General features: G+C 36.9%; 3 protein-coding genes, 2 long non-coding RNA genes and 1 pseudogene across 6 annotated transcripts; 5 read left to right on the forward strand and 1 right to left on the reverse strand.

Moving 5' to 3' along the window:
- Positions 1–4,260: 4,260 nt before the first annotated feature.
- Positions 4,261–6,343, reverse strand: LOC115988950. 2 transcript variants are annotated; one of them, XR_004091719.1, is made up of 4 exons: positions 6,310–6,343; positions 4,630–4,695; positions 4,404–4,511; positions 4,261–4,303 (listed from the first exon to the last, which is right to left on the reverse strand). It is a non-coding gene; the product is annotated as an uncharacterized LOC115988950 (long non-coding RNA). The 2 variants fall into 2 exon arrangements; XR_004091718.1 differs by having other exon boundaries at positions 4,276–4,511.
- Positions 6,344–9,076: 2,733 nt separating this feature from the next.
- Positions 9,077–16,224, forward strand: LOC115991154 (annotated as a pseudogene).
- Positions 16,225–23,592: 7,368 nt separating this feature from the next.
- LOC115993079 lies at positions 23,593–26,010 on the forward strand. The gene is made up of 2 exons (XR_004092770.1): positions 23,593–23,758; positions 25,636–26,010. It is a non-coding gene; the product is annotated as an uncharacterized LOC115993079 (long non-coding RNA).
- A 4,209-nt stretch (positions 26,011–30,219) lies between these two features.
- On the forward strand, positions 30,220–35,646 carry LOC115988601 (cysteine-rich receptor-like protein kinase 10). The gene is made up of 7 exons (XM_031112164.1): positions 30,220–31,201; positions 31,454–31,588; positions 32,017–32,138; positions 33,791–34,001; positions 34,275–34,512; positions 34,866–35,019; positions 35,151–35,646. The coding sequence occupies exons 1-7, from the start codon at positions 30,382–30,384 to the stop codon at positions 35,400–35,402; spliced, it is 1,932 nt and encodes a 643-aa protein (XP_030968024.1). The 5' UTR covers positions 30,220–30,381; the 3' UTR covers positions 35,403–35,646.
- A 16,333-nt stretch (positions 35,647–51,979) lies between these two features.
- Positions 51,980–55,519, forward strand: LOC115988600 (cysteine-rich receptor-like protein kinase 10). The gene is made up of 7 exons (XM_031112163.1): positions 51,980–52,819; positions 53,012–53,149; positions 53,253–53,353; positions 53,541–53,751; positions 54,121–54,358; positions 54,575–54,725; positions 54,840–55,519. The coding sequence occupies exons 1-7, from the start codon at positions 51,997–51,999 to the stop codon at positions 55,170–55,172; spliced, it is 1,995 nt and encodes a 664-aa protein (XP_030968023.1). The 5' UTR covers positions 51,980–51,996; the 3' UTR covers positions 55,173–55,519.
- Positions 55,520–62,926: 7,407 nt separating this feature from the next.
- On the forward strand, positions 62,927–66,498 carry LOC115992818 (cysteine-rich receptor-like protein kinase 10). The gene is made up of 7 exons (XM_031117060.1): positions 62,927–63,724; positions 64,212–64,346; positions 64,463–64,560; positions 64,731–64,941; positions 65,213–65,450; positions 65,646–65,796; positions 65,942–66,498. Exons 1-7 carry the CDS (start codon positions 62,932–62,934, stop codon positions 66,266–66,268), a joined length of 1,953 nt encoding a protein of 650 aa, XP_030972920.1. The 5' UTR covers positions 62,927–62,931; the 3' UTR covers positions 66,269–66,498.
- The last annotated feature ends 5,591 nt before the right edge of the window (positions 66,499–72,089 follow it).

The following is a 72,089-nucleotide window of genomic DNA, read 5'->3' on the forward strand; positions in this document are numbered from 1 at the left end:
CGATACGGTCTACGGCCTCTTCATCTGCCGTGGCGACATGTCCGTCGATGTCTGTCAAGATTGCGTTGCCAGTGCAACAAAAGACATAGTAATACGCTGCCCAGTGCAGAAAGATGTGGTGGTTTAGTACGAAGAGTGCATGGTACGCTACTCATACTACTATATCTTTTCTAGCATGGCTACTAACCCAAGCGGTTTCCTACGGAGCCCATTGAATATGTCGGAGCCAGACCGGTTCAACCAGCTAGTGCGAGCAACAATGAACGACTTGGCAAGCCAGCTTTCAAACGTTAGGGCTAGAGCCAAGAAGTTTGGGACAAAAGAAACGGCTTTCACAGCGTTACAAACGTTGTACACCCTTGCCCAATGCACGCTGGATATTACCGGTGCCGATTGCAATAGGTGTCTTGAAATAGCTATAAATACTTTGCCGAGTTGTTGTGGTGGAAAGCAAATGGGCTCAATTATGTTTCTTAGCTGTATTGTTAAGTATGCGGTGTCCCTGTTTCACCAGAAAACAGATACGTTGGCTCCCACGCCCCCTCAAGAACAAGTTCTAGGATCAACAATATTGTTAATGTATAGCATAGACTAGATTAGCCCATTAGGCTTAGCCTAGTATACTATACTTGTAGTTTACTCATATTACTTGTACTGCACACATACCTAGTTTATATAAGGCTTTCTATTGTACATTATTATGGACACACAAAATACAAACTATTCAGTCTTTCTCTCTCTCACTTTATATTGTTAACATGGTATTAGATTCATTGCTCCAACCTAGTGGTATTTTCCGGCGTTCTTCCGTTGCCCTCGCCTTCACCAGTAGCCACCGTCAAAAGCAAGTCACCGTCGTCACACCCAACCACTACCTCTCGAATCTAGTCTATTCATCAATCAAATCGTCAAACCATAATTACGTTGTGATAGATCAGACTTCTCCAATCAAAACCCAGCTAGAAATAGTCCCAAAAAAGCTCCCACACACCGCCCCAAGTTTCTGTCTGTCGTAACACGTGCCCACGCGCCACAACGCACTCTCATGCGCCCCCACACACCCACACGCCGTTCATTGCCGTGTCACCACATCAGCCCTAGTGATGTTAGCACACGTCATCCTTGTGACGTCAACCCTAGTGACATTAGCATCTGTTGACTTTGATCGCCGCCATTGACTGAGGTTAAACTTTTTCGAAGGGGCCTATCTTGCTAATTTTTTCGTGTAGATTCCGATTTTGGGCTTCGTTTCTTTATTTAAGGTCTCTAAATCCCACTTTTCAGTCACTTTCTTCATTATAGCTCAACAAAACGAACAAGATATCAATCGTCCTATCACCATTATGTTGGATGGTCCTACTAGCTATTATGCATGGTCTCAGAATATGACTGTCTTTCTCAAGGGTCGTAAATTGTGGAGATATGTGACTTGTTCAACTCCTAAGCCAGTACCAAACCCTAAGTCCAAAGCCACAGCTGCTGAAGATGCCTATAAGACTGCTATTACAACAGATGATTATGAAGAACGCCTAAAGGAATGGGACATTATTTAGAGTAAGATCTTGTCTTGGTTTATCAATACCTCTATTCCCTCCATTCATAATCTTCTTCCTCATCTTGAGACTGTTAAGGCTGCTTGGAAATTTCTGGCTGATCACTATAATTGTACTAATGATTCAAGCCTAGAGTTCCACATTGAATCAAAATTTTATCAAATGGCCAAGAGACAGGTCAGTCTATTTTTTATTTTTATTATCAGACTTCTACTGTGGGAACAACTCTTTGGTGTAGATCCTCCATTAGTGCGTTCTAAGGACATTGAGCTCTTTGTCAAATATCAAGATCACTGTAAATTTATGCATTTCATGATAGGTTTACATGAAAATTTTGAGCCTACTAGGGCTTCTTAGGATAGTTGATCTCCTACTCTTTCTCTTGATGTTGCAGTCAAGGAGCTCATTTATGATCATGTCATCATCTGATCATATATTGGCTACACCATCTCCATAGCCTCCCATTGCTGCATTCATTGCTCCTCCACGAATAAACTTTGGGCGTCCTGCCACTCAGTCTTCCAAAGGTACTCGTTGTGAGTTTTGCCATGCCAAAGGCCATGACATCTCAATTTGTCACAAACTGCAGAAATTTATGCAAAAGCAGAATAAAACTTCTCTTTCTCGGGCAACTGTTGTAGGTTCTTCAGATTCATCTGTTCCTACAGGTTCATCTTTGTCTTCCTCACTTACTACGGCTGATATTGAGGCAGTAGTTCAACAAGTTTTATCCGGCACTTCCACTGCCCTTTCTGTCACCTCAGGTAAACAACCACTACAAAAAAACTGGTCTAAAGCTGCGTTTTTAAGACCCCAAAAACGCGGCTATAGGCTTTTAGCCGCGTTTCCTATGGCCGCGTTTATAAACGCAGCCTAAAGTCCGCAGCTCAAAGCCTATAGCCGCGTTTTTTGAAACTGCGACTAAAACTAGACCTATAGCCGCGTTTTCGAACTGCGGCTATAGGATTCGGCCTATAGCTGCGTTTTTGGAAACGCAGCAGTAGACCCCAACCTATAGCCACATTTATTAGAAACGCGGCTCCAGGACAGCTTTGAGCTGCGATTATCAACGCGGCTAAGGCTTCGAAAACGCAGCTATAGGTTGTTTGAAGTAGATGAATAAGAGTCTATAGCTGCGTTTTAAGAAACGCGGCTATAGACCCAATTTGAGCTGCATTTTGAACGTGGCTATAGATATTTTTCCAACGACGTTGAACAACCTATAGCCGCGTGTTAGAATTATCACTCATATCATATAAGCAATAAATTGCTTCAAACTTAGACTACATTACCGGTATCTGTCCCCCCACTCATTCCTTGTTCACGAAATGTAACAACATGCCACTAATAGAATAATCACAGCACAAGAAACAATACAATTGGCTTGGTTCATAACGGACAAGATAAAAACAGAAAACTAACCTTCATCAGCAAAATTGGAGTCAAAGACAATATTTGTAAGATGCTGCTTCAGGAAAACCTACACAATGAAAATGATAAAAATAAGATGATGGAAATTTATGCAGATAGGGCGTTAGCTTATAAAATCATAAATGAAAAGACTATCTACAAAAGGTAGAATAAAAGATTTCAAAAAAGCAAAAATTTTAATATCGAACATTAACTAAATAATATTTAAATATAAAATGACTCAAACTGTATTGCGCCAACCTTGATAGGACCCAATATATTTAGAGATCTACACCAAGGATCTTTGTATTCGGTTTCACATACATGATGAAGAGTGTCGGATTAATTTACATATGGAACTTTGTATTCAATGACATCTCAATGTCATGAATCTACAAATATAAACAATTAATTATATATGCAATGGAATTTTCCTTTTTCACATTTTATCATACCCTTGACAAAATTCATGAGGAACTAATTAATTAAGAGATCCCCTAAGTTGACACAGTGTGTAAACCCAAAGTTATTCTTAAACTATCACATCTTATTGGACTTTTGAGGTGGCTAGTTTAAATGAATAAGAGGATCTTATTCCACAAAGTTTAATTTTCAACAAAAAAGGTACGTAATTCAAAGTTTCAAACCCCCATACTTAACAAAAAGAGAAAGCAATAATGAAATAAAAAGTCATTGTTACGTACCTTTTTTCATAATTAATCAAATACAACGTATCCTAGCTAATTATCTCATTTTGGGAGAATAATCTCAATTTATTTGTTTAGAGTAAGCCGTATAAAATTAAAATAAATAAATAAAATTAGCATTTTTCCATTCTTATCATCTTTCAAAAAAATTACGTCTCTAAGCAATGGGGGAAAATGAAAAGAGATTGTTCAGTGCTGTATACAGAACTGACAATCAAACAATTTATTTCATCAACCACTAATCTGGTAAAACAGTAAAGAATATAAATAATTAGATAATCAAAATAAACAACCTTCTTTAAAAGGGAAAAGAATATTAAGAATATGTTAACAACAAATAAACTGACTAGCAGGGTGATCAATATTCTGGATCAAAACAAATTCTAAGCCTCTTCCCCGAGAACAACATGCATTGTGCTAATATATATATGACGAGGGACTAGATCAACTATCTCAATGGACAGCAACAATTCAGTTCTAAATTGAGGAAAAAGAGAATAACAAAAAGAAAGAAGGAAAATGGCAAATCATAGAGAAAGAATGCATTTCTCACCGTAAGAGTTGCCTCCAGTGCTCCATCAGCAATTGAAAAACTCACATACTTTAGTCAATTTTCTTTCATAAATTTAGGACCTAGCCGTGCAGAAGGATAGGGCCAAAACTGAAAATGTTACAAAAATAAAAAATAAACTGAACTTTTTCATAAAATAATAAAATAAAACACAGATCATACGAAGGTGAATCCAGTAGCGACTTGCAGAGGATTTTCAGCAGTCCATTGAGGCATTTGTGCTAGCTCTTTTAGAGAATTTATGTTCTCAAAAATCCCATATTTGGGAATCTGAAAAGACAAAGGATCTACCAAGATTGTTATGATCGGTGATATACCAAGATTATTAACAGTAAAATTTATGAGATAAGCAGTAAGTTTCAGTTGGCCATCTACAAGAACAACTTACCGCCAATGATAGATGGCAGTTCCCATACTTAAGACCATCATGAACAATAATAAGATCTTCATTGCCCTGACAGCAGGAACAAAAATGATGAACTTTTAATGATAATGCACTTCCTCATACCAATTCTTGATAAGAACACATGGATTTTTATTTTATTTTAAATAAGTAATAAAATTTCATTTAAAAAAAAAGGGAGCAAGATAAAGCACTATTCTAGTACACAGGGTCTACACAAGAAACAAGGAAATTTTGCTAGTTAAATTTCATAATGAGTCCATGATCTGCCGCTAATTGCAACTCTTCCCTTTGATAAAAGTGTCATTCCCTTTACTAAAATTCACATTTATGAGTATGGCAGAGCATCTACCAGCCAATTACAGGATGCCATTGCATTTATATGTCTGTAACCCCCAATATGGAGGGTCTTGGAAGCACTCTGCCTATTTTCCAAGGTGTAAACTACGTGCACAAGTTTCTATTGAGGTAATGACAAAGGGAAGAATGCTTCACATAATTAGAGTGTTCATTGGATGCATGTGTGTGTGTTTAAGAGATTGAATTCTTCCCTGAAACAAATCTTACAATTTTGCTTTGGGTTCTAACCCATGCTTGAGTATCTAAACCCTTTTTTAATGAATGAATTTTTTTTTTTTTTTTCAAGGAAATACATCAGATCAGTACAAAGACACTATAGAATCACAGCTGGAATAGCCAGCAACACAGAAAAAACACAGAAACACATAGCAAAGAACAAAAGTAAGTGACAAAGCTTGCTTGAGTATCTAACCTTATGGGCAATTTGAATTATTCCAGTTAGTAACATTGAGTAATCCTTTCTCTCCTCACTCACAAAAATCCAAAACACGAAAGACTACAATTCTGAGACACAAATAGAACTCAAGTCAAAGAAGACCCCCCCCCCCCCCCCACATTGCCACATTCTTCAAAACCCACCACAAAATCACAATCCCAAACTCACCAAAGCCCCCCAATTGGGTCTCTATGAACCCAAACAATGGCTTCAAATACGAAATCTGAGAACACCCATTTCCAAGCACCAAAAATCAATCAACCCACCCACACAATCATACCCAAAGACCCACAATAAATCCCATATCTGACACAATCAAAGATCTACTAGAAATGAAAAAAAAAAAAAAAAAAAAAAACAAAAAAAACAAAAAAAACAAAAAAAAACACAACACACGATGCGAAGAAGGTCTTGGACTCAAAGCAAAGCATAAGGGTATGATATAATTTTACAAAACTAGTTAGGTGAAGTAGGGGAAAATGATAAAGTGACAGCCCAGCAGAATTGAAATTTAGGACCAAAAAAAAAAAAAAAAAAAAAAACAAACAGATTACAGATATCAAACGAAAGCGAAACGAAGTTGCAGAATAATGATATTTTGTTGCTCCATCCAACAAATCCACCAACAACCCAATACCCGAGACTTTTCAAAATGATTCTTAGCTCACCTCACACCCGACTATTTGGTCTATAACCGCCGTGGCATCTTCAACTACCCAAACTGCCAAATCCTTCATGACCAACAAGAACAAAGTCCCAACCCCACCTACGGGCTCCAAACCCATTAATCTAAAAGAGAAAACACACCCAAACAAAACCCTAAATCGTATTTAACAGGAAAACTTATAAAACAAAATTAGAAAACTTACTGGTAATAGCAGCTATGGGCGGAAAGCTTCTCGGCAGCGGTGGTGGTGTCGATCAGAGACGGCGGTGGTGTCGATCAGAGACGGCAGTGGCGCCATGGTGTTGAGACTGATAAAGAGTGAGGGTTTGTTTGAGAGTGAGAGTGAGAGTGAGAGGCTAGGGTTTGTTTCCTGGTGATTAGGGATTTTTCCTTCAGTATATATACCAAGGCCTGAAGCTGCGTTTTTAGTTATAAACGCAGCTCCAGGTGCTTCTATGGCCGTGTTTGGAAACGCGGCTTTAAGAAGGCCTGAAGCTGCGTTTCTACTTATAATTCCAAATGCGGCTTTAGGACAAGGCCTAAAGCTGTGTTTTTACTCACAAACACAGCTCCAGATACCCCTACATATTTTTTATAAAAAAAAATCTCGTAAATGGGTCTATAGCCGCGTTTTAAAAACGCGGCTATAGCCCTTCTCACATAAACGCAGCTGGAACATTGTGAAACGCAGCTCCAGATCAGTTCTGAAGCGGCGTTTATTAAACATGGCTCTAAGCTGGTCTATAGCCGCGTTTTTATAAACGCGGCTATAGAAAACGCAGCTTAAAACCGCGTTTTTTGTAGTGAACCTTGGTTTTTTGATACTGCATGTTGTAACCATATGACTTTTGATGAATCCCAATTTTCTGATAAGGCACCCTTAGAACATCCAGTCACCATTTACACTGCTGATGGAACTCCTATGCCTGTTAGTCATAAAGCAACAATCTCTTCACCTTGTTTATCTCTTAGTGACACTTTTCATATCCCAAAGTTATCCCTCAATTTACTTTCTGTTGGTCAACTTTGTGAATTAGGCATAGATCTTCTATTTACTAATCATGGTGTGGATGTGCAGAATCCCCGGACGGGTCAAGTGCTTGGGACAGGACGTAAGGTTGGTCGTATGTTTAAGGTTCATGACTTAAAGATTCCTTCATAAGTTGTTTCTGCAGCTGCTACCACTGCCACCCCTCACCTGATCTATGGCATGCTTGTCTTGGTCATCCATCTTTATCTCATCTTCAGTTGTTAGCTTCTCAAGATCATTCAGGTTCAGTTTAGTTTCAAAAATTTAATTGTACTTCCTGTCATTTTGACAAACAAACAAAAGTGCCCTTTAATAATAGTGACTCCTTTTCTTCTACACCTGTTCCCACTGAGGGTGGATCTAGATATTTTGTCATATTTGTGGATAATTTTTCTTGGTATACTTGGATTTATCTGCTTCAGCATAGGTTTGAACTTGTGTCAACTTACCAAACATTTCATAAAATGATTGAAACATAATTCAATCGCACCGTCAAAGTCTTTCGATCAGATAATGCTGAAGAATATAATCATAAATCTTTCTTATCCTTTTTAGACAGTCATGGTACCCTTCCTCAGCGGTTTTGTCCTTACACCTCTTAACAAAATAGTTGTGCAAAACGAAAACATCGTCACATTCTTGATGTTGTCCACACCCTTCTCATTTCTACCTCTCTTCCTGAGCGCTTTTAGGGTGAGGCTGCACTCATTACTGTGTACACTATTAATCGTATTCCTTCACCAACTACACACAACAAATCTCCATTCGAGCTTCTTTATGGTCAAACCCCTAATACTCCTCTCTTCGGGTTTTTGGTTGTGCTTGCTTTGTCTCTCTTCCTCTTCATGAACGAACAAAGCTCCAGCCTCATGCTTGTCTCTGTTGTTTCCTTGGTTATGGTGTATCTCAAAAGGGGTTTCATTGTAATGATCCCATTTCTCATTGCCTTTGTGTCTCCCATCATGTTGAGTTTTGGGAACATCGTTCTTTCACGAGTCTTCAATAGTTTCCTGCATCTTGTTCCTCAGAGTCTCCCATTTTTACTTGTCTTTTCCTCCCTTTTTATCCTAAACTTATGGAGGATTCTTTAACATCAGCTGCCTCTCTAGACGACTCATCTCCGGTTCTGTCCCCAGCATGTGACCCGCCTGTCTTGGATCCTGTGGCACCAGCTTCTCATGAGTCTCCTGCTAGTCCTAAACTTTGTCACTCCACTCAGGTATGCATTCCTTCCCTTTATCTCACTGATTATCATTGCTCTTTTGCTCTTGCCACCCTCTATGAACCTCACACCTATCGTGAGGCCCATACTGATCCTCTTTGGCAGCAAGCTATGAACGAAGAACTAGATGCCCTTCATAAGAATCATACTTGGGATATGGTTGATTTGCCTCCTAGTTAGTCTGTACTAGGTTGTAGGTGGGTTTACTAGATCAAGACCAAGGCTGATGGATCTATTGAATGGTACAAGGCTCGCCTAGTTGCCAAAGGCTTGACTCAGGAGTATGGCATTGACTATGAGGAAACATTTGCTCCTATTGCTCACCTTACATTTGTTAGATGTCTCATTGTTGTGGCTGTTGTTCGCCGTTGGCCTCTTTATCAAATGGATGTGAAGAATGCTTTCCTCAATGGAGATCTCCAAGAAGAAGTGTACATGTAGCCACCCCTTGGCTATCCACACTCAGGGAATCAAGTTTTTCACCTTCGCCATGCTCTTTATGGCCTCAAGCAGGCTCCTCGAGCTTGGTTTGAAAAGTTTAGCTCAGTTATTGCTCAGCAGGGTTTCACTTTGAGTCCTCATGACACTGCTCTCTTTGTCCGAAGATCCTTTGTTGATATCATTCTTATTCTTCTTTATGTTGATGATATGATTATTACTGGAAATGATTCTGCAGGTATACGCTCTCTTCAGCACTTCCTTAGTTAACATTTTGAGATGAAAGATCTCGGTACTCTCAGCTATTTTCTTGGACTTGAGGTTACCTCATCCTCTGATGGCTACTACCTTTCCCAAGCTAAATATGCTTCTAATCTTCTCTCCAAAGCCAGTATCACCGACAACATGACTATTTCCACTCCCTTGGAGTACAATACAAAGCTCACACCCTTGGATGGTGAACCTATATTCGATGCTACTCGCTATCATCAGTTGGTTGGTAGTTTGATCTATCTCACTGTTACTCATCTGGATATTTCACATGCCGTGGGTATGGTCAGTAAGTTCAGGGATGCCCCCCGTTTTGTCCACTATGCTGTCGTTCTTCGGATTCTTCGATATGTCAAGGGCACACTTTATCATGGACTCCACTACTCCTCTCGGTCTTCTCTCGAGCTTTATGCTTATTTAGATGCAGACTGGGCAGGTGATCCGACTGATCGATACTCTATCACAGGTTTCTGTTTTCTGTTGGGTACTTCTTTTGTCTCATGGCCTAGCAAGAAGCAGGATGTGGTTTCCCGTTCTAGTACTGAGGTTGAGTATCGTACCCTTGCCGACACCACCTGCGAGCTTGTCTGGCTTCGTTGGCTCTTGGCTGACATGGATGCTCCACAGCCCACTGCCACTCCTCTTTATTGTAACAATCGTAGTGCTGTCTATATTGCTCATAATAATGTCTTCCATGAATGCACCAAGCACATTGAGATCGACTGCCACATCACTTGCCAGCATTTCAAGAAAGGCAATCTCAAGTTGTTCTCGATCTCCTCTACTGATCAGCCTACTGATATCTTCATCAAGACTCACTTGCCTGGTTGTCTTCAAGATCTTATATCCAAACTCCAGTTGGCTTCCTCCTTACCACCTCGAGTTTGAGGGGGGATGTTAGTGTATAACATAGACTAAATTAGCCCATTGGACTTAGCCCAGTATACTGTACTTATAGTTTACTCATATTACTTGTACTACACACATACCTAGCTTATATAAGGCTCTCTATTGTACATTATTATGGACACACAATATACAGACTATTCAGTCTTTCTCTCTCTCACTTTATATTGTTAACAAATATCACCTAAAGGTTATTTTATTTATTTATTTGATTGTAATTTCTTTTAAATTTGGGTTGAGCTCCTTCTAAAAAATAGCTAAAAATCACGACTTTTTAAATAGTGGTCAATACCGTTTTGTACCTACTGGAACAGCCAATATGCATGAATAAGAGGAGGAAGGAGACGAAAGATTAAAAAAAAAATTTAAAATGAATGCAAATCCTCTGTATCATAATTTATAGAGTTAATTGTGGAAAACAGCTTCTTGAAAAATAGAAGAAGAGATCGTAGGTGTGTGCTCTTAGCTCAACTAGTAAAGTCTCTGATGGTTGTATAAGAGATCGGGGGTTCAATTCCTGCCTACATAAAATGCTGATTGGTGTCTTGGTCTAATAATAAAGAGCTATCATAAGGAGCGGATGCTATAGGTTAAAACTCTCTCTCTCTCAAAAAAAAAAAAAAAAAAAAAAAAAAAAAAAAAAAAAAAAAAAAAAAAAAAAAAAACACTTACAACTTGCAAGTTGTCCCTTACAACTTTCAATTTTTTCATAGATAAGATCGGCCTACTTTTAATTTTTATTGGACACATATCTTGAGTATAAATTTAATAAATATATATACACGCTTTTAAGTCAATGAAATATATATATATATATTGAAATGGTACACTAGTATTGATTGATATTTCAATATATTGTTCTCTTGAACAAATCTTAACAATCTCAAGTACAAAATTGACTCCCTTGCTTCTTAGTTAAAAAATCACATTTTTAATTACTTTTTAGGGTGTGGGTAAAAGTGTGTAAAACAAATTGTGTAATAGCTCTTCCCTCCCCCCCCCCCCCTCTCCTTCCTATTATATTTATTTGAGTGATGGTAAAGATATTAAAAATTTTACTACATAAATTTTATAAGCTAACTTATGACCAATCACCAAAATATAATTCAAACATTCATGTATTATATTGTTTAAGCGACACTAGATTGATTAAAAAAAAAAGAGACATTAGATTCTTATATAATAAAATATATATATATATATATATAAAAAGAATTGATACCAATAAAATTCTATATTATTTGTAAGTTTTTGGTAATAAAATTTATGGTTACTTTAACAATTTTCAATTGATTTTGGCTGATGGAATTTTTTTTTTTTCATTTAAAAAAAAAAAAAATTATGGAAGACAATGGCTAGCTTTATTTATGAAATCCCTCTTTGTACAATGGGGGAGAAGAAATGAGGCTCACCCTTTTAATCATTAGTTCCTCCTCTCATTCTCCTTTGCAAAACCAACCAAATCTTGAGTAGCTCTATTACAGTTCTTTTTTTTCTTTTTCTTTTTTTGAGAATGCTCTATTACAGTTCTTGGAAGCAAAAACAAACCCCTTTTTTTTAATAAACAAACTTAAAATGTCTAATTGGCTGACAAAAACTCCTCTAATATCACTCCTATCCCGGTGACACACATGTTTCCTTTCAAGGAATTAAGGAGTGCAAAGCTAGGTTTGAGCATTCTAGAACAGCAGAGGAGAAGCCTGCATTTAGAGTTATTTAAATTTCAAGTATTTCACGCTTGACATTCATTTCTTCTATTCAACAAGATATATGGTACTACATGATTTAAATTTTAAAGAGTCATATGGGATGGACTTTTAGATTTACTATATTAATTAATACTGTATAAAATAAAGGCATTTTATTCTAAATTAAGAGTATTATTATTCTCTCTCTTTTTTCTTTTTTCTTCTTCTTTTTTTTTTTTTTTTTTTTTTTTTTTTTTTTTTTTAAGGTTATAATTTGCAAGCAATATGTATTATGTAGCACTATTGTTCTTTTTCAATTATCGAAAATGGACTAGGCTTGGGAGTCAAAACAGTAAACTCAAACTAAAATTTTTTTTTAAATAAAATAAAATAAAAAACCAAATCTAGTATTAATTGGGGCGAATGTTAGCTTGATTTGGTGATTTCACTTTTTGTTTTCTGGATTTAATGGATTTCAATGTATCAATGTAAGCTTCAAAGGAGTCCAAATCTTCTATCTCACACTTTCTGCTCCACTTTATACTCCACCAATAAAAACTTGCCACATGTCCATTAATTTAATTAAAATGCTAGATTTATGCTATTTTCTTATTTCAAATTTTTTATTATTTAAATTTAGATGAGCATTTAATTAAAAGAAAAATCACTCATATTCCCACCGCCATCACCACCAACTTCACCGAAGTGGTTGTCCATCGATCCATTAACGCCTCCAGTCACTGTCAATTGCTGCCGCCAAGCTAATACCACCGGTCACTGTCCTCTTTAATTTCAAACCAATTTCACTGCTACCGACGAAACCCACTACTTTGTCCCTCTCAAACCTAAGAAAAAAAAATCCACCCAGCACTAGAATGAACGTTCTATTAAGGTGTCCCATTTATATTTTTCAAGCCTTCAAACCAGCCTTATGGCACTCCAAAACAAATCCCTTCAATCCCAAACTCTAAACCCAGAAACAGTTCTTGATTGGACTCACCTTGTACAACAAGCTTATGTGCCAAGGCTTCTTCATTAACATCAATGACAACACATCCTCACTCTGTAAATTGCATTCAAATTCTCAGTGATTGAATAGCAAAGTTTGGAATTTTCCAATCTTTCAGTTCAAAGATTGAAGTTTTCTGTGTTTTTTCAAAAGCTAACTTCGATGTGGAACCTAAACCAATCACCATTTTTTTTCATGGGTTTGAGAGGGACAAAATGACTGGAGCCATACCCGGAGGTGTTGATGGTGTCGACAGGCTCTTGATAGTGGCTTCGAAGAAGGTTGGTGGTGAATCTGGTGATGAAGGAATACGTTGGGTTTTTTTATATTTTGATTTATCTCTGGAAATTGAAATGATAAAATGGCATAAGTCTAGCATTTTACTTAAATAAATAATTATGTGACATGTTTTTATTTGTAGAGTATAAAGTGAAGTAGGAAGAATGAGATAGAAGATTTGGAGTCGCTTCAAAGACAGTATTTGACTAAACAAAGACGAAACCATAGTTGGATGCTCCAATATATGGTTGGTTTATTCATTGCCTGCAGCTAGCTGGCCTTTAAGGATTTTTTTTTTTTTTTTTTTGGCTCCAAGTGAAAGAAATGAAAGATTAAAACTCCTTAACCACTTGTGCTACTTTTTGATTTTTGTTACAGCTAATTGATCAAGGCTATCTACTTATCAATTTGTTTTCAATCATAGGACTATAAATGAATGAAACAGTTTGGGCCCAATTTATGAAAAATATTGTTTATGTTCATTTATTTAAAAAATTAAATAAAAGTCAAAGTCAAGTTTAGGATCAACTATTAAATAAGCTAAACTCAAATATAATAATGTACTCATAAACAAATTTGTGAGTATGATGCTCGATTAATACATTTATAATACTATATGTTTAGATGTTTTAATATTTAAAAATATAGTTATATAGACATAAGATTTTTTTTTTTTTAGAAGGATATAGACTTGAGATTAGATTATATAAGTTTGTAGTCGTGTTTAGAATATATTAAATTACTACTTGTAATATATTGATGATATTTATCATCCATTTTCTAATAGTATTGGGTTGGTGAATCTAATTGTTATAAGTTCTTGAACAAAAATAATTTAGTCTAATTAACTTAGATAATTTAATTTCATTTATAATTTAGTTATCAATTATTAGCATAGATTTATGAAAGGGTAAAAACTTTAGTAATAGTGTTTACGATATACGGGAAAATAATAAGTTAATCAAATAAGTATTACAAACCCGGTTTAAAACACTAATATTACTATTTTTGTATGTGTTTTAATAAGTATTACTGTTTACTCAAAAAAAAAATTGAATAAACTCAAACTTGTTTAATTAGAAAATAAATTAGAATTGAACATGAAATCTAATTTGATAATAAATTTGCTAAGTTGGTATTTGAAATAAATTTAAATGAACAACCATCAACTTTTACCATGCAACTCCACTGATTTACAGCCCTCTTCAATGAAACATTATTGTCTACAAAGGACCTCTAATTATTAATCATTTTATGATTTTTCTTAGCAATGAAACATTATATTGTTTACGCAGGAAAAAGTCAAATCTCATTGCAGACAATTGTTGTTGTTGTTGCTTCGATTTCTGTTTCTGCGTTGCTATTTGTTGCCGGCTACTGCTACCGTAGAAGGAAGCAGAGAAAAAAATACAATGTTATTCAGGAAGAAAATGGTAAACAATTAATGATTTGATTGCATAACATTTTCATATTTCCTAATTTTTACACTTGTAGTTACGTAATTAACTGTTTTGTCTTGCAAATGATATTACTACGGCAGAGTCCTTGCAATTTGATTTTGCAACAATTGAAGGAGCCACCGACAAATTCTCTGATGATAACAAGCTAGGTGAAGGCGGATTTGGTGTGGTTTACAAGGTATAGGATTAGTTATCAGTATTTGTCAAAGCATTTTTGATATTGAGATTACATGAAATTGTTAGGGGTAAATTGTTCTAAGATCGGTTGAAGTATATTCTCAAGGCATACTTCCTAATGGACAAGAAATAGCTGTGAAGAGGCTATCACAAACCTCTGGACAAGGATTAGGAGAATTCAAAAATGAAGTTGTAACGGTAGCTAAGCTGCAACACAGAAATCTTGTAAGGTTATTGGGATTTTTCTTAGAAAGAGAAGAAAAAAATACTTGTTTACGAATTTGTGCCCAACAAAAGCCTTGACTACTTTTTACATGGTAAGTCCCTTATAAGCAGATGTCTGATTTTAAAGTTTGCCGTAGCATATGTGAGGATTAAGGTTTTTCTTCAAGGAGGATAAAATCCATCCAAGAAGGGCTCAGTTTGTTTGCTTAACTATTAATAAGTCATTATTGTTGTGGAGCTCACAAGAGATGAATAGATTAAATTGTCTCTATGTAAGACTAATATTTTTTTCCCAAAGTCAAGTGAATTGGTTGAATATGCGCATGGTTTAATTGATTATTCTAATTTTTATTCTAACTTGAATTTCTCTCTCTCTCTCTCTCTCTCTCTCTCTCTCTCTCTCTCTCTCTCTCTCTCTCTCTCTTCTCTCTCTCTCTCTATATATATATATATATATATTTGATGAATCTGTAGATCCTAAAAGACGAGAACAGTTGGATTGGTCAAGACGTTACAAAATTATTAAAGGCATTGCTCGAGAAATTCTTTATCTTCACGAAGATTCTCGACTTAAGAGTTATACATCGTGATCTTAAGGCTAGTAATACTTTGTTAGATCAAGACATGAATCCAAAAATTTCAGATTTTGGCATGGCAAAGATTTTTGGGGTTAATCAAACTCAAGGAAACACCAATAGGATTGTCGGCACATTGTAAGTTCTAAATGTCTACCAAAACTCTGCACTACTCTAATCTAATATTCTACAAATTCTGTTTTCGACAATATAGGGATGTGTTGCACTCTAACCTTCCCTGTAGCATGAATCTATGCGTGAGTAATGTTGTCAGATATACTATGAGCATTACATTGTTTAGGCAAACCCGTCAACAAATCTTGTCACTAACATTTGCTGCATCAATGGTGCCATATTTGTAGTGGCTACATGTCTCTAGAATACGTCATGTTTGGACAATTTTCTCTGAAATCTGATGTATACAGTTTCGGGTCCTAATTCTAGAAATTTTAACGGGTGAGAAGAATAGTTCTTTTTGTCAAGCAAATAGTTCTGAAGACCTTTTAAGCTATGTGAGTATAAACTAAACGTTCAGATTTTGTCTTCCTATATGAATGCCAACATCATCACATCAGTGTTGGTGCAAAAAGATAGTGACATTGCAACATTACTTGACCAATTGGTGCAGGCTTGGAAACATTGGAGGGATGAAACACCCTTGGAATTGTTGGATCCAACTTTGGGTGACTCTAACACGAAAAATGAAGTCATCAGAAGACTCCATATAGGATTACACTGTGTACAGGACAATCCAGCTGACAGGCCTACTATGGCTACGGTAGTTCTTATGCTAAACAATGACTCTGTTATTCTGCCGTTACCTCAACGACCAGCATAATTTTTCCGTAGCCGAACAGAGGACAACAAGCGTTCAAACAAGCCGGAGTCAAATCAATCAACAAGCAAATCAATTTCTTATTCTGCCAATGAAGCATGAATTACTGAATTATACCCTCGCTAGTGTGAGTATTGTAATTAATGGTCTCACTAGAATTAGTATTTGTTTATAAGTCATGAAATTTGAACTGTGAGTAGCATATGGCAATTGCTTAAAGATTTGAAACTTCATAACCGTAGTAGCCTTCAATCCAATAAGTATAATAAACCAGACCCAAGGCAGAATGGTTAGAAGACCAAGCTGTACTTTATTTTACAATCACTACATACATGCCTCACGGCATTATTTACCATGATGACTTTGGTGTTTTGATATAGGGTCACACTGCTAAGGGCTTCCCATGTTTATTAGTCCATTTGGCACCGGTTAATTTGGTATTTCGATTTTCTTTTTTGGTTGTTTAAAGTTGGAAATTATGATTATATTTGTAAAAGTAAGGTATTAAAAAGTTGTATATAAGATATTATGCTTCACCTTCATTCCAAATATAAATATGTTTGTAGTGGGTCGGAATCAACTCAAAACAATGTGAAAAAGATGTTACACACGCAAAAAAAAAAAAAAAAAAAAAAAAACAACTGACCAAGTCACGATTTTGACTTTCTACGTGTGTATAAATGTGTGTAATAGTGTGTAATAAACAAAGTTTTGAAACAATATATTTGTTTTACAATAAGTGAACCACATACAAAGACTAAAAACTTCACAACCTCGCTATTGAATATAACAAATGGAAGTTCATACACTTCTCTATCTATCTATCTGAAAATGTCACTCAGTCTTTTCTCTTTTTCATCACCTTTTGTCAAGGTAAGGGAATGGGTTAGGGTCTAATTCTACCACCCCTATAGTTTTTTTTTTTTTTTTTTTTTTTTTGGTAAAAAGGAAATTGCATTAACAAAACGCTAAGGGGGGAAAGAAGGTTCATGAGCCTTTTATAATACAAAACAGATTTATATGAGCTAATAAGCTCCAAAAGATCCACAGGTGGATCATGATACAAAATAAAATCCCTATCCTAGAGAGTCCCTTTCCTAGCTAATAAATCAGCACAAGAGTTAGCTTCACAAAAACAATGCCCGATCTAGACTTAGGCTATCTGGGAAATCAATTGCCTGCAGTCATCAACAATAGGCATGGCAAACCGATTAGTATATAAAGGGTTAGTAAGAAGATCAACAATTGCTTTCGCATCAATTTCAATATCAACAGCATTAAAATGGGGGTTATCGTAGAGGGTGAGTCTGTCTCTCAGGGCCCATAGTTCCGCTATAAAGCTGGTGGTGAAACCAATACTCTTGGAAAAGCCCCCAATCCAATCCCCCATGATCATTCTGAATGATTCCACCACATCCAGCTCTACTAGGGTTCCCTAAAGCTGAGCCATCTGTGTTTAGGCGAACCCAACCGGGTTGAGGTTTCTCCCATCTGATTCACACCATCTTTCTGCTGCCCGAGTACTTAGGATTGAGAACATAATGCTGAAATTCTAAGGCACTGAACAAGGTATCATTGTGGACATTGGATTGAGTATGGAAATCTCTGAAGACAACATTATTCCTATGCTTCCACAAGAGCCAGATTGCAAAAGGAAAAACGATCCTCCATGGGGGTTGGTTATTCAGTCTACAAGCATTATCTTTACAATTTTTTTCTAGCCAACAATGAAGGCTTCCCTTATAGAAGCTGATGTTAGGGATAATCCCCAATCTACTCCAAGTATTCTTCGCTGCCTTGCAATCTCTGAGTCTGTGGAGGATTGTTTCAGGTTCCCTTTGGTATAAAGGGTAAATATCATATTCACTTAGACACCTTTCGACAAGACACTCTCCCACTCCAATGCTGTTGTGCAAACACTGCCACATGAAGGTTTTTATCCGGGGCAAAGTGTCTACTTTCTAGACCCAAGTGCTAGCGAACACTCCTTCATCAGTACATTCTGTGGCTATAGCATAGGCAGATTTAAGGTCAAAATCTCCTCAGTTAGCTCCTTTCCAGGTTAGTCTATCCTCCCCATTAGTTGATCTCACGGAAAAGGGAATGGAATTAATTTCCATGAGGACTGTGTTAGGGAGATGAATAGATAGATTTGACCAATCCCACCCTTGTGGTCCAAACACATCTTTGACTTATAGAGAATCTTCTTCGGCAGTGAGGGGGTCTTGGATGAGAGATCTGAAAGGACCATTGGTAATCCAATTTTCATGCCAAAGGCTAAAATTGCTATTTCTCCCTGGTATCCATCTGATACCTTTGTTGAAGACCTCACCTCCCTTTTTCATGGCTTTGCAAATTCTGGAACAAGGTAGCTTATCACTATTTCTGACATTTAACTGTCGGTTAGAGTAGTACTTGCTCTTAAGGACTCCTAAAAAGCATCCTTTTCCATACGAAACCTCTAATTAAGCTTTGCTAGTAAGGCTTGATTCCAAGACCCCCTTCCACTTTAGGCTTCGTCACTTTGTGCCAGCCCACCCATTGGGTTCTTTTTTAGGAATCCGACGAGCCCTAAAGCAAGTTTCAATTGACTCTGTCAATGTTGTCAAGCAATTTTTTTGGAAGGGCCGTGCATTGCATAATATAAGCAAGTATAGTGGATGTGGATGCTTGGATCAGAACTGTTCTTCCTTCTAAAGATAAGAGTTTGGCTTTCCACCTCGCTAAATTGAGGTCTTGGTTTCTGGCTCCACGGTGTTTGATGGGAAAACAGAGATACTTTCCAAGGTTTGGGGTTGAATGAAACCCCAAAATATCACACAAGGATTCTTTGGTGTCAACATCAACATTTGGAGAGAAATACACCCTAGATTTGCTTTCACTGATGGACTGGCCCGATCGAGCGCAAAAGGCGTCAAGGACATCCCTTATCATCGAACAATTAACATGGTCCGCTTTCGCAAAAAGCACCAAGTCATCAGCGAAGAAAAGGTGGGAGAAAGCAGCCCCACTGTTGGAGTTTTTGACAAAGTCTAACTTCTTTCACTACATTTTTCTTCAATGATATGTCCAAGGACTTCCATACAGAGGATGAAAAGATAGAGCGAAAGCAAATTGCCTTGTCTAATTCCTCAAGTAGGAAAGATAGGGTCCACATTACCTCCATTGAAAAGAATAGAGGTGGAGACTAAAGACACGCAACTCATAATAAGGGCCACCAGATTATGAGGAAGGTTGGCATTAATAAGAACCTCTCTGATGAAGCTCCATTCGATCTTGTCATAAACCTTTTCAAGGTCCACTTTAATAGTCATATAACCCACTTGGCCCTTTTTGTTACTAATGGTATGAATAAGCTTTTGGACCACAATAGCATTATCCACACTTCTTCTACCCGAAACAAAAGTAGACTGAAAGGGGGAGACAAGCTTGTGAAGATGCGGTATTAGTCTGGCTACAATGATCTTAGTCACGATCTTGTACACTGTATTGCATAAACTGATGGGGTGATAATTTCCCTGAATGTTCAAATAGTGTATAAAACACCTATGAACGTTTAGACCCCTAATTTACAAATTACCAACACAAGCTTATAATCAAATAATGTATGTGCGAAATATGATAATAAGCTAAAACATAATTGGTAAAACAATCTAAACCATAATTAATCACAACCACAGCAGTAATTAAAAGACAAAGATTAAGGGAAGACAGATGCAAACATAAAGACAACACAACGATGTGTTATCGAAGAGAAAACCGAAGTCCTCGGCATAAAACCTCTCCGCAACCCTTCAAGCGGTCAATAATCCACTAGAGAATAAAGTTGAGATACATGAATAAAAGAAGACCCTCCAAGCGTAATCTACCCAGTGCACCTAAGCACTCCAAGCTTCTTGCTCTAACAGGGTTACGCCGAATCTTGTCTTCTCTAACTTACAGAATCCCGCAATAGCCCATTGCATCAACCAAAATCAATTGGTCCCTTCTGAACTGCTTCCCATGCACCAAAATACTTTCTCACAGATATGGGTATGGTGAGATAAGGATTTGGCTAAATGTACCTCTCAAGGATAAATCAATGGAAAGGGTGAGAGTAGAGGAATTTGGAGAATCAAATGATGAAGATTGTGGATGAGTCAATCTTGTTTTTCTCTAGGGTTTCTCTCTCAAAATTCTCTTTGGAAGCTCTCTACATTTCGTGGGTATAAGGGTATTTATAGTAGAGTGTGTATGGAATGCAAAGAGTCAATTACAACCAAACAGGGTGTTTTGGCGACTCGAGCTCGCGACTGGAATAAGTCACAAGTTTGAGTCGCGAGCTAACTGCCTGGCCAGACTAGAAGTTTTGTCCTATAGTGCAACAGCTGGCGTGACCCTTTAGCTCCCATGCATGCTTCACACGTGTGCCAGCTTTAGCGACTTGCCAATCACGAGATTCAGTCGCGAGGCTCTTCTTAAGTACACACTCTTGAGCTTTTCTTCACATTCTCTCACACACTATCCTTACATGATTCCCACCTAAATACAAGGTTTCTAAATGTTGAATTACAAGCAATTTTGGCAGGGAATAAAGCCAACTAATGATTGAATGAATTCAACCTTACATTCCCAAACTTTCTGGCTTAGCAATTTTTGAAATCAAAACAATATTAGTTCTGTTGAGGTATTCAGGAACTTTGCTCTCATCAGAGGCCTTTTTAACTTCTTTCCTTATCAAGTCACCCACAATGAGCCAAAATCTTTGGAAGAAGCCCGCATGAAGGCCATCAAATCTCGGAGCTTTAAAAGCCTTTAAAGCCCAAAGGCCTTCTTTGATTTCAACGTCCATGACCAAGGTGCTTAAGCTGACCCTATCTTCCTCGGACAGAGCAGCTTGCCTCCTAGAAGGCTGGGGAGGAGTGAGAGGTGTGTACTCCAAATTCGTTATGAATAATTTGTCAAAGCCCCCTCTGATGTAGTTCATAACCCCTAATTCACTTTGAATCCACTCCCCCATATCATTCTTTATGCAGGAAATTCGATTGCGTCATCTTTTCGTAATAGTAAAAATAATTCTAAAATGGTGTTTATTCCAGTCCAAGGATTTTCTAGAAAAACATTCTAGAGCTTTTTGAAATGGGCAAGTCGACCCCAGGCGTCCAAGACTACCCTAAGAAAGGACAAGTCCGATAACCAAAAACTTTGGAATTTAAAGGGCTTGGGGAGGTGGAGGCCATTGCTCGGGTTGGGTTCAAGGAGCACAAGGTAATGATCACACAAGCATCTAGTAAGGTGGGTCACCCTCACATCGGGGTGGGTAGCACACCAGCTTGGGTTGGCAAAGAATCCATCAATCCTTTCTTGGATGAGATCATTGATATTCCACCTATTGGTTTAAGTAAACCAAGGTCCAACAAACCCCATATCAATCATGTTGTAGTAGTCGAGACATTCTTTGAATAGGAGTGACCTATTTGAACTAATAGCTCGATCCCTGAATTTATCCCCTTCTGCAAGAACCTCTTTGAAATTTCCAACAATAATCCAAGGTTCATCGTGGAGGTTAGCAACATTTTTTATACTATTCCACATAATACATATTTCATAAAACCTAGGACTAGCATAAACAACAAAACATAAGAATTCAAAAGTAGAAGAGATTACCTTTACCAAGACGTGGATTTCCTACTCCGACATGGCCAGTTGAGTGACTTGGACTTTATCTAAATTCCATAAGAGCTAGAGGCAACTAGTAAACCCAATAGTGTCCGTATGGATGGCCCCATCGAACGGGAGCCTATCAGTGATGTCCCTAGCTCCGTAGCCACCAATACGAGTCTCCATAATCATATACTATATATAATAGCAGAAGCTGAGAGAAAGTAGATTCCTACAATTAAGGAAGCGTTGACAAAATTCAGACACGTATAAGTTAAAAAGCAATACATTATATTGTTTGGCAATGCTAAACACCGTTTAAAAGCCTTTTATTATAAATATCAAAAAAATAACCGGTTAATATTAAAAGATACACGGAAATAGAAATAGAGAGGCGATGAGGAAATGGGGAAAAAAGAAAAGAAAAAGAAAGATTACTACACAGTGAAAGGAGGAAGAGAGATTGAGAGAAAAGAGAGATAGAGAAATAGAGAGGCAGCGATAGAGAGACATCACCATAAGGGCGCCTTTCGTTTCTCCTATTCGGATACTTTCTTTTTGCTTCCTTTTCAATTTTCTTAACACCGTTGCTTGCGATCTAGAGATAGAGAAGGAGGAAAAAAATAAACCTTGCGATACAAAGTTGAGAAGGAGACAGACATTGAGAGAACTACCACCAGTAAGTTTTTCTTCTTTTCATTCTTTCTTAGATCTGGGTAAGGGTATGAAATATGAATTAGTTTTGAGAAATTTGGTTGGATTAATTGATTTTTATTTAGGAATATGGGTAACATTAGGTTTTGATTTGATTTTTTGAAATTTGGGGTTATATATGATTTAGGTTTGGAGAGGGCAAAAACAGAGAAATAAGAGAGAAGGAGAGAGTTCTTTGTCCCTCTTTAGACTTAGAGCACCACTGCAAGCACATAGGGAAAGAAAAATCTATGGGCATCGACACCATTAGGCTACATATCTGCCACCATCAAATCGTTGGAACCGGCTCCGGTACGTTTTCCTTCTTTTTTTTTTTAGATTTGGGAACGAAACATTACTTTTTATTGAGTTTTTTTGTTGGATAGGTTTAGATTTGATTTTGGTTTTGATGTTTTTTTTGTTTCGGGCTTTTGGGTTCTCCATGAAAATGTTTGTTTTCTTAATTTTTCGATTTTTTTTTCCCTATTTTGGATTACAGAAATCACTAAGCCTTTCCCTGTTTTCTAATATCTGCGTTCATAGTTTTTTTTTTTTTTTTTTTTTTCCTGGGGTTTTGATTTGGAAAACCGGTTTTGTTGTTGATTCATCACCAATAGCAAAAATTTTATCCCTATTGAAAAATATATTGGTTTAGTATAAGGTAGGCATGGTTTTTTTTCCCTTCTTTTCCCTATTCAATTGCCGATTCAAATTGTATAAAACAATTCCCTTTTTTGATTTGGGAAATTATGATTCATTCATTCATTCTTTTCTTTCTTTGCTGAATTTATTTGTATTAAGGAACTGTCATTTTGTATGTAAATGTTCTGCTTTATGAAATGGGCAGTACTTTTATGATTTCTTCTTTTCATTTTGCTTTGTTACAGTGTGAAACTTGGAAAAAATTTGTTTGTTTATATGTGAATTTGATTTGGTATTTCATGTATCTCTTATTGTATCTCTTATTTGGTGTTTTTACTTTTCTATTGATTTCAATATTTGTTTTATATTGAAATATTAAGTGCTTTTTCTTTTCTCTCTTTTACTATGGATAGCCTGCATTGCCATTAATTTTGTTACTGACAATAATTCCAATTTTTGTATCTTTATGGTTTCATATGTTTGAATCAGTTTTCCCAAATTATTTGCTGCTGAACAATCTCAAAACCAGGACTTCTTGTCAAGTGCCAAATCAAGTTCAAAGGTCTGCACTTCTCATTTTACAACACCTTTTTACCGTTTTGATCATTCTAGAATAGAGTTTTTACATTGTTAGTGATATCCAATAGAGTTTTTTCTCTCACTACCCATTTCTACTTTGCAGTCTCTACTGATAATGTTCTGCAAAACTTTTCAAAAGAACATAAACAATTTTGGCCCCCAAACTCTCCCTATAATGTTTTTTAAAGATAAGATTATCATCCTGTATAGTGATAAACTTTGTATATCCCACAAAAAAAAAAAAAATAAATAAATAATTAAATGAGAATTCAAAAAAACTAGGATGCATACAAATTTTTTTTGAACAAACTTACATTGGAGAGTTGGAGTTGACCATGAAAGGAGACCCATTTCTTGGTCTTTCTCTCTGACTCCTTAGTATTTGGCATCTAGACTCACTATTTAGTCTGGTTTTTCTTTCCTTCCTCTTTTTCTTCTTCTTCTTCGTCCTTACTTCATTGTCCCTCTTACAATTTTTTACTTATGAATCTCTAAGTCGAAGGTTTCTTTTTTCATGTTACAATTTGCTGGATTGCTCCAACTTCTACCACGTGTGGCTCACGTGTTCTAGCCACTAGCTATCACCCACTTCAATATATTTACTATTTTATTTGTTAATTTTACCATTTCATTAGTGTTTTTAGGACAATAAAATTTCATTCTTTTTTTTCCAGTTTCCAAAAAGTGAATTTGACACTTGATGTGGTTTTCTTTGTTTGCTAGCAAAACACTTCTTGCTATTTATATCATCATTTTTTGCTCTATACCCCACTATTTTTATTTCTTTTTGGAACCAACTTATTTTTACCCCCTCCTATTACTAAAATAATTTTAATTATTGATAGATTTTGTAGCTATCTGAATTCCAGATTTAAATTTTCACTGAACTGCTGCATTACTTTTTAAAATTCAACCCATATTTTCATTGTTTTCTTAGGCTTCATTTGTAGTATTTCTTCCATGTTTCTCTGCTGCAATTTAAAGTTGCTATGCTTTTTTTTTTTTTGAGCAATCGGAAATAATGGCTGCAATTATATGGATTGCCCTCTTTGTAGTTTCACTAAGAATAGTTAGGTATACAAAAGTGCTCACCACAGCCAAGAAAGAAAACCAAAAATCCATAAACTGATACCAAAGTAGTAGTAAAAGTGTTAAACTTGAAACAAAAATCCTATGAATAGTGGAGCTAAGCAAGATGTTTTGCACAAATCATGCACCTGTAGAGCAGTAAAAGATAGAGAACACCAGTTACACATCACATGCATGATACAAAGAGAATAATTGATGCAGCATGAAAAATAGTTTGTAATCTCTGTTCTAATGGTTAAGAGATGTCATTTTTTGGTTTCACATGCTGTGCAAACCAAAAACCAGCTTAGCTAGATGTTGCATAGATAACTATTATCCATAGAAACATCACGCCAAGCTAAATTAAATTAAAGGGAGTAGATATATCATAGAGTCCAAAGAGAATAATTGCATAGATCACTATTACCCATAGAAATCCTTGGGTAAAGTATAAGCGAAAACCAGATTTCGCTTATACCTGAGCTCACTACATTTTCTGTTTTAGAGCATTTTGGTTCTTAAGTTATATTTAAACTTGATTAATCTGTGCCTTGCTACTTTGTGTTTTGTCAGTTGGGCATGAAATATAGATGTGGTTTTGATCTTTGCAATATGTGTTGAGAATGAGAGTTATATCATTTTTGTGAAATGAAAATTATGTTTTTCTCACCTCTAAGTTTAACTATTTGATCATCTATGTGTTTCTTTTAAATATTATTAGATATTATTCTCACATACTTTAAATGAAAACATGACAAATATTAATGCCTAACTGATTAAAAAATTTTGTAGGTAACTATTGACTGTCATTCACATGGGCAACAAAGCTCTACATCAACTTTGACATTACAAAAGTCACAAAGGAAATTATGCCAAAAGGACATCCTAAAGGACTGGATAGATAACTTTCTTACACAATAGAAAAATAGTTGCTGAAATAGAAGACTTGGATGCATATAAAATGCTTAAGAATTATGCACCAAGTTCCATTCTTCATACCCTTTTCTTATTTACTTAATTTTCTGTTTTATTTCAAATTATGAGAGATTTAATTTTCTATATTTAGGCTATGGTTTTGTAATCTGAGCATCCTAAGACTCTTATATCAACATGAATTTAAGTTTTGTAATATATGTGATTCTAATTTTGAACTCAGTTATAATTGTAGATTGTAATTCATTTGTCTCTATTAGATTGCCATATTGTTCAGTGTAGCCTTATTTTGGGAATAGAAGATTGATGAAAATTGAGAATACTATGAGTATGCATTTTTATAGGTGCTACATTAAAAAGCTTCTAATTTCAAGTAATGAATCTAAGTCCTAATTTTAAGTACTAAGCTTGATTGTTGACCTTTTAGGTTTATATTATACAAATAACAACTAAAGGCCATGAACAAGGCAAATATTTGGAGTTGAGAAAATCAAAATGCAAACCATTACGGGAGATCGCCAACTTTTGGAAAACTAAATATCAGGAAACCTATTAATCTATTGTGCTTGGTCTCTTACTTTTTTTTTTCCTTTTTTGAAGTCCAAGTTGTTCAAGTATTGAGAAAGCTGTTAATCTATTAAATAAATAAAAAGGAATAGCATAATGTTAACATATATACAATTTTATCACAGATAGATCAAATTAATTGGTGACATGCAAAGCCAAGATTGTTAATGTTAACAACAGATGGGGTATTATTTTTGCATGTCTTACATGCAACACAAAGGTCAAACCTATCAAAGGAGTTTTATGGTGTGAGTGATGTAAAGGTGAGCCTAAATTATAAAATGATCCCGCGCATTGCGCGGGTTAAACACTAGTAATCATAATGGCTGGGTCATGGTTGTGCACCAACTCTCTCACATGATTCTAAAAGGAGGGCTTCAGTGCTCCCCTGGAATTCCAAGCTATAATATTCATGACTAGATATTGGTTGGGTTCGGACACTCATCAAACGAAGGGAGGAGTTTCGCTTCCTCCATCAAATTCCATCCGGTCATCCTCACCATCTCTTTAGTCTGACCTTTGCTAGGCATCAACGTCACGCAATGTTCTAGAACACCCATCATTTTCTCAATGGCTATCGAGTGAATATTGAACTCCATGATGGGTTGGAAAACTTGCAGAAGCTTTGTTGCATGTTAGTTGCCTATGAATGTTGTTGCAATGGCTTGGTTTTCCAACATTCTCCTTGTGGACAGGTTCTCCTCCGATATCACTTCGCACAGTACCGAAGTCGTTGATACTTGAGGAATGGTGTCCCAAACCAATTTTCTCGCTTCTTCCGGGCCCGAGGTGTTTGAGAGGAACTTCCATCAAGGGTCGATCATCCTCCGCCATGTTGGGTCTGTCAGATAGAGGTAGCCCAACGCTGCACTCGTTGGAGTTAGAGGGAATAGTAATTTCCATGCCTTTCAGAGTTTGGGGCTGAACCATCCCATGGTGTGGGTAGGGTGTGCTATGATCTCGTCGATAATCACTTGTGGGATCTCCATAATCAAGCCGTCCACATTGATCGCCCATTTTATTTCCTGGTTTGCTATCGAACTTGAAGTCTCCATTGGGGCCATAATGGATCTTAGAGATGCTAAAAGACCATTTAGATTTGGTGGAATGGCGTTCTTTTGGTATAACGGTAGAGCTTGGAGAAGAATAAGATGCTCTAGTAGGAGCAAAGTCTTTTTTGCCCTTAACTGAGTTGGAGTTTGGTTTTGTCTTTGATAGGCCTTTGCTGAAGTGGCCCACGGCCTCGAGTCTTGCCTGTCCTAAACCCGTGTGTGCTGGTCCATTTGAGGAAATTATCAACTCTTTAGCCTTAGTTGATGGGCTTGAATTCAGCTTGGCATGGGCTTTCCTTTTGCCCTCAGACACTTTGGTGATACTCAACCCACAAGAATCCTTTTCAAATGTATTGCTTCCCAAAGGCTCTTTAGGGCTTACATGAGGGTATGCATGGGTCAAAATGGAGAAGGTGTTGTTGTGATTTTTCTTTGGCACTCTGGCATCCTTCCCTTTACATGAAACGACCATCCAAGGACCAAAGGCTACATCAGTGGACTCCACCTTCAAGATGTCTCGAGCCTCGGTTTATGCCTCGGTTGAAGGTGGCGCATGAGCCACTTTGTTAGCGTTGTTTAGCATAGTAGAATCTTTTGGGGGCGGGGACAGAGGTTTGATGGTGTACTGGTAGGCTTCTCTTTGGTTGCCTAGGCGGCCGCAGGAGAAGTAGAGCCTGTTGACCATTTCGTTTACAATTGATTGGTAGCACTGACCAATTCACACTGTGGTAGTTAGAGGCTTGCTCATGTCCACCTGGACACAAATGCGAGTGTATCTACTCCTGGCTTCCATCGCGGTGTGCGTGTCCACTCTGAGCACTGTTCCTAGCTCTTGACTGATCTACATGAGCACTGCCACATCATAGTATTGAATGGGTAGTTCGTTGAGCCTGACCCAAACCGCCACTGAAGATACTAGTGCTTCTAATGGTTTGAAGTTAGTTTCCCACCTTCGGATGGACAAGAAGTGTTCCCCAATAAACCATGGTCCTTTTTTAAGCACCATCTCTAAGTCTTCTATGATCGAAAACCTCAGCAAGAAAAACTCTCTACCAAGGTCTACCATATCGACTCTCCCAAAAGGCTTCCATAATCCCATAAGCTTTTAGTGTAGGAAGTTATACCCTACTGTCTTTCCAAACACTTTCAAGATGAGCGACTTTACCAAGGGAACCCTGATGCACTGTTTGGTTTCTTTTGAAAGGCTGATTGAAGCAAATCCTTCCCTAACTTCCTCAATCTCCTCATCCGAATATGATTCCGCTTCCATTTGGTTTAAGAAAGCAAAAGCTTGGGAGTAGGCTCCTGGTATTTCCCCCACTAGCTTGTCCCCAAAGGAGAGCTTGGGAGGGTAGGTAGAGCCCCCAGAACGGGTTGGGCTATTTTCTTCGATTGCATGGTGTGAATCCTTGACTTTCTTGTTGCTCCGAACTAGCTCATTTTCTTCTTCGCGAGAGAGAGAGAGAAAGTGTAAGCATTCCATTACTCCAGATACTTGGTCCACTCCTATAGTTCAGATGAGTCATTCAATATATAATGCAAGGTGGTTGTCAATAGGTGGTAGCATTTAATGCAAATGTGAAATTGAGTTAGGGAGAAATGTGCTTGCATCAAGGCTTTTATTTAGAAATAATACTTAGGAGACTGTCCTGAGGAAGCATCCACACAACCTTGGTTTGTAATTTGTGTCGTGGGCCCTATCCATCATCCCTTTGACCAATGGACAATTTGGGGTGAGAATGATAATTCGAGATTGGAATAGCAAAGTGATAGCTGCTGTGTCTATGCCCCTTCCAAGAAGATACTTTGTTGAGGAAACTGGAGCAATTGCAGTTAAACAAGGTTTAGTTCTAGTTAAAGAACTTGGCTTGGAGAAAATAATTATAGAGTGCGACTCCCTCTTGATTGTCCAAGCTGTTGAACTCATGGATGTTAGAAGGGTTGTTGGTCACATTATAAAGGGTATTGGTCAAGGATGTAGCAGCTTTCAAAAGGCTAAAGTCAAACACATTGATAGGGACAACAAGAAAATAGCCCACGAACTCACCTAACATGCCAAAAAAAAACTAGAGAAAAATCTGTTTGGAGGAATGAGATCCCAAATTTTTTTTTTTTTACCTCCTTAGATTAGAGGGATCAATCTAGGTGGGGTTTATTTGTCTTTGGTCTATGTTATTACTATTCTGCTTGCTGCTGGTGTGTTTGTTGCTCATTGTATTTGGTTTTTCTCCTTGAATGAGAATTTAGTCTCTTTTCAAAAAAAAAAAAAAAGTCAATTGAAAACGTTTTCAGTTTGATAAGTTTTTCAAGTGGTTCAACCACGGTTTTAAAAATTGAACCGAGAGCCAAATCGTTTTTTTTCAAAATTCTCGGTTCAACTCGGTTTTTCCTAATTTTTGACCAGTTTTCACCGATTTAGGGGTTTTTACTGAACCAGTTGGACTGGCCGGTCTGGTCCGATTTTTAAAACAATGGGTTCAACATAGTTGAAAAAAAGTAAAAAAAGAATTATGCCAAAACAAACTAGGGAAAGGCTTGTGTCCAATGAAAGTTATCACTGGACATGTCAAGATTCGGACATGTGTCCGAGAGTGGACACGTGTCCGCAATCCAACGTGTCTAGTGATAACTTTCACTGAATCACTAGACACAAGCCTCACCAACAAACTAATCCTAGAAATATTAGGAATATAACAAGTTGAAATGATTACCAAGAAAATAAAAACGCGTGGGGGCATCCTTTCCCTTAGTGGGGCAAATGAACACAAATTTTAGCACAACGATAAAAAATTCTCAATTATCTGCACGCAGCAGACTATGACAATTGACTGACTGAGGTCAACAAGTCCCTTAACACGGGTCAATGGTGGAGAAGACTTACTCTTACGCGAGAGGGAGGGAGTATCGTCCCGTCCGGGAAGCAATAACAGCCCCTATAAAGCTAATCCCGAAGTAAGAACAAAATACGAGACACAAAAAAGTAGGCATGGTTTCTTTAAGCATCTCCATGGTAAATCTGGTCCTTTTTTGGCTCAGCTTCCTTAGCCTTACTAGTGAAGCAGTCCCAAGTTACCGCTTTCATATCTGTTCAAACGAGACCACCTTCATCCCCAACTCCACCTACCAGTCTAACCTAAAAGACCTGCTCCTTTCCCTTTCCTCCAATTCCACGCGTGAAATTGGCTTCTACAACAACACCGTTGGACAAAACCCAGAGACCTCAGTTTACGGCCTCTTCCTCTGCCGTGGAGACCTCACCCCAGATGCCTGCCAAGACTGCGTGTCAACAGCAACAAACGAGATTGTTCAGCAGTACTGCCCCGTAGAGAAAGTGGCTATGATATGGTATGATGAATGCATGTTACGCTACTCAAATCGATCAATCTTCTCTGTCATGGAAGACCAGCCAAGAAAGTATCTGTGGAACGTGTTGGATATTACAGAGCCAGATCGCTTCCTTAAGCTAGCGCAAACAACATTGAGTGACTTGGTGCCTCTGGCCGCAAACGCTTCCTCCGCTGCTAAAAAGTTCGCTACGAAAGAAGTCAATTTTACGGTATTGCAAACGATGTACAGCCTTGTACAGTGCACTCCTGACCTATCCAGCTTTGATTGCAATAGGTGTCTTCGGGAAGCCATAAAAAACGTGCCTACGTGTTGCAGTGGAAAGCAAGGGGGTAGAGTTATGTATCCTAGTTGTACCATTAGGTATGAGGTTTCTCCGTTTTATCAGATAAAAGCCGTTGCTCCACCGGTACCAGCACCAGGACCAACACCTATACCATTGCTTCTTCCTCCTCCACCAGATGCAAAACTTATTTACCAACTTTTGATTTTACAGTGTCGTGCGAGTGTCGATTAAGCTCCAGAGACCATGTTTTTAAACAAAGAACCACAAAACTCTTATTACTATTATTATTGTTATTCAATATTTGGAAGAAGAGGGATTTAAAACATGGACAAGAATATAATCCTACTCTTTACTCTTCAGCTAATACTAAGGTCTTTTGAAGCACTAATCTGTTTAGTTTGAAATAAAAATCTTTATGTTTATGCAGGGAAAAGCGGAATCTCATGGCCAATAATTCTCGCCATTGTTGCTTCAATTTCTGTCTTGGCTCTACTTGCTTTGAGCTACTACTTCCTAAGAAGGAGAACAAAAAAGAAGTACAATTCTCTACCGGATAAAAATGGTAATGAGTAATTTAATTGAATTTATAATGTTTGATTTCCAGATATCTTCTAACTGCTCTGGTAGCCTAATCCCCTATGCTTGCTGGAAATAATTGTAATTACTTCTACTTGTTATTCTAGAAAGTAGAACTGTAGAAGTGACTAGAATATCGTAACGGTGCTTAAATTAAAATCTAAGAAATGCAGAGAGATGTGTATTCGTGTATTTCCTTATTTTTTGATAAACTGAAAACTTTTATTAGAGGAAAGAAAAAAAAATATTACAAAGCATGGTCAAGATAGCATCCTTCCAAAATACGAATACATGTACATTTGGGTTTTTCCATATAAAGCACCAACAGTATGCTCAAAATTATAATATTTTTTCTATGCTTCCCCATGCATGGGCCAAAGATTTCACCAATGTTTACCCGATTTGTGTGCGTAGCTGCCAGTGACATTACAACTATAGAGTCTTTGCAATTTGATTTGGCTACAATCCAAGCTGCCACAAACAAGTTCTCTGATGATAACAGGCTGGGTGGAGGTGGATTTGGTGAGGTTTACAAGGTACTAGTATTCATTATTTGTTGCCTTTTTTTAAATTTATTTAGTGGGGCTGGGGATTTTTAACTCATGCAAAAATTCAACTAGTCAAAAAATTGAGTCAATTATATATATATATATATATTTTTGGAATATCTGTCTATTATGAAATATCATTTTGGAATTATTAATAATAAATAAATATATATATATATTTCACTATTATACAAAATAATAAATTTAATATAATTTTCTTTTAAAATCTTAAATAAAGTAGGATTATTATTATAAAACATTTATTTATGATTTTTCTTTTAAAAATAATATTCAAAATTTGGGTAATTATTTAAGGGATTTAATTTAGATCCAGTATATCTAGAGTTGGAACCAATTAAATAATGACACGTGTCCGTCTCATAGTAAAATGAACTTAAGCCTAGTCCTTAAAAGGCTGCTAAAAAAAGGGTTCCGGCTGCCTACTTTCCCATTGACCAACCCACCCACGTGAGTGCATATTATCAAATAGCATTATCACTGACTCCCACTGTTTATTTACTTTTCTTTTGTCTCTTTGCTCTCTTCTCACCGTGTGTCTCAGAAGTCCTTTCTCATCTTCTTTTTCTTGATCTTCATAATTTTTTTTTTCTCACTTTTTCTGTTACTAACGGCGAGACTTGAGAGTTTCTGAGAGTGAGAGATGAGAGAGAGACTGAGAGCTGCGAGCGTGAGACAGAGATAAGAGAATGAGACTTGTGACCCAGCGAAAAATGTTGCCAGGAAAATGGAGTATGTATCGGATTTCGGCCGGAAATTCGTATCGGACCGAAACAAAAAAATAAAAAAGAGAAGAAGCAAAAACTCTTGGGTTTTAGATCTTATAATACCTCTTTTTCAGTCACTTACTGACTTGCTCACGTCGCCGTTGTCGTTTTCGTCACCACGTTGCTGGTAGTACTAGTAACCCATTTCTCCGATCTCCTCCACCTTTTTCTTCTTCTCTCACAGACCATTAAACGTTTCTTTCTTTTGAGTTTTTTTGTAGTGCCTTTTTCTATTTCTGTTTAGTTTTTACTTTATTTTATTTTATTTTATTTTATTTTATTTTATTTTATCATGCAATGTGCCTGACAACCAGCGTGAACATTATACAAAAGTATGCAACTTGGATTTTTTTTTTTTTTTTTTAAGAAAAGGAACTTGGAAATTGGAATTTAAATTAGAGTATCAATCTTTACGGTATATATTATGATGTCTCTATTTATGTGTGGAGTATATTCAATATCTAAATATGAAAAATTAACAATATCTAAAAGGATGTTGATTATTATTATTATTATCATATCAATATAACTATCATATTAATTTTAATGAACTAACATTTTATATAAAGATTAAGATAATATATACTTTCAAGGGAAAAAAAAAAGATAATATATACGATACGAGATTCTTATAAAAGAACAAGAAGAGAGTTTATGGCCATATATATAAAATTAAAGATAATCTCGAAACAATACATTGATATTGATTAGTATTGAAATATTTCGTTTTCTTAATCAAACTAAAACATCATTCAATACGATATTGACTCTCTAAAATTCAAAAGCTTTTGACTTTGAGATTTTATAAATTCCACAACGTACACCATTCTAATGGTTATTGCGGTACATTCTCAGGGTATATTACTTAATAGACAAGAAATAGCAGTGAAGAGACTTTCAGAAAGTTCTGGACAAGGTGTAGAAGAATTTAAGAATGAGATTTTAGTAGTAGCCAAGCTTCAACACAGAAATCTAGTCAGGCTATTGGGATTTTGTTTGGAAGGAAAAGAAAAGTTGCTCATCTACGAGTTTATGCCCAACAAAAGCCTTGATCAGTTCCTATTTGGTTTGTACATTCTAAGCATATGTCTCAACTATTTATTTGTCATATAAGATGCATGGATTAAATTACCTAATATTTATTAGTGTTTTGGAGCCTATGAAAATGCAATAGATAGAAAGAGACAACCCATAAAATAAAATAAAAAAGAAAGATAGGAAGAGAGAATAAATTGTCTTTCTATATTTAGTGCTTTTAAATTTAACGAATTAGTAGAATATGCAATTCACTTGGATTCATTTAGTCTAACTTGAATATCGAATTTGGATGGGTGTGTAGAATCCGATAAGAAAAAAATATTGGATTGGTCAAGGCGTTACAAGATTATTGAAGGGATTGCTCGAGGGATCCTTTATCTTCATGAAGATTCTCAACTACGAATTATTCATCGCGACCTTAAAGCTAACAATATACTATTAGATGAGGATATGAATCCAAAAATATCAGATTTTGGCATGGCAAGGATTTTTGGGGTTGACCAAATTGAAGGAAAGACCAAGAAGGTCATTGGAACATAGTAAGTACCTGATTATTACGTCTATATATATATATATATATATATATATATATGTATATAATATGTTCTTATTAGTTGATGGATATATTAATTGCTTTCTTCTTAACAGATTAATCTAGAAAAAGAAAAAGATAGGTCATTCTAACCAAAAAATTTCAATATCAAGTAACCCATGGACAATTTAGAGATGCATTAAGTCTTGTCTCCTTTGTAGCACAAGTTAAATATATGTAGTGCATTAACTTATTTGTAGAACCTAGTTAGCTTTGAATCTGACTAATAATATAAGTTTAAAGATTTTATAGTTTTTTTTTTTTTCCTAACATTGTTGAATTGATGACATTGGTTTGTAGTGGTTATATGTCTCCAGAATATGCAATGCATGGACAATTTTCGGTAAAATCTGACGTCTATAGCTTTGGTGTCCTAGTACTAGAGATTTTAAGTGGTAATAAGATCAATTCTCTCTATCAATCAGAGACTACTACTAAGGACCTCTTGAGCTATGTGAGTATGCACCACATTTAAAAATAAATATATATATATATATATATATTCTCATTCTGTAATTGCCAACACCACCCCCAATTGAAAGGGAGAGATGGAGACACTATTTGAACATTTACAAATTGATGCAGGCTTGGGAACACTGGAGCAATGGAACAGCCTTGGAGTTGTTAGATCCAACTTTAAGAGATTCTTACTCAAGAAATGAAGTCAACCAATGTATCCATATTGCCTTACTTTGTGTTCAAGAAAATCCAGCCGACAGACCCACAATGGCAAATATAATTCTCATGCTTGACAGTTACTCTGTTACTCTAAAAACACCTCAACAACCCGCTGTTTTCATACTAAGTAAAACAGAGCCGACAACTCCAACGGAGTAATTGGAGTCAGATGAACCTTCAAGCAAGTCAGGGCTGTCGTCTGGTAATTAAGCATCAATTACTGAAGCATATTCTCAACTAGTCAACTGGCTTGGGTGGCCAGTTAGGGCTCCTCCACAATTATCTCTTTAATTAATAAGTAATGGAATTTCAAACACTATGTTCTATATATATTATTACTTAATAAATGTACTGAAACTTCACGGATGATAACTTGGACACGTATTATCATTCTAGCTAGAAGACAAAATAAATTGGAAACCTAGTTGTACTGTAATCAATTTTAATTATTGTAAAATTGAAATATGCCTCTCAATACTAGTACCTTTTATATATATATATATATATATGTGTGGGCCCGAGAGGTCTGCAACCCAGCCCAAACTCTACCTGGGCCCAGAACCCGTGCCGAAGGGGTATCCTGCCGAGGACGAATGGTCAATGGCCGACATGGCGAAGGGAATGGCTGAGGACTTACCCTGTCCTCGGTATTCCGGAGCTGTAATAGAAGGACCCACACTGCGGTGTAGGCAACCCCCAAACAGCCCCCCTCCAGGGGATGTAAACGAAATGGGACCCATAGGGAAGCAGGGTGTGAAAGTTGGACTAAAGAAAACGCGTCCTTTCTTCAGTAAATACACCTGCCAATACCCAGAGATGGTTGAAAAGAAAAGACGTTTGGACAGTGTGAACCTTGATCCATGCAACTAATAGAAAGTTAGATGGGATGGCTGACGGGACGGACACAGAGATAAGCTCCCGCCTGACCTACAAGTGGAGGGTCAGGATCAACCAGGCCGGACTATATAATAAAAAGGAAGGTGCGCCAAAAAAGGGGGGCTGGGAAAAAATGGCCAAGAAACGAGAGCCTCCCAGCCCACCTCCATGAGAAGTACTCTAGGGGTGACGATCATTTAACCTTGTATGAACCCCCTGAAAAACCCACCGCCTATCGATCAAGGCCTAGCCTTTCAAACCCACGCTCTACAAATGATATTGTTAGGGCCGTTTTACGTGCGAACCCGACACTGTTACGGTCCGCCACGAATCGTGACCCTACAATTGGCGCCGTCTGTGGGAAAGGCTTGCGTGTTGGCGCAGGTGGTAGGTTGAAACACTTCCTCTATTATTTCTAACCGTTGGTTATAGAGTTCAAGTATAAAATCTCACTAGGGGCTACGTTTCTTGACGAGGGGCTTAGCTGAAGAGCTAACTCCCATAAAAGCTAAAGCTCCTCGTACAGAACAAACTAGGCGCTTGGTAACGTTAACCGTATAGATAAACTCAAGGGGCTTGGCTGAAGAGCTAGCTCCCCTAGAGCTAAAGGCAAGCCAAGGCCCCATACAAAGAGAAAACTAGGTTTTGGACAGAACCAAGGCATTGCATAGTCCTCGGACTCAAGCCTGTGGGAAAACCAACTACCTGGATATGGAAAACTAGGTTTTGGACAGAACCAAGGCATTGCATAGTCCTCGGACTCAAGCCTGTGGGAAAACCAACTACCTGGATGTGGAGAACTAGGTTTTGGACAGAACCAAGACATTGCATAGTCCTCGGACTCAAGCCTGTGGGAAAACCAACTACCTGGATGTGGAGAACTAGGTTTTGGACAGAACCAAGGCATTGCATAGTCCTCGGACTCAAGCCTGTGGGAAAACCAACTACCTGGATGTGGAAAACTAGGTTTTGGACAGAACCAAGGCATTGCATAGTCCTCGGACTCAAGCCTGTGGGAAAACCAACTACCTGGATGTGGAAAACTAGGTTTTGGACAGAACCAAGGCATTGCATAGTCCTCGGACTCAAGCCTGTGGGAAAACCAACTACCTGGATGTGGAGAACTAGGTTTTGGACAGAACCAAGGCATTGCATAGTCCTCGGACTCAAGCCTGTGGGAAAACCAACTACCTGGATGTGGAAAACTAGGTTTTGGACAGAACCAAGGCATTGCATAGTCCTCGGACTCAAGCCTGTGGGAAAACCAACTACCTGGATGTGGAAAACTAGGTTTTGGACAGAACCAAGGCATTGCATAGTCCTCGGACTCAAGCCTGTGGGAAAACCGACTACCTGGATGTGGAAAACTAAACACTAAACGAGATTTAGCTACTCTGCGTGATGGCGAAAATGGTGCTTATATCTTCACAAAAACAAAGGTTAGAAATGAATCTAAGGCCTCTGTGGGCACAAGTAAATGAGAGTTTGGGGAACATAGTGTTAAATGTCTTGCATGCATAGTTATTTGTACATATTAAAATGAGTCAGCGCAGAGTTTATAAGCAAATAATGCGCATTAACAAGGGCGGATAACAAATATATACATGTTCAAATACTTGGAAACTATCGATAAATTAGGAAGTTTGCGAAAGGAAAAGAGACAAATTAATCGTTCAAATAGAAACAAATACAAAAGCCCAACCAAGGCTTTTACTTTTCTGCTTGTTTGTCGGTTGCATTTTTGGAGGTGGGATTAGGATCAGCTTCAATGCCTGGAATGACGGTTTCTTCTAAGGAAGACTGAACAGGGCCAACACTGGTACCCTGAGTGACCAAAGCAAGGGGAATGGCCTGTGGCAACTGTGCAGGAGCGGCTAGTTCTTCTGTACTCGACACCTGAACGCCCACCTTGGGTTCAGTAATTTCTGTAGGTATCTCAGGATCCGCATGCTGCGATATTACCTCCACATCTTGAAGTATTCCCTCTTTGGGCGCGTTGCTAGTAGAACCACTGGCTTGTAAGTTTCCCGACGGGGTGACCTCTTCCTCGGGTTGAGCATCCGTGGTCACAGAGCTAGTGGAAGTGGTGTCACGGATGGCCGCCGGGTAGAAAACGCTCTCTGCCTTCCACAAATCTGATGAAGCGTCCACTCCAGCTCGCTTCAATGCTTCTTCCCAGACCTGGGAGCAATAAAATCTGCATACTCCAGGAATCTGCGCCTTAAGGGTGGCTTGGGTTTCGGCTACTCCCATGTTATAACCATCATCCTCGGCCGTATTCTTGGCAGCCTCTGCCTCATTCCTGGCAAATTCGGCCTCCTGCTTTGCCCGTACGGCTTCATCCCGGGCATAGTCTGCCACTCCTTTTTCATGCAAGGCCACGGTCAGCTGCTTATTCAAATCCTCGATTAGGTCTTTGGCTATTCGCAGCTGGTCCTCGGTTTCAATTGCGCGCTTGGTTTGGTCCTTGGCCTGTTTCTGGGCACTATCAAGGCCCGTCGAGACGTTATCCCTCTCGCGAGTAGTCATTATTAAATCATCCTTGACTTTAGCGAGTTCCTTTTCAGAAGCTTCGAGTGTTTTTGAGGCTGTTATGCGCTTCTTACGTTCGTTCTCGACTGCCTTACTCCTGTCATGCACCTCTTCCTCCATCCTATAGGTTGCCTGGAGAGCCTGTCAAGAAAGATGAACGCGTAGTGAGCGGTAAACCGGTAACAAGGGATGATAAGGTGTTAGGTGGCCAGAAATCTTACCATGCACAAGTATCTCTTGGTGCTGAGAAAAACCTCCCGCATCCTCATTCTCTTCAGCTCGTCCATATCATTAGGGAGTAATATGGTTCTCCCTAATGCGTCCGCCACGTATTCACCCTCGCCGTCTCCGAGGTCCCTCAGGGAGGCCGTTTCCAGCAATGGACCCCCGTGAAGCATTGGGGCAGGGAGCCAGGCGCTCGATAGGGATTGGGAATCAATTCCTTTCCCCTTGCCTTGAGGGGTTTGAACTGTGGGTCCTTTGCCCTTGCTTTGGGGCCCGAGTTTCAGTTGTTTTGTACGCGGAGCCTCATCCTTCTCCTTTGAAAGTTGGGATTTTCCCTCATCCGCGGTGTCCTTGCCCTTGGGACTCCTCTTTCTCTTAGAATCAGCACCTTCAGGTCTGGGGGACCGAGCTGGTTGGGAGGAGGTGGGAGGTTCGGGGCGGTTGGATTGTGGCTGGGACTTGGTGGAGGATGACCGGGTTTGGATTGTAAGGGGTCGAGGCGGTGGAGGAGGAGCATCGGGTTGTGGTGCCTCCTTGGTATCCTTCCTTGGTTGGGCCTCGAGGAGTTGGAGAAGGGGGGTTAAAGGTATTCTCTTGACTCCCATCTCGGCTTGCGAAGAAATGCCTATTAACGACAATTCAGCCTCGAACAAGGCTGGGTCACCTAGGTCACCAGGAGGGTCCTCAGATTGGTAGACTAAATCAAAAACCCTGAACCCCTCCTCCGTCAGATCGGGTTCACCTTCGTCCTCGGCTGCTTGATGAGATGAAGATGGACCCACCAGGGGGATGTTCTTGGGGACAGCTGGCTCCTGAGAGATTAAAAATCCCTTTTCTACTACGGTAATTTTTGGAAGCCAGGGACGGGGGGCACTGATCACGTGCTTTGCGTCCCCAAACGACTTCTGAACTGGAGGGTACCCTAGTATTTTGTGAGCTGCACGGACTTGGCCATCACTGTCATTCACAAAAACTGCCGATTGTAAAACGGTCTCCAAATCCGCCCGATTGACTAAATGAAAATGCCGTGTATAGGCACGTGCATCTACAAAAAAAAAAACAACAAACATATATGCATGGTTAGTTATCAAAAGACATTAGATTAGAATGGATTAAAGGGTTATCCCTCTTCCATTCCTGAAACCCCACCTGGTTCTCCTTCTACTACGGGGCATGGGTCGCCATCATGCCACTCCCCAGAGACAATAAGGAAATCCTTGTTCAGTCTCTTGTTGGAATCAGGAAGGTACTGGATCAACCGAACCCTATCGTCCCTTGACCTCATGTAATAGGTTTTTCCTTTCAATTTCTGGAGGTTATAGCACCAATTTACATCATGGTGGGTCAGTCTTAAACCCATCTTCTCATTTAAAGCGTCCACGCAACCCAAAATCCTAAGAACGTTGCCGGCACACTGGGTAGGAGCTAAACGGAAATGCCTGAGGTAACCCCTTGTCACTGGCCCCATAGGGATTCTCATACCTCCCTCTACAAAGGCAAGGACGGGAATTACAACCGCGCCCGTTCCCCTCTTAATGTGCCATTCCCCCATCTTACAGTGCTCCAGACTTACATTGGGGGGAATATTATAATCAACGATGAACTTATTCATCGCCTTATCAGTGTCGACCAACTTCCTCAACCTCGAGTTAGTTGCCTTTGTCACCTACTAGCACAAACCTAACCCGCGACGGAAAAGAAAGGGAGCCAGAGAGAAATAAACCCAGACAAAGAAAAAATGCGAGTTAATGAAGGTAGGAAACTTACATAAGGGGAGAGTTACGCTTCGGATGGGCTATATGTGCTTGAGATAAACTTGAAATTGGGCGGAAGTTCAGATGAACCCTGGATACACGCGCTAAAGCTCTTAAGTATATAACTGGAGAGACGAATCCATCTCCAAAATATCTTTTATACTTTCTAGGGTAAACTGCACGCCCATTTTCCCGCCTGAAGAGGCCAGGAAATCATCACCGTTCGATTTTCATCACACCGTTGAACGTGGGAAGCACCAAGCCGCCCGCATTTAATGAGGCCACGTTTCGCCTTCCGAACGGCTCTGGGGACGTGCCTAGGGCAGGTGAAAAACCTCGGGAATCGATATATGACGAGGATTGTTAGGCATTAGCTGATCCCTGGTGTCATCAAAACCCACCTATCCGTCCGAGGGAGCGGATAGCAGGATTTTGAGGGGCTATTGTGGGCCCGAGAGGTCTGCAACCCAGCCCAAACTCTACCTGGGCCCAGAACCCGTGCCGAAGGGGTATCCTGCCGAGGACGAATGGTCAATGGCCGACGTGGCGAAGGGAATGGCTGAGGACTTACCCTGTCCTCGGTATTCCGGAGCTGTAATAGAAGGACCCACACTGCGGTGTAGGCAACCCCCAAACAGCCCCCCTCCAGGGGATGTGAACGAAATGGGGCCCATAGGGAAGCAGGGTGTGAAAGTTGGACTAAAGAAAACGCGTCCTTTCTTCAGTAAATGCACCTGCCAATACCCAGAGATGGTTGAAAAGAAAAGACGTTTGGACAGTGTGAACCTTGATCCATGCAACTAATAGAAAGTTAGATGGGATGGCTGACGGGACGGACACAGAGATAAGCTCCCGCCTGACCTACAAGTGGAGGGTCAGGATCAACCAGGCCGGACTATATAATAAAAAGGAAGGTGCGCCAAAAAAGGGGGGCTGGGAAAAAATGGCCAAGAAACGAGAGCCTCCCAGCCCACCTCCATGAGAAGTACTCTAGGGGTGACGATCATTTAACCTTGTATGAACCCCCTGAAAAACCCACCGCCTATCGATCAAGGCCTAGCCTTTCAAACCCACGCTCTACAAATGATATTGTTAGGGCCGTTTTACGTGCGAACCCGACACTGTTACGGTCCGCCACGAATCGTGACCCTACAATATATATACTAGACTCATTACACATGTTTTGCGTATGCAATAATACTTTTTTTATTTAATTATTTATTTTTGGTTTAGTATTATAATATTTAAAAGTGATATATAAACAAATGTGTCTTATTTTTGTGCATGCAATAATACTCTTTTTTATTTATTTATTTATTTTTTGTTTAGTATTATAATATGTAAAAGTGATATATAAACAACTGTGTCTTATTTTTTTTAAAGAAAGAAGTAAGGTAACGTGAAATAATGTTTAAAAATGAGATAAAGATATTAGATAGAATGGGTAAAATTTAGGAATATATATTAAATTACTCTTTTAATCCATTTGTGTTTTTTAATTTAAAATTATTTAACTAAAATATAAGGGTATATTAGAGAGTTTAAGAATTTGTATTAGGATATTTTAATACACAAAATGATAAAGCCCAAATAAGGAATCCTGTTATATATATTAATTGTGTGTGTAGACAAAATTTGAATTACAAACTTGATGGGTTTTTTTTTTTTTTTTGGGTACCTTTGTGTTAAAACCCATGTCTCTCTCTTATGTGTTATGTGTTTGTTTCTTGGTTGTTGTTAATATTTACAACTTCCACTAAAAAAAATTATCATGGTTACATACCCTTTTTAAAAAATTTTTTTTTTTTATTACGTGCTAGATTTTTATTTAAAAAAAAAAAAAAAAAAATCAAGGTTTCATGGTTGTGAGTTGTGACTGAGCTCTGTAATGTCGGCCATGAGTAATGGGTCGCAGCAGAGCATGGGCAACGACAAAGCTCTGTTAATAGTTCGTGATAAAGTTCCACTGATGGGTCATGATAGTGCTCCCCATCGCGTCAATTTGCTCACCAGAAAATCGATCTCCACTGATCTACTTGACATCGTACCAAATGAGGGACGACTCGGGCTCTGTTAGACAAATGGAGAAGGGAAAGGAGGTGAACAAAAAAGATAGAAGTACTGGGCCTTGGGGCCTTGGAGCATTTACGGTGGGGGAGTTAAAATTTTTTGCATTTATCGTCTCTAAAAAAATACATTATCTATTTTAACACTTAATTTTATAACACACCTTACATTAATAGTTTTATTTTTACCATCAACAAAATACTATTCATTTTTTTATTATTTTATTTCTCACTTCTTCTCTCTTCCTCTCTACCACCGAACCCAACTAATAAAGTGATTAAGTAATAATCTTCTTCCTCTCTACCACCGAACACAACTAATAAAGTGATTAAGTAATAATTTTCTTGTGCCTTTTTGCTACAGAAATTGCTAGTCTTGACAGTTTCCTGTAGCAAGAAGGTAAAAAAAAATTGCCTTCTGCACCAAAGTAGGCTAAATTGGAGTTTATGGTGTACCATTCAATGATAATGCTCTTATTTTATAATAATAATAAAAAAATATGATCACACTCTTACACAAGTTTTGGAGAATGTTTTATTGTAATTTTTTGAAAAATTATCAAATGTTTTGATAAATAAAAAATTTCTTAAAATAATTTACTAAACATTATACATTAAATAAATGTATACAATATAAATTTTAAAAAATAATTTTGTACTAAACATTTTTTTATTAACAGACAATATAAACTAATAATTTTCCTTTAACCTATTATTTTTATTTTTATTGTAAAAGTCGTGACTTGTAAAAAAAAAAAAAAAAAACTATCTTGACATTATGTCACTTCATTGAGTTTTGAGACGTCAACTGATGAGGGAAAATTTAATTTTAATTAATTATTATTTTTTAATATTTTAACAATATTTTAATAATTATTTTTTTACCCGAAATATCTCATTTGTAGAATTGTCTTTCTACCGTGAACCGCGGAAATCTTGCTAACATTTCCACTAGAAAACATCACATGGGCCCATTTAACTGGCACTCCACGGTCACTTTCCTTTTCGCAATCTTTATTTTATTTTATTTTTTATACAAAATTTAATTACAAAATTATAGAAGAATTTAGTTACAATTTTATTTAATATCTTTTTATTTTAGATAAATTTTGACAAATACATTATTGGATTACATTTTCTTTTTATATTCTTCATATTTGCAAAATTTCTAGAAATTAAATTAAATATCAATAACTATGTTATTTATAAATTGTTTAAATTGTAAGTTTTTGTAATTTAATTAAATATCAATTGTAAATAATTTGTTATCTTTTGCTTGCCAAATTATGAGTAGTGATTTATCATATTAAATTGACACCGATTTCTTCTTTTTTATAATTTAAAAAAAAAATTATTCTTCAATTAGATTTTTATGGCCCGTTTGGATGGAGGGGGAAGAAGAGAGAGTGGAGGGGAGTAGAGTAAAGTTAACTAAAAATAAGTTAATTTTATACTAAATCTACTTTACTCTCCCTTAATCTAAACGAACCATTAAAGCTTTCAATCTAGAGCAATTTATTAGCTAGGTTACATAGACGAATTACACCACTCAAGAACACTGTTTTACTATTTAATTTTAAGTTATTCTTTTTACTATTTAATAGTGCTTTCTTCTTTTTTATTTGGTTACAATAAATTCTAAACAGTAAGTAAAGTAGGTTACATGGACGAATAATATCAGTCAGGATACAATTAAACCCCAGTCATAACAAATTACGCCAGTCAGGATACTATTTAATTTGATTAATTGCATCTGGAGAGGATAATAACAAATTATATTTACATTTTAATAGTGCTTTCTTCTTTTTTATTTGGTTTTGTTGTGTATATTGCAAACAGTTACGAGTTCAACTATTTACTACTCTATGTTTCTTGGTCACAACTATGAATGCAACAGACAATCAATTGAAAGAAAATGCCAAATCATGCTTTCAGGCACTCAATGGAGCTTTAGATAAAATGTTATGGTCTATCTCTCTATGTAATAATACCAAAGTTATCCGTAGAAGTTTTGGTCCTTAAATTGGGTCAATAAGGATGTTGTAGCGGATGTTTTAGCAAAATTTGCAAACACTTATATTGTAATAATTTCTCTCTTTCTCTGTTTAGGATGTTTGATTCAGAAGTGTATAAATCAAACTAATTCCATGCGCATTGTAATAATTCTTCTCTTCCTCCTTTATCTGGGAGGTTTGACTCCATTTAATTGTTTGGAAGTTATCATATAAATATTTTTTGTCAAATTTTTGCATGCACTGTACAGGTTAACAACTAGTAAACAATAAAAAAACATTTTTGGGTAAAAAATTAACGCTCACCACAGGCCCCTAAGTGCATTCACATCCGGTATCTTTAGACTATTCTATTTTAACATCTCAAAAGCAACTTTATCTATTATACCATACTATTTTACAATACATTCAACATCCCAACTTTTATTTTACAATACAACAAATTAAAATAATATAAATTATACAATAAAATAATAAACAAATTATCTATCTCTCTCTCTCTCATTTCTGACCCTACCACTCCCTTACTTTCTCAACAACCAAACAAGCAATCACCACCATGCCACCAACATGCCCACCACACCACCATTGCCCTCTACCCACCAAAATCCCAACAGAACCAAAAACCCAAAAAAAAAAAAAAAAAAACCCACCAAAGCCATAGCAAAAACAACCAAACAACCCACTACCCACCACACCACCACCACTGCCCACCACTCCACCACCACTGCCCTCCACGCCAACCCAACCAACCAATCCAAATCCAACCCAAACCCCATAAGAATCCAAAATACCAACCCATAAGAATCTAAAATCCAACCCATCCAAGCCCAAAAGACAAAAATTAATAACAAAAAATCAAACAAACACATCGAAGTCAACCGTGCCCACACTAATCTCGCCATGCCATGATCACTTTGATATCTGCCATGCTGGGCCCACGCCGATCTCTGCCATGTTGGGACTACGCCGATCTCCGCCACGCCATGACCACTCCGAATCCAACCCAACTCCAGTGGCAAGCTTGAACAAGAGAAAGATGAGTCAAATTCCCAATGCTCTCTAGAATTGTCCCTATGAATTGGTTTCCTAACAAATTGTCTTCAAGATATATCAAAGTTTGAATTCTCCATAGGGAAATTCTTGTTTTAATTGTGCAGTACAATGTAAATTATATTGTAGAGACTAGAGCGTAGACACATATAAATGTTGTACACATTTGTAAAAAGTGTAAAATATTTATCACTTTTTACAAATGTATACAACATTTGCCATTTTTTGTGTGTCTAATATGTAAATTTATATTGCAAGTATAAATGTAAATACCTAAAGTTTCTTCTACATAATTGCTAAATTCCACCGATAGGATTATGTAGAATTATAGAGTTTTGTATTTGTTTATTATTATTATTATTAATATTATTATTATGTTAGAAATATTGAATGAATAGTATTGTATTTCACAAGTAATAAAATATAAAAGAGTGCCTTTATATAAGATGTAGAGTGTGTAGTACAAGTAAACAAGATAGGCCTAAAGTCCATAACCTAATACACATTAACAACCCCTCTCAAACTCAAGGTGAGTGTGAGACCAACTTGAGGTTGTCAACAAAAGCACGAAGGCGACCCTTAGGATGTGACTTGGTGAAGATATCTACAAGTTGATCTTTAGAGGAGACCGATTACAGCTTAAGACCACCATGGACAAGATGATAATGAGGAGTAGCAGAGGATATGGACATACCTAAGTCCTTAAGAATCCATCAGTAAGGGCACAATATTCTGCTTCAATACTTGAGTGGGCCACAAATGTTTATTTCTTGCTTCGCTAGGAAATCAAAGAAGAACCAAGAAGAAAACAATAACCAGTGATGGACCTGCAATCAATGAGATCTCTTGCCCAATCAATATCAGAGAATGCACAGAGAACAAAATGAGACTGATGTTAAGACTCTGTGTAGATATTGTAATTGGGTTGTAATTGATTATAATAAGCTGTTGTGATTGAATGAGTGTATTGGGTCTGTATAGATGAGCTGGTACAGGGGGTTGTACAGTTAGGATAAAAGAGCGGGAAAGTTAGTTAGAAGGGTTAGTAACTGCCAAAGTGTATGGAATTAGCTATAAGAGGATTGTATGGTGAACATGAGAGCATAACAGAAATAATACCAATTTACTCTTCTTGATTCCCTAATTCTCTCTTTGTCTCTTCCCTATTCTAAGGAGGACCGGTTCCCTCGAAGTAACTACCCACAATTCCCAAATCCACCATTAATGTTCACTTAGAAGCTTAACAACTGAGCATAGTAGAAAAGGCCATGGAAGAGAGTGTCCTTCAAGTATCGAAGAATGCACAGAACAGCAGTATAGTGAGTCGATTATGGAGAAGACAGATACTGGCTCACCTAGTGAACAACATAGGAAATGGCTGGACGAGTAACAGTGAGATATATTAGGCTGCCAACCAATCGTCTATAAAAAAAGGGATAAGACAATGGTTCCCCTCCCCCCCAAGGGATTTAAATGCGCATTAAGTTCAATTGGAGTGTCAACAATCTTGCTATCAGTGAGACCAGCTCAAGACAAAAGTTCAAAAGCATACTTGGCCTAAGTAATATAAAAACCATCTGTGGAATGAGTGATTTCAAGATCCAAGAAGTAGCTAAGATGTCCAAAATCTTTCATCTCAAACTACTAACTGAGAAAATTCGTGAGTTTTTGAATGCCATTAAGGTCATCACCAGTTATAATCATATCATCCACATATAGGAGAAGCAAAATGGTGCATTTGTAGGTGTGACAAAGAAATAAGGTAAAATCATAATGACTAGCAATGTAACCTAAGCGAGAGATGGTAGAGTTGAACTTGGCAAACCAAGCTCGTGGAGCTTGTTTAAGGCCATAAAGTGCACGTCATAGTTGACAAATCTTGTTCGGTTCAATAGAGAGATTTGGAGGAGGTTGCATATAAACTTCTTCACTTAAATTCCCATTAAGGAATGCATTTTTGACATCCATCTAAAAAATGTCTCATTTACTGGCAGCAGCAACAACTAAAAGGGCATGAACAAATGAGATTCGAGCAACCGAAGTAAAGGTCTCTTCATAATCAATCCCATACTCCTGTGTAAAATCTTTTGCAACAAGACGAGTTTTATATTGCTCAATGGACCCATTAGAGTGAGTCTTAATCTTGTAAATCCACTTACAACCAACCACAAATTTCCTAGGGGAGAGAGTTACCAAATCCCAAGTATGGTTTTTAGATAATACATCAAGTTCCTCTTTCATTGCAATCTGCCATAAAGGGTCACTAGAGGCCTCATGATAGGTGTAAGGCTCGTGTAGTGTAGCAAGGGCAGTTTAACAATGCTTGTCAAGTAAATGTGTAGGAATGGATCTTACTCAAGTTGAGTGATGAGGTGGAATGTCTTGTGCAAGATCTTCAGGTGAAGCAAAAGCAGGGGACCCAAGCTCAAGGTTGGGTGGTTCATCTTCGACCTATTCATCTTCCATCTGTTCATTAAAGGGTGGTCCAGAAGAGGCATCAAAAATATATGGTGATTGGATAGAGAAGTCTATAGGAGGATCAGGAGTAACTATAGAAGGAATATGGGCTCATCTAGAAAAAGATTTTAGACAGAGGAGGTAGATAAGGAGGCATGGAAGTGAGAGAGCTCGACAAAGGTGCGATGTTCCCAAAAGACAACATTGCGGGAGATATGAAGACAATGAGAGATAGGATTATAACATCGATACCCCTTTTGAGTTTCGCCATAGCCAAGAAAATAACAAAGTTTAGACCGAGGCTTAAGTTTGTTATGTTCATATGGCTGAAGAAGAATGAAACAGGCAAAACTGAAGGAGCGAAGGTGGTGATAATTTAGAGGTGACCCAAAAAGGCGCTTATATGAAGTTTGATTTTGGATGACAGGACTAGGAATGCGATTAATAGCATGAATAACATGAAGAGCAGCTTCGCCCCAAAAAGAAGCAGGAACTTTGGTAGAGAGAAGGAGAGCACGAACAGCGTCAAGCATATGACAAAATTTTTGTTCAGCTCTACCATTTTGCTGAGAGGTACTTGAGCAAGTTAGTTGATGAATAGTGCCATAGGAATGCAAAATAGCCTGGAAAGCATATTGAGTGTATTCAAGAGCATTAGCAGATCGAAAAATTTTGATTCATTTGGAAAATTGAGTTTCAACAATTTTTGTAAAATTAAAATATACTTGCAATAGTTAAGAACGATGTTTCATATGAAAAATCCATCCATAGTGGGAATAATCATCAACAAAGATAATAAAATATCAAAATTCACCAATACTAGAGACAGAGGAAGGCCTCTAGACATTAGAATAAATTAGGTCAAAGATAGCAATGGACATTGATTCACTAGTATTGAAAGGCAAAGCTGACTGTTTTCCTAATTAACACAAAACACAATCAAAATATTCTGGGGACACTGAACCTAACAAATCTCTAGAAGCCAAGTGTTGCACCCGGGAGAAAAATGCGTGACCAAGTTAGGCATGCCAAAGTGCAAGGGAAGGAATAGAAGAAACTGTAGTAGCTACAGCAGCAATAGAAACCGGAGCAAGAAGTGGAAGACGAAGGTTGTTCACAGGAAACATACATCCAACTTTGGGACCAGTCTAAAGCTCTTGTCATGTGCTTGGATCCAACACAATACACCCAGAATAATTAACGGTAATGCGATAACCCAACTCAACTAATTGTCCCATAGAAAATAAATTGTAAACAAAGTTCAAAACATTAAAGATCCCAGGAACCAAGAGGTTAGTGTTGAGATGGAATATATATTATAACCAAACATTGTGGAACTATTAGCTGTGCGAATATTAAGAGGGTGTGGTGCAGGTTCAAGTTAAGAATATAAGGACGAGTAAGGTGTCATATGATTGCAACAAGCAGAATTCATAAACCAAGAGGAAGGAGACATACCAGATAGAACTAAGAGATAAGAGGAATAAAATACATTACCAACCAGGTATTAGCAATGATGTTTTGAAGGTTGATTGTGGAAATGGTGATAGTGGATCTAGAAGACTTGGATTGTGCGGAGATGAGAGTCATTGGTTGGATACTCTCAGTGTTAGCAATAGTAATAACAGAAGTGGAAGCAGTTGATTTGTTGTGATGATAGCAAGTCTCAATATTATGGTCAGGATGTTTGCAAAAATTGCAAAAACGTTTGTTGGATCGTTGGCTACAATTGTTGCAATAAAAAGAAGACTTGTCCTTATTCTTCATTTAGAAGAAAAATATGCAAAAAATAGATTGCAAAAATGGAATATATGCGAAAAACTAGGTAGGGAGCACCTAGATTGCAAAACGTCAACTTTGAAAAGTCAACGGTCAAAGTCAAAGTCAATGGCATAGGTCAACGAGTCAACGACAATGACGTTAGCAAGATGATGTATGTAGCTGACTGGGTGATGACGTGGTGGATGACACAGCTAAGGTTGATGTGGCAGAGTGACGACACAGATGATGCCAGTAGGCAACAGGGCGGTGTGTGTAGTGTGCAAGGCACATAGATGATGTTATTGAAAATTCAGGCGGCGCATAAGCCGTCTGATGAGGTCGATTCTTTTCCGACAATGTAGATCAGAGAAAGACAATTTTGATGGCGGTGGTAGCGATGAGATCAAAGCAACACTGATGGCGCATGAGGCGCGTGGAAGAATTTGTTGAAACTTTGACCAGTGCGTGAATGGTTAGATGATGATGATTCTAGCGACGTTGTGTAGAGCGGTTGAAAATCTACACAATGATATGTCTTATGTCTTAATTGGAGGTCCGATGTGACAGATCCAACGGAGGCAATAGTCTTGGTGGCGAAGATCGAGCTTTTGGTAGTGGAGATTCAACCTTGAGTACCTCTAACAATGATGGAATAGTCAGGAGAGGGCACATAAAAGGTTTACTAACCGGAGAAGTTGAGGCAACAGAAAATACCAACAAAAACAAGACTGCGAAACATAAGAAAGTTAAAGCAATGACTCTAATACCATGATAGAAATATTGAATGAATGATATTATATTTCACAAGTAATAAAATATACAAGAGTGTCTTTATATAAGAAGCAGAGTGTATAGTACAAATATGTGTGTGATACAACTAAACAAGATGGACCTAAAGCCCACAATCTATTATACGTTAACAATATATATATATATATATATATATATTGAAAGGTCACTATTGAAGAGTTGTAGACATTCAAAATATTAAAACTGCCACTGGCCATTAGGCACACATTTTCACATAATTCTGAAGCCTTAAACCGTTTCGCTCGATTGGTCAAGGCCAAACTAAGGTTTATCTTTCTTAGTTTATTTCCACGGTCAAGGTTCAGTTTAGGAAAGCGTCGATATTTTCATCTTTCATATAGCATTCTTCTTAATAATTCTTATAGACGTTGGTTTTGTCTTTGGTATTAAAGCAAAGGGAAATAGATTTTAAGATATATTATAAAGTTGGTTTCTATCTTTTATACTAAATTTCAATTTGGTTCCTAACTTTTTTTTTTTTTTTTTTTTTTCAATAGAATCAAGTTAGTCTTTAACCTTTTTAATATCATGTCAATTTAGTTTCTACTGTAATATCTTGGATAAAAAAAACTGATATGTTAAACGGAATAATAAAAAATAACTTTCCATGCCACATTAGTTAGATGACAATTTAGTCCCTGCCAAATTTGTCCTACTTAATTCTCTTGTAAGACATTGAAACCATCACTATTTTTTATTTCTCTTCAATTTCTTGGCTTATTAATGGCTCCAAATTTTGGATTTTTGTTATGAACTCAAATTTTAGTTACTTAAAAGAGTAGAAAAATATGTTCAAATTTATAAAGGAAAGTGGACTTATATTATATTTCGTACTCTTAACACTTTTAGATTGACAAAATATTACAATTTAACATTTATATTAGCTTTTGTTTGAGAGTTACATTAGTTTACTGTTTTTATTTATTTTGTTATTACTATTGACTAATATTTTTCAAATTAGCTTAATTTTAATCATGCTCTCTTATACTAAAATCTTGGCTCCTCCACTTGCTTGAAAGCATTGATTCCACTCAGAAGTCGTTCAAACCTTCAAACACGACTTGGAATAATTTGAGTTGCTTGACTTGCTTTATTGACGAGAGTCATTGAACTTCGTAAATGTTTATATCTGACTATTTTCTAATGTTGACTTGCTCTATATCCAAGCAATTCTTGCTGGATCCAAAAAGCTTAGGTTGGTTTGATCATGATAATGGGCGAGCCTTCCATCAACTTCTGGATGACCCTTTTGGTCCTCTCCTTGCTGATCGTCAGCTTCCATAGCCGATCAAGAATCGAAGCTGTTCCAACTTACAGCGACCATTCTTGCCCGAACACATCCACTTTCACCATCAACACCCCCTACCAATCCAACCTCAATCACCTCTTAGCTTACCTCTCCTCCAACGCCACCCGCGACATTGAATTCTACAACGCTACTGCCTCCGCCACCACCACGGGCTCTGTCGATGATACTGTCTACGGCCTCTACCTATGCCGCGGCGACATGTCACCTGATGTCTGCCGAGCCTGTGTCGCCGGCGCAACCAAAGACTTAATAGTTCGCTGTCCAGTGGAGAAAGTTGCGGTGGGTTGGTACGAGGAGTGCATGTTGAGATACTCAAACCGCTATATCTTTTCCAGCATGGCTTCTGACCCATCTGATTACAATTGGGGCCTATTGAATGTGTCGGAGCCAGACCGGTTTGACCAGCTAGTGCAGGCAACAATGAACGACTTGGCAACCAAGCTTTCAAACGTTAACACTGGAGCCAAGAAGTTTGGGACAAAAGAAGCGACTTTCACAGCGTTTGAAACGTTGTACACACTTGCCCAGTGCACTCCGGACCTGTCCGGTGCCGATTGCTATAGATGTCTTAAAATAGCCATAGCTAGTTTGCCGAGCTGTTGTAGTGGAAAGCAATTGGGCTTAGTTCAAAGTCCTAGTTGTAATGTTAAGTATGCAGTGTCCCCGTTTTATCAGATCCCAAATGAACAGCTTGATCCTGAATCACCAATAACACCTAAAGGTAATTTCTATGATATTATTAGATACTACAAATTTAAATGAACAATCATGGACTTTTTAATAGTCGATCGGTTTCACTCCTTTACGGCACTATTCAATCAAACATTATTGTCATCATTGTCTACAAAGGACCTCTAATTATTAATCATTTTATCATTTAGCTTAGCAATGATACATAATATTGTTTATGCAGGAAAAGGTCAAATCTCATTGCAGACAATTGTCGTTGTTGTTGCTTCGATTTCTGTTTCTGCGATGCTATTTGTTACGGGCTACTGCTACCTTAGAAGGAAGCAGAAAAAAAAATACAATGTTAATCAGGAAGAAAATGGTAAACAAGGAATGATTTGATTGCATTCATTTTCATATTTTCTAATGTTTACACTTGTGGTTACGTAATTAACTGTTTTGTCTTGCTAATGATATTACTACAGTAGAGTCCTTGCAATTTGATTTTGCTACTATTGAAGCAGCCACCGACAAATTCTCTGATGATAACAGGTTAGGTGAAGGCGGATTTGGTGTGGTTTACAAGGTATTGGATTAGTTTACCATTTTTTTTTTTTTTTTTTTTTTTTTTTTGTTTGAGGATTAATTCTACTCATCAACTATAGATAATCTAATGCATGCAATTCCAACAATGCTGAAGCAATTTTTGATGTTGAGATTACATAAATTGTTAGGGGTAAATTGTTCTAAGATTGGTTGAAGTATATTCTCAGGGCATACTTTCTAATGGACAAGAAATAGCTGTGAAGAGGCTATCACAAAGCTCTAGACAAGGATCAAAGGAATTCAAAAACGAAGTTGTAATGGTAGCTAAGCTTCAACACAGAAATCTTGTAAGGTTATTGGGGTTTTGCTTGGAAAAAGAAGAAAAAATACTTGTTTACGAATTTGTACCCAACAAAAGCCTTGACTACTTTCTATGTGGTATGTCACTTACAAACTTATGTCTAGTTTTCTAGTGTGCCGTAGAATATGAGAGGATTAAGGTTTTTCTTCAAGGAGGATAAAATCCATTTAAGAAGGGTTCAGTTTGCAGTCTTCTTAACTATTAATAAATTCATTATTGTTGTGCAACTTACAAGAGATGAATAGATCAAATTGTCTGTGTGTAAGTCTAGCATTTTCTTTTTGTCTCTGTCCAAGTCTATAGCATTTTTTTTCTTCTGTGTAAGCCTTGACTACTTTCAGACTTGAAGTTCTCTCTCTCTCTCTCTCTCTCTCTCTCTCTCTCTCTCTCTCTCTCTCTCTCTCTCTCTCTATATATATATATATATATATTTGATGAATGTGTAGATCCTAAAAGACGAGAACAATTGGGTTGGTCAACACGTTACAAGATTATTAAAGGCATTGCTCGAGGAATCCTTTATCTTCATGAAGATTCTCGACTTAAAGTTATACATCGTGACCTTAAGGCCAGCAACATTTTGTTAGATCAAGACATGAATCCAAAAATTTCAGATTTTGGCATGGCAAAGATTTTTGGAGTTAATCAAACTCAAGGAAACACCAACAGGATTGTTGGCACATTGTAAGTTGTAAATGTCTACAAAAAATCTGAACCACTCTAATATTCTACGAATTCTTTTCTACAATTTAGAGATGTGTTGCACTCTAACCTTAACAGTAGCATTAATCTATGCATGAGTAATGTTGTCAGTTATACTGAGTATTTCATTGTTTAGTTAAATCCATATGCATATCTTGTTACTAACATTTTCCATATCAATGGTGTTGGTTTTTATAGTGGCTACATGTCTCCAGAATATGCTATGTTTGGGCAATTTTCTCTGAAATCCGATGTGTACAGTTTAGGGGTCCTAATTCTAGAGATTATAAGCGGCCAGAAGAACAGTTCTTTTTGTCAAGAAAATAGTACTGAAGACCTTTTAAGCTATGTGAGTATAAACCGAATATTCAGATTTCGTCTTCCTATATGAATGCCAACATCATCACAACCGTGTGGTGGCAAAAAGAGTGACATTACAAAATTACATGACCAATTGATGCAGGCTTGGAAACATTGGAGGGATGAAACACCCTTGGAATTGTTGGATCCAACTTTGGGAGACTCTTACGCGAGAGATGAAGTCATCAGAAGTCTCCATATTGGATTACATTGTGTACAAGACAATCCAGCTGACAGGCCTACTATGGCTACAGTAGTTCTTACGCTAAACAGTGACTTTGTAACTCTGCCGCTACCTCAACGTCCAGCATATTTTTTTCGTAGCCGAACAGAGGACAACAAGCGTTCAAACGAGCTGGAGTCAAATCAATCTACAAGCAAATCGATCTCATATTCTGCCAATGAAGCATCAATTACTGAATTATACCCTCGCTAGCGTGAGTATAGTAAGGGTCTCTCTAGAATTAGTATTTGTTTGTAAGTCATTGAATTTGAACAGTGAGTTGCATATGACCATTGCTTAAAGATTTGAGACTTCATGAACCGAAGAAAGCTTGCAAACCAATAAGTATAATTAACCAAGACCCAAGACAAAATGGTTAGAAGACCAAGCTGTACTTCAATTTGTAATTGCTGAATACATGCCTCAAGGCATTACCATTATGACTTTCGTGATTTGATATAGAATCACACTTCTAAGGGCTTGCCATGTTTATCGGTTCATTTGGCACCAACAAAATTGGATTTTGTTTTGGTTGTTGCTGTTGCTAAAAGTTAGAATTTCGATTGTACCTAGAAAAATAAGGTTCAAAAAGTTGTATATTTTTTTTGAGAAAAACAAAAAGTTGTATATAAGCAAATAAGCTCCACCTTTTTTTTCCCTTGATACATAGATGTTTGTAGTGGGTAAAAATCAACTCAAAAAAATAAATTTATAAGTCCTAGTGATAGAAACGACACCTCATATGCTAGTTCTTATTATGACATGTTTGGACTGGTTAATTATGTATGAACGTTTGCATGACATGATTTTTATGGCCATTATTTCCTAGAAGAGTGAATTTGATTAGGCCAATTGGGTGACCAACCCTTTCTCATTTTGTAACGTATCATTTGAATTGCTATTTGATAAACAATAATTCACAATCGGCGTGTTCGCCTGGGTCCAAGGTCACAGTTTCTCACAATAATTAATGCCAGAACAATTAAAAAAAGTATAACAATTTTGTATTTATTTGCAAGAAAAATTTAAAAAGAAAAGAAAATTAAACAACAAAAGTCAGTTAATTTATTATATACTCTTTGCACATTATTGCATGCTTAATATCTTGAGCTACACCTTTTTTTTTTCTTTTTTCTTTTTTTAACCTTTAAACAGTACCCTACATCAAAAAGAGCCGTACTAGTATACATCAAGATCACCTATATTATACATAATAAAAAAAAAAAAAACTTACCTCATCCACTAAGGAAATAAAATAGCCAAAATAATGGCTAAAGAAACTATCAAACAAATCGGACTAGAGTATACTTTTAGGCTTATAATTTGGAGTTATTTTGATTGTTAGCTCTTTACGTTGTAAAATTTTTATCTTAACCTTTCATGTTTGCTTTTGTTTTCATGCTGTGTCATCGATTCATTGTTTTTAGTAATTTCGTAACAACTGGCATTATATATATAAGTGACGTATTTTAAAATATCGCACTTATATGATACTTAACGGTCAAATTACTAATAAAAATGGATGGCAAGGTGAAAATGAAAACAAAAACAAGGCCAAACTGAAAATTTTGATATTAATGTGAAGAGCCAAAATGAAAACAACCCTAAACTTTAAGAACTAAAGGTGTACTATAGTAAAAAAATCTCATACATGGCTGCCACAATTCAACGAAAACAAATCGGTGAATATGTAACTTTGAGTGGTTCAAGACTGAAAATTTTGACGATGATGATGTGGCAGATTAGAGATGTGTGTGGTGTGAGGCTGGGGAACCTTGAGATTGAGCGATGGCCGATGATTAGGGGCCGAAGCTGGATATGGTTGAGATGGTTGATGTTTGAATTAATCTAGCTAGTTGCGTATGAAATTTCCTCAGTGGGCAAGACTTGCTCTAAAACAGTTTAATTGGTTCAGATTATACCACTAGCTTCTAGTTATTTCTGGTATTTTATGAATTTTTCATTTTTTTTTTTCATATGACTGGATCAGTATTGATGCTTGTTTATAGTTGAACTGATCAATTCGATCCGGTATTTAAAACATAGAATAAACGTAGTATTGTTAAAATAAATGTCCAGAAAATGATCAAGGTAATAAATCATAAATGATGTTTGGTAATGTGACAAAAAAATATAGAGTAAAACGTCATTATATTTATTTTTCTGTTATTTATTTTTTATTTATAATTTGATAATACAGTGGAGAAAGGAGATAAAAAAGAAAAAGAAAAAGGAAAGCAGCTGTGTACAATGGTTATGACAAATTCTTATTATATTTCAGCCAACGAATGGTGGATACACCAATCCACACGAAAAATTATTAGTACTATAGCCTTTTAGCTTTTCTTCCGCTCTCATTGTTTCACATGATTATAAGAAATTATAAATTATAGACAAATTATTACTTTCTTAGGTGGATTCCACTCCTAAGAACGTAATATGTACACGCACCAAATGATAGAGATAGAGATGGGCGGAGCACTCCCGAGTGGGTGTAATAATTATCCTTGAAAATAAGAACTATGGCACAAGCTTGTAGGGTTTTTTTAAATATTTATTTATTTATTTTAATTATTTTCACATGGATGATGGAGCCTAAATACGTGATAAGAGGATGGCGTTTATATGGAATGCAGTTCTTTTTTGTCTGATTTTTTGTATTACACTTTTTGTTCCACCAATTATATGTATTTAATTTTTTTTCCTATTTTAAATTTTGATTATTTTATAAAGAAAGTAAAAAAAAAAAAAAAAGTGACAAGGAACAAAAAAATATTTGTATTCGTCTATACGTATTCCACACCGTGTCCATTAAGAGCACTTTTTTTTCCAAGGCATACTACTTTTTTTAATATGAATAAACGACAGAATCCTTTTCTATTGTTTGAATATTTTTTCTTGAAAGAGAAAACAAAAAACATTGCTCTCAAATAGAAGAGGTGTGAACGGTGAGCCTACTCATGAGTCTCCCACTGTGGGCAATACGGCTGCATTTGATATTCGCTTGAAAAGTCAACTTTTTTTACTATTTAATTTATTTTTGTTATTATTTATAAGTCTCGTTACACTTTTTGATATTATTCATATATTTTACTATATACTCCTATACTATTTTAACTACCTTTTAGCTTTCTCTATAATAATTTTATTAAAAAAATTCAATTTCTACTAAATAAATTATTCTCAAACAGACTGTGTGTTGGAAAGGGAAGGAGTGCACAGCAGAAGTAATAATTTGACAAGGGTCAATGGAAGTAAGCTCCACTCACAGGATTTTGACGCGGATGGAGCCCAAAACTGTACATAGTCTACGGTAGGACATACTAGTCCACCAAACAAGGACACAAAATTCTCCCACCTTTACGACTTTTCTTTGTATGAATGTATGATAAAAATTCTTTCTAGTGCGGAATCTTCTTTCCTGGAAAAAAAAATAAAATAAAAAATCCTTCGTGCAAGTTTTTGGATGACTTTGAATGACAGTTGTATTCAGTCACTCTCTTCCTTAGTTCCTTAATTCCAATTTTGTACTCTTTCAAATCCATAAATTTTTTAATGCCCTATTTTCCACAGCTTCATTTGGATCCTTTGTACTTTCTTTCAGTTGAGAGGGAGATAGGGGGGGCGCTGGAGAGAAAGAGAAGTTGTAAAGAATGAGAGAAGCCGGAGAGAGAAAAAAAAAATTAAAGAGAAACCAAATATAATATATATATTACCTTTGAGCTATAATGCACAGCCAAAAGTAGCTGTGCACTGTAGTTGTGGAGCCAAATTATTCAGCTTTGACTCCACCAATGTAGCCTTATTTATGCATTTTGTGGTGCTAAAAAGCTATATAGCTTTTTCGTACCACCAATACTAATGCTCTTACGGGCCAAAGTTTCCAATAATGTTTACTACATTTGTGTGTGTAGTTGCGACAACTATTGCGTCCTTGCAATTTGATTTGGCTACAATCCAAGCTGCCACAAACAAGTTCTCTGATGACAACAAGCTGAGTGGAGGTGGATTTGGTGAGGTTTACAAGGTTCTAGTATTCCTTTTTTTTTGGGGTTTTTTTTTTTTTTTTGTTGGAATTTTTGTTAGGATACTAGACATCTATGTATTACGAATTTAATTCTTGCAAAAATTCGACTAGTCAAAATTCAAAAGCTTTTGAAATTGAGAATTTATAAATTTCACTAAGTACACCATTCTAATGGATGATTAAAATATATTCTTAGGGCACATTTCTTAATAGACAAGAAATAGTATTGAAGAGACTCTCAAAAAGCTCCATTCAAAGTGTAGAAGAATTTAAGAATGAGATTTTAGCCATAGTCAAGCTTCAACACAAAAATCTAGTTAGGCTATTGGGATTTTGTTTGGAAAGAGAAGAAAAGTTGCTCATCTACGAGTTTGTGCCCAACAAAAGCCTTGACCATTTTCTATTTGGTTTGTACACCCTAAGCATATGTCTCATTTCCTCGTTTGCTATTAAGATGCGTGGTTTGAGTTTTCAATTTAAAATCCTTAAATAGAGGTACTCTTGGAGTGTAGCTGACGTGGTATTCCACACCAATTTAAAAATAAAAAATAAAAAAACTTTTAATACAAAGATATGACAAGCTTAAAAAAGCCATGTGAAAAGGTTCAATCTTGAAATAGGTGGCTTCCTTTTATTGATATGAAATACCGTGTAACTATTCTCTAGTAATACCTCATAATTACTTGTGTTTTAAAATTAATCAATTAGTAGAATATGCATTTCAATTTGATATTTTTAATCTAACTTGAATATTGAACTTGGATGGGTATGCGTAGACCCCAACAAGAAAAAAACATTGGATTGGTCAAGGCACTACAAGATTATTGAAGGGATTGTTTGAGGGATTCTTTATCTTCATGAAGATTCTCAACTAAGATTTATACATCGTGACCTTAAAACTAGCAATATACTATTAGATGAGGATATGAATCCAAAAATTTTAGATTTTGGCATGGCAAGGATTTTTGGGGTTGATTGAACTAAAGGAAACGCCAAGAAGATTGTTGGAACATAGTAAGTATTTGTTTATAATGTATATACATTTGATGAGTCCATAAAAATTATTGCGTCATTAGTAGGCCATCAAAGATAGATGAGTAACCACCCAACACATTCAATAACGATCATCAAAAGCCTTAAACCCTCTCATCAAGACAAAGAAAGCTACAATTAGAGTAATAATCACCCTTATTTGCGTTCAATAGCTACCTAAGTCACCTATAAAAGGGACAATCTGTCCATTTGCTAAGGTACGTCAAATACTACTAAAAAAAAACCATTTATATACGAAAGATATGGGTTGTTACTAACTTAAGCATCGGAGGCTCCCTTACCGGACACAACCTGGTGGTCTCTTTGATCTATCTCTCCTTTATCTTGCAAGTCCTACAAGATCATCTAATGCTCCGGATTGGACGAGTGACCCAACTAACGATTTTTGCATCATCAACATCAATAACCAAAATTGAAAAAGCAATGTCTTAGAAGTTGATGGATTTATTAGGTTTTTCATCCTAAAAATTAATCATAGAAAAGGAAAAATATAGGCCATTTTAATCTAAAAATCCCAAATCAAGTCACCCATGGACAATTTAGAGATGCATGATGACCAGCCTCCTTTGTAGCACAAGTGAGATATATGTAGTGCATTAAGTCAAGGATCTTCCAAGGTTTTTTTTATTTATTTTTTTAATTTTTAATTTTATTTTTTTACTAACATAGCTGAATTTATGATAATAGTTTGCAGTTGTTATATGTCTCCAGAATATTTAATGCATGGACAATTCTTTGTTAGTTTTGGTGTCCTAATACTGAGATTTTAAGTGGTAATAAGATCAATTCTCTCTATCAATTAGACACTACTACTAAGGACCTCTTGAGCTATGTGAGTATGCACCACGTATTTTGTATGTGCTTTTCTCATTCAATAATTGCCTACATCACCCCCAATTGAAAGGGAGAGAATGTAAACACCATATGAACATTGACGAATTGATGCAAGCTTGGGAACATTGGAGCACTGGAACATCCCAAAATCGCATCAATAATTCTCATGCTCGATAGTTACTCTGTTACTCTAAAATCACCTCAACAACCAGCTGTTTTCATACTTAGTCAAACAGAGTCAACATTCCCAATGGAGTACTTGGAGTCAGATGAACCTACAAGCAAGCCCGGGCAGTCGTCTGGTAATGAAGAATTAGTTACTCGTATGTGATCCTACAAGTATAATCATTCCAAAAAAAAAAAAAAATCGGAAACCTAGTTGTAATCAATTTGAATTTTTGCAAAATATGCCTCAATGTTTGTAGCATTTTTATTTTTATTTTTTTATAAACACTTATAATTCATTACAAAGAAAGAGAGAAGGCGGGGGGGGGGGGGGGGGGGGGGGGGGGGGGGGGGGGGGTGGAGGTCGGACCCATCTCCCTCCTCCCAATAAAGACCCAATAGACAAAGATATCCCATTTACAAAAAAATAACCAAACAAACAAGGTTATGAGCAAAATAATTTACTTGATTAGGAATTGTTCGGTCCATAGTTATAGTGTTCACAATCTGTATCAAATTGTACTCATTTTATTAATCTTGAGTCTCTAAGTTGTGTACTTGAACATTTTGATGGTTCAAGACAAGGTCAAGAGAAGGGTTGTTTCTATCCTGGTGATAGTCACCTTGATTGTCTTTTGACCGATCGAGCTTAATTAAGTTGTCGATAGCCATCTTGATCAATCCAGATGTGTTAGGCCAGAATTTTGTTCCAGGCCCACAAGTCAATGATTGCTTAGCAATTCATTCCCTACTATGCCAAGTATATAAGAGGTTTTTTCACTTTTTGGTGAGTTCGTTTGTACACCTAGGATTTTGTGACTATTAAACCTTTTGGGTAAACAAATTAATCTCAGTTAATTAATTCAATTACTCAAGTTGATTAATTATTTAAATTACACATAAATGAGGTGGAGACACAATCAAATCACTAAACTAAATAGAGTGCAGTGGAAAATAATTTTGACATGATAATTTGATCACGATAGGGAAAATCTTTGTAGACAAAAACCCCATTAGGTGAATTTCAGGTCACCACTCTCGAAAAATCTACTAATCAAGAATTAAGCGGTTACAAGTATAAAAAAATCTTACCCTATTAGTGTATCTCAAAACACCAACCTATAGTTGAATCTACTACCTTGTACCATCAACAGGCATTTGGGTGGTCTCTAATGATTTGGTGGGTTGGGAGAGGGGTTTGTTTCTTGGTAGGTTGGTTGATGTGTTTTGTGTTGATTGAAAGTATTTTACACCGAGGCCATGTATAAAATATTTTACACCTCCCTCAATTGTGTTTACTTGGTCAATTGAAAACACTACAGATTTTTTCAATATTGTGTGGTACACCAAACAACATAAAACAATAAAAGAATTTTCATAAGAAAAATGCTAACCACAAACTATTTTACAAACCGCTGATATTATGAGTGGTTATTAATAAGTAAAAATGTGATGCTAATAGTGGGTCTAAATGAGAATTAGTAATAATTTGTTACATCAATAATTTATAAAAATATTATAAAATAATTTGTTTGTAGCATTACTCAAACCTCGCCATCATTCTCTCAAAAAAAAAAAAAAAAAAAAAAAAAAAACATCAACGAATTTTCTTGTGCCATATTTTCCACTTTGACTGAGTGGAATCTTCAGAATTTTCTTACTCCAGCTAGCACTTTCATTTCTTCTTCTCTAACAAGAACACGACAGAATTAAAGTAGCTTCACACGCTTTAATTTCCACGAACATCAACCGTGTCAATGTTCTCTCACTTTCACAAGTCAAGTCAACGTTAACATTTAATTTTTTTTTTTTTTTTTTTTTTTTGAGAAAACAAAGACATGTTAACATGTTATCTTGAATATTGATTAAGAACATGAGAGAACTGATATCAAAATGAGTTTGCCTTCGGTCAAGGCCTCCATGACTACCTTTCTGTTCCTTTCCTTGCTTACTAGTTTCCACAGCAAAATTAGTGAAGCTGCCTCAGTTAACCGCGCCTATGTTTGTCCAAAAGAACCCAATTTCACTCCCAATAGCACCTACCAGTCCAATCTCAACCACCTCCTCTCTTCACTTTCCTCCAATGCTAATCTCGAAACTGGTTTCTATAACACCACCGTTGGTCACAACCCACCCAACATAGTATACGGCCTCTTTCTCTGCCGCGGCGATGTCACCCCCAATGTCTGCCAAGACTGTGTATCAACAGCAACAAAAGACACAGTTCAGCACTACTGTCCCACAGGAATTGAGGCCACAGTTTGGTACGACAAGTGCATGTTACGCTACTCAAACGAATCATTCTTTTCCAGCATGATTGACTTGCCCAAATATTACTCTTGTAACGATAGCAAGATAACTGTGCTAGACCGCTTCGATCAGATATTGGGAACCATGATTAATGACTCGGTGACTCAGGCCACAGGTGCTCATGATGAGCCCGGTGCTACCAAGTTTGCCACCAAAGAAGCCAGTATTTCTTCATCGATAAAGCTGTATAGCCTTGTTCAGTGCACTCCGGATATCTCTAGCTACGATTGTGATAAGTGTCTTCGGGGACTAATTGCAAATATTCCATTTAGTTGTAGTGGAAAGCAGGGGGCAATAGCTTTAACTCCAAGTTGCAATTTTAGGTACGAAGTGTACCAATTTTACCGGATCCTCGATACGCCACCACCTCGATCAGGTTTGGTCCCAACTGTCTCCTCCTGTTTTTATTTTTTATTTTTATTTTTATTTTTCCCTTTCTTTAAGAATGACTGGCTCTAGTAGAAAATATCCTTTTATACTCATTTGCATCCACTATTTTATATTAATATCAATAAGAGATGTAGGAATGTTTATATTTTTAAAATATCCATATTTTGATACTAGATATAAAACCGAATGTAAGAGTCTTTTTTTTTTCCTGCAATTATACTTTTACCTGTGTAAATTAAAGTAGCATTGCAAAAAAAAAAAAAAAAAGATTTGAAATATGAACATTTTTGTGTTAGTGTTCAATTGTTGATATTGTTGTAAAACATAGGATGTAAATGAGTGTTAGAGGATATGTTTCCTTTTTATTTTATTTTTTTAATGGGGAACCAAATTTTTTATACAACATACAATAAACATTTTTTTTTCCTATACCATTGCCATATCAATTGATAAAGACATTATTGATTAAGCAGGAAAAAGCCGAATCTCATCACTAACAATCATTGCCATCGTTACTCCAATTGCTGTCTCAATGGTGCTATTGGCTATGGTGTACTGCCTCCAAAGGATGAGTGCAAGAAAGAAATCCCCTATGGAGGAGGAAAATGGTAATGAACGATTTTTATTTATTTCATTGGTTGTACGTGTTGCTCTTATATACAGAGTATTCCCTACATTTGCCATTTGATTGTGTAGCTTCTAATTTATGAAATTACAACTGTAGAATCCTTACTATTTGATTTGGCAACGCTTAAAGCTGCCACAAACAAGTTCTCAGAAGATAACAAGCTTGGTAAGGGTGGATTTGGAGAGGTTTACAAGGTATTAAACTAGTATAATATATCTTTATTTTTTTCTTCTTTCTGGTATTATCTTCTGTAATAGTAGTGGTAAATAAAATATATGCAAAATCTGAGCAATTCTAAATTCAGAACCTTTTCATTTTGAGATCTTATAAGCTGCTCTAACAGCGTTTGAAAAGCACTTAACAGGGCATACTTTCAAATGGACAAGAAATAGCTGCGAAGATGCTTTCAAAAAATTCCACTCAAGGTGCAGAAGAATTTAAGAATGAAGTTGCAATTCTAGCTAAGCTTCAGCACAGAAATTTGGTGAGGTTATTTGGATTTTGCTTGGAAGGAGAAGAAAAAATACTTGTCTATGAATATGTGCCTAACAAAAGTCTTGACTATTTTCTAAATGGTTAGTTATTTCTAAACAGATTTCTAATTTCCTTGTGTTTGCGAATGCATGATTGCTATTAAAATTATACCCTACTAAAAATTTATAGAATCTTGTAACCCTATATAACGGAGCTTTTTGCTTCATTGTATATTAAAGACCTTATGAAGATGCAAGAGAGGCAAAAATTAAATTTCCATTCTGTACTTGTCTTTTTAAATTGAATCAAAAAATATATTTTTTAATATGTGCTTGATTCTAACTTGAATATTGAATTTTGATGATTGTGTAGACCCTGAAAAACAAAGAATATTAAATTGGTCAATGCGTTACAAGATTATTGGAGGGATTGCACGGGGGATCCTTTATCTTCACGAAGATTCTCGGCTTAGAATTATACACCGTGATCTTAAAGTTAGCAACATATTGTTAGATGAAAATATGAATCCAAAAATTTCAGATTTTGGCTTGGCAAGAATCTTTGGGAACGATCAAACTCTAGAAAATACCCACAAGATAGCAGGGACATAGTAAGTACATTACATTTCAGCAGGTATAATCGTGTAATTGTAAACCAAACTCTTTGTGTGTGTGGGGGGGGGGGGGGGGGGGAGATTGGAATTCTTAGCTCTTGATTAAACATAAACATGAAAGAAAGTATTACATATGGTTCCAATACTTCATATCATCGTTTAACTAAGAGTGTTGGTGATATTGGTTTTCAGTGGTTACATACCTCCAGAATATGCTATGTATGGACAATTCTCTATAAAGACTGATGTATTTAGTTTTGGTATCCTATTACTAGAGATTTTATGTGGCAAGAAGAACACTTCTTTCTATACATCAGACGCTGCTGAGAACCTCTTGAGCTATGTGAGTACATAACCAATAATTTTTTTGCAATTTTTTGTTTTTTTGTTTGTTTGTTTTTTTTATTTTTTATTATGCATATATCATCACCTGAGAGTTAAAGGGAGAGAAGGGCGACAATATAAAAATACTTGATCAATTGATTCAGGCTTGGAAGCATTGGAGGGGTGGAACATCCTTGGAATTGTTGGATCCGACTATAAGAGATTCTTATTCTGAAATCGAAGTCAACAGATGTATCCACATTGCCTTACTATGCGTTCAAGAAAATCCAGCGGAAAGACCAACAATGGACTCAATAATTCTCATGCTAAATAGTGACTCTGTTCCTATGTTATCACCTCAACCGCCAGCAGTTTTCCTTCAAAGTAGAGCTCAGACGAACATGCCAGAGTCAGAGTCAGATCAATCTACCAGGAAGTCAATATTATTGTCTGTTGATGAAGCATCAATTACTGAAGTATACCCTCGATAGTGTAAGACGCAACCTGGGCATGACAGAAATTAGTATTAGCTTTTTTTTTGTCATGGAACCTAAATGGTAAGTTTCATATTACCATTGTCTGAGAATTTGGACTTTAGGATGACAAAATAATTGGAAGGCATAATACCAAATCTATTTCTGAATGGGGCTTTTGCTAGGAAAATGAATAATGGACAAAAAAATATATGAAAGATTGGTTTTGAGGTACATTGAAATTTGAATCGTTGTCTTTAACAATATTATCCCCGCTCAGAGAGAATACGTTTCCTAACAAATTGTCTTCAAGATATAACAAGTTTGAATTCTCCATAATTGCTATAAAAAAACTGAATATGAATATAAATAGAAAATAAAGAGACACTAAGCACTATTTAAATGTCACTATTGAAGAGTTACAACATGCAAAATATTAAAATTGTTACTAGCCATTCGCGTATGGCACAAATTATTAAGCCTTAAACTGTTTTGCTCGAAACTTCACTTGAGTGAATTGTCGTTTTGAGGAGGGTTAAATAGTTGTCTTTAAGACAATATTTTCTTTTTGCTGAATAATCTTTAAGACAATATTTTCCCTCACTTACTTACTGATCATTAGAGTCTCTCTGGCCACCTTTAAATTGAATCATTCTCTTAGCAGGGTGTTTGTCAGATTGCAAGAATTCCTTAGTCCTTCGTTGCGGTTGCATCTCTTATGTGAATTTTTTGAGCTCCCACTAGTACTACGGCCCAAAAAATAAAAATAAAAAGGATTTCGTTGCGTTTACTTTCACCATCAAGGCTTAATTTTTAGAACCCAGTGATTTCCCACAGAGCCCATTACATATAAAAAAATAAACAAAAAAAAAAAAAAAAAAAAAAAAAAACCATGTCTGGCTCGTGCCCTTAGCCCACCCAATCACTCAATCCATTTCAAACATTCAAACACCACTCACAGCCCAAAAATAAAAACGCCTTTCAGACTCCGGTATTCTAAATTTCTAAAAACTTTTACAATAATCTAAAATAGAGAGGAAAAATGAATAAAACTTTTTACAAGAGCTACATAGGATTTTTTTTTTTTTTTTTTTTTTTTTTTTGAGAAAAACTACAGAGGATTTGACCAGCAACGATGAATGATTTGGCAAGTGGGACTTCAAATGTTAGGACGGAGGCCAAGAAGTTTTGGGCGAAAGAAGCGAATTTCACAACTTTGTAAATGCAGTACACCCTTTTCCAGTGCACGCCAGACCTTTCAATTACGATTGCAATAGGTGTCTTCACCCTTCAGTTTTAACTTTTAGGATCTGTTTGGATGGAAGGAGAAAAGAGAGGGAGTGGATAAGAATAGAGTAAAATTAACTGAAAACGAACTAATTTTATATCAAATTTACTCTACTCCACTCCCCTTTCCTCTACAAGAACGGTCAAATAGGATTGTGAACTTAAAACCACCATAAGCAAACTAATTTAAAAAATAAAAATTACATTGCACAAATGGAAATTCAACCCAGCAAAATGAAGGAAACAATATTGCACATTTTAAAATGCAGTGTTTATGACCTCATACTGAAATTTTTAACCGCAAATTTTCATTGAATAATTCTTTCAATTCTGAGGCAAAAAGATATTTATTAGCCAAAAGTTGGCACGTTTTCTTGACTCTATTGTTTATAAGAAACTCCCTCAAGAAGAAGCATAATCTAAATAATATAGTTTTATAATTATTTTACATGAAAAAGGAATAGGTGCAATTGAGAAGACTGATAATTTGACATGATCCATGACATTTAGTATTTTTTATTTTTTATTTTGGTTCTTTTATGATAATGATATCATCAATTAACTTTGAAATTGAATAGTGCATACTTAAAATATATACTTTCTGATTGTTTTGTTTGAGTTTTTGTTGTGGAATTGAACTTTGAACCCAATTCTTGAAATTTGTTAAAGAATTGTGCCTTTTCCATTCGGAGTTTGGTGGATAGAGCAATGGCAATAAGCTTAGTCTTTTGCTTTTTTGGGTAATACTCTTTTTGTTTAGAATGTTCTTGGCTTGATTGGTGAGCGAACTTAATAAAAGAGCCTCAATGTGCATGTGGGGTGGTGTCTCTGATGGTCGAGTGGGTTGGGGGAGGAAGGGAGGTTGGTTAATGTGTTTTGTGTTGATTGAAAATGTTTTATACCAAGGCCATGTATAAAATATTTTACATCTCTCTCAACTGTGTTTTCCTGATCAATTGAAAATATTTTTTATTTGACCAGAAATTTGTGCAACAAGGCTTAGTTTTGGAAAGCTTCTAATGATTTCACTATGTTTATTTTCATCATCAAGGTAATTAGTTTTGGAAAGCATCACTAATATTTTTGTATTTCAGATAGTTGTTTTTCTCATAGACATTGCTTTTGTACTTGGTATTGAGGCAATGGGTCACAGACTGTAGAACCCAGTGATTTCCCACACAGCCCGTTACAGAGAAAAGAAACAAACCCGCCTCAGGCCTCTCGCCCTAAGCTCACCCCAATCACTCAATCCAAACACCACTCACTCCAAACCACCAACACCACCCCCCCCCCCCCCCCCCCCCCCCAATCTCTCTCCAAAAAGTAAAAAGAAAAAGGAAAAGAAAGAGACAGAAAGAGATGCCTTTAAAATCTTTTCTTAGAGCATTCACGGTAAGAAAGTTAAAAAATATAGTTTTTAGGAATTCAAAATACTACTTTATCTATTTTAACACTTCACTTTATAACGCATCTAACATCAAAGATTTTATTTTAACATTCAACTCATTAAATTAATATAAATAACACAATAAAATAATATATCCAACACAACAAATAACAATCACAACCATCAACACATTAAAATACTATTTTTTTAATACCATACATTAAAAAATTATTATTATTATTATTATTATTTTTAGTTTTAAGCTACAGTGAGTTGCTATCTATAGTAGTTCACTGTAGCTGATACTCAAATTTTTTTTAGTTTACTTCCTATGTTCTACAATGCATTTTGAGAGTATTGGTTGCTAAATTGAGGTTTTAATCAATTTAGGAACCGAGAATGTTCTTAGAACATTTATATCCAATTTTTTAAATTTTATTATTATTATTATTATCTTTATATATTAAGATGATTCAAAAAGTTAGTTATTGCTTTTTTTACTATAAAAAATACCCCCAAAATTAATTAACCAACAACTTAAAAATTGGGTTAAAATAGTTGTAGGGACACGATTTGTAACGACCCAACACGATACTGGGTTCGCACGTAAATAGGCCCAAACAATATGATTTGTAGAGTGTGGGTGTAAAGAATTAGGTTAACTTTTGTATAATAAAAAGACTCACCCTCACGTATATTGAAGGCCCAAAACTGGCACCACGATCGTTTTCTTTGGTAATTGATACAGTTTTTTTTCTCTTTTCGTTCTTCTTTTTCTGTCTAGGTTTTCTTTCTCTTTTTTTTTTTTTTTTTTTTTTTTCGATCCTCTCTTCCATGTTCTTCTTTCAGTTTATATACCACCCTTTGTGTTCCATCCTCACCACACACGTGTAGGTTGGGTTCGGAGGATTTCTTTCTGTCCCATCTAGCACCTCCTGGAACTTCCTATGGGCAGCTGTAAGGCTGCCTCCTTACTGTTCAGGTATCACCTCCACATTAATGCGGCCAGAGAGTTGGTTAAGAGGTCATTAATGCGGAGGCAGCTGTAGTTATAGATATTTGTTTGTCTTTTCCCTTTTACCCTTTGTCTGTTATCCTATCTTCAGTGGTGACATAATTCTGAGGTCCGGTTGCAACAAGACCATGTCCTAATCGTCCTCGGACGCATATTGCCAAGGAGTATGGCGTCCTCGGACGAATACAGAACTCTACCCTCGTGATATTGACTACCACCCCCCTCGGTAATTGCCTTATGACCTGACTTGGCCTCCTTAGACGGATATGCATCCTCAGATGGGCCACAGGCCCAATGAACCTGACCTTAATGGGCCTATTGATCGAATGGCCCCCACAATAGCCCCTCAAAATCCTACTTTTCGACTCCTCGGGAGAGAAGGTGGATTTTGACGTCTTAAGCCCGTACCTATGCGTGTTTTGGGGCATGCCCCTGACGCTTCAGCATCTCGATTTTGGCAGCATTAAATTTTGGCAACGCCCTTATCTCCCACGTTCGATGGTGAGATCTAAATCAAACGGCAAAAGGCTTCCCTTGTTTTGTGAGCAGGAACTTTACCGCTCACAATCCTCACATGACTATAAAGGTGTTCTCTAATTAACCTTGTACTTTACCTTCGATGATTACATGGTTCCAGAGCTCATACATTGAACCTGTCTTTCTCCATTCTTCGTTATTCTCCTGGTGACTACAAATAATCGTACTTTGTCCGAGGTCCTTCCTTTGAACCTATAAGTCTTCTCGAAGTTTTTACCGCTTTCATTTCAAACCCAACAGTCTTTTCTGCTAAGTCTTTTTAGAAAAATGGGGAAACAAAAGAATCCATTTCGATGTCTCGTTGAGTCCGAGGAAGGTATTAGAAACTTTCGCTCTAAGTATAAAATCCCCTCAACGGTAGGGATGAGGTACGCAACCCAAGGGGAATGGGCTGATGCCAGACAAACTGGGGAAGTAGTTATTCCCATGATTGCTTTTATAGAGGGCGGGATGACTATCCCCATGGGTAGTATCACTAGGAGTTACCTTAATTTCTTTAGGCTATCCCCTACCCAGTGTGCTCCAAACATGTTTAGGGTCCTGGGAAGTATAGACGCTCTAAATAAGAGAATGGACCTAAAGTTAACCCATCATGATGTGAATTGGGTGTACAACCTCCATCACTTAACCGGCCAAGGGTATTATCTCAAGTCGAGATATCCTGAGGTAAGGCTAATTCAGTGCCTTCCCACTTCAAACAAGAACCTAAAGGAGGACTTCCTCATTTTCTCTGGGGAATGGCACGATGGTCTGCCTTGCCCGACGGTAGAGGGAACACCAGGTGGGCGCATAGGCGTAAATCTACAATATTTAGTTCGTGAACACATTTCATTTTTTTTTTTAATAATTATATTTGTCTCCAATTTTCACTCATGACTCAATGGTTTTGCAGATAGACGTTACACAAAGCCCAATCTAGGATTAGTCAATAAGGCGAGCTTGGATAAGTTACTAAAAGCCGAAATATACGTGAACGAAGCTGACTGTCAACTCCGGGCAGCATACTTAATTCTCGGCTATAACCCCCTTTCTTTTGCCTTTCAGGCGCTGAAGTGCGTGATTAGAGCCCGCGATCCTCGGCTTCACCGTATCAGTGTTGCCTACGAAGGGTTCATTGTTCCAGAGGGTATTCCGCTTCCCCAGTATACACCTTGCACAGAGCCTCTTTTTGTAGCCAGCGTCTCGGGAGGAACTTCTTCATCCCTACCTTCCCTCAGGAAAAAGGAAATAAAAGGGAGAAAGAAAAAGGAGAAAGGAGAGGAAACGGTTGTAGCAGTATCTGAGTCCTCGGATGATTTCGGGATTTTTGATCAACCCATAAGCCCCGAGGAAGATCCTGACGAGATGGGGATACAAAGAAAACCCCAGAAAAGCTTACTGGAGCTGATGGAAGGTCAGCCGGAAAAGAGTGCGCCTGCAAAATCAATACCATCCCAGGCTTCATCTCTTCACGCTAAGTCCCTTCCTCCTGCTCCTCGTCAACCTCCTCGACCATCAACACAGCCAGTGCTTCCTAACGCTGCCGAGCAGAAAAGGCGCAGAGAACAGAAGGACAAGGAGGTGGCCGATACGAGCAAGTCTCGTTCAACTCAAGAGAAGGATGTCCAATGAGC

The sequence above is a fragment of the Quercus lobata genome, chromosome 5 (genome assembly GCF_001633185.2).
Source record: "Quercus lobata isolate SW786 chromosome 5, ValleyOak3.0 Primary Assembly, whole genome shotgun sequence".
Taxonomy (NCBI): Eukaryota; Viridiplantae; Streptophyta; class Magnoliopsida; order Fagales; family Fagaceae; genus Quercus; species Quercus lobata.

Coding starts and splice junctions, on each gene's coding strand:
- LOC115992818 (XM_031117060.1), top strand. CDS start 62,932: ATGAGTTTGCCTTCGGTCAAGGCCTCCATGACTACCTTTCTGTTCCTT. Junction 64,561..64,730: donor GATTTGGAGAGGTTTACAAG/GTATTAAACTAG, acceptor AGCACTTAACAG/GGCATACTTTCAAATGGACA. Junction 64,942..65,212: donor TCTTGACTATTTTCTAAATG/GTTAGTTATTTC, acceptor ATGATTGTGTAG/ACCCTGAAAAACAAAGAATA.
- LOC115988600 (XM_031112163.1), top strand. CDS start 51,997: ATGATAATGGGCGAGCCTTCCATCAACTTCTGGATGACCCTTTTGGTC. Junction 52,820..53,011: donor ATCACCAATAACACCTAAAG/GTAATTTCTATG, acceptor TTGTTTATGCAG/GAAAAGGTCAAATCTCATTG. Junction 53,354..53,540: donor GATTTGGTGTGGTTTACAAG/GTATTGGATTAG, acceptor GTATATTCTCAG/GGCATACTTTCTAATGGACA.
- LOC115988601 (XM_031112164.1), top strand. CDS start 30,382: ATGGTTTCTTTAAGCATCTCCATGGTAAATCTGGTCCTTTTTTGGCTC. Junction 34,002..34,274: donor CCTTGATCAGTTCCTATTTG/GTTTGTACATTC, acceptor ATGGGTGTGTAG/AATCCGATAAGAAAAAAATA. Junction 34,513..34,865: donor AAGAAGGTCATTGGAACATA/GTAAGTACCTGA, acceptor ATTGGTTTGTAG/TGGTTATATGTCTCCAGAAT.